The sequence below is a fragment of the Dreissena polymorpha genome, chromosome 15, assembly GCF_020536995.1.
Source record: "Dreissena polymorpha isolate Duluth1 chromosome 15, UMN_Dpol_1.0, whole genome shotgun sequence".
Lineage (NCBI taxonomy): Eukaryota > Metazoa > Mollusca > Bivalvia > Myida > Dreissenidae > Dreissena > Dreissena polymorpha.
The window spans coordinates 39,232,963-39,302,308 of record NC_068369.1 but is presented as its reverse complement, the minus strand read 5'-3'; the positions used below and the strand labels follow the sequence as shown (position 1 = coordinate 39,302,308).

The following is a 69,346-nucleotide window of genomic DNA, read 5'->3' as shown; positions in this document are numbered from 1 at the left end:
TATGTAAGCTTTGTTGAACCCACGAGCGTCCGAGACGAAAAGGTCGCCGTTATTGAAGCCGGGAGCTTCATTGAAGAATTCATTGCGCGAAATGAAGCCTGCAGTTACCCCTGAAAAGTCGCATGGTAAATATTCAATGGCCTGTTGTTATTGTCGTTTTGTTAAAACAAGTTAACTTAGTTTAACTGATGACACTTGTTTATTGTATTCTTGTTGTTGTAATTGGCGTTGAATACAACGGATTTATTTTCTGACAAAAAACTGAATCAAATCAGATAAGGAAATTGTAAATGTCGGTTGAGTTTTACAGATCTGCATACTCTTAAATCCTATATGTCTGTTTTATGATTTAATGTGTGCTATAATTACTCCAATAAACTAAATAACTAATTTATAAGATGAACCACTATATAATTGTTTCATAATTGCAACCGCACACAACTCTAAAAACTGTTCCTTAAAATGTATTCGGCTTATGTAAATGTATTTGTCCAAGTTTACAAAATATTCTCATCAATAAGATATACTTATTATACGGGACCCTCACTGGCTTCGAGACTACAGCAACATTTATCTACTGTCTTCGGCTTTCTGATGAGTTGCGCTGTAATCTACTGTCTTCGGCTGTCTGATGAGTTGCGCTGTAATAAACTGTCTTCGGATTTCTGATGAGTTGCGCTGTAATCTACTGTCTTCGGCTGTCTGATGAGTTGCGCTGTAATCTACTGTCTTCGGCTGTCTGATGAGTTGCGCTGTAATATACTGTCTTCGCTTGTCTGATGAGTTGTTCTGTAATCTACTGTCTTCGGCTGTCCGATGAATTGCGCTGTAATCTACTGTCTTCGGCTGTCTGATGAGTTGCGCTGTAATCTACTGTCTTCGGCTTTCTGCTGAGTTGCGCTGTAATCTGATGTCTCCGGCTGTCTGATGAGTTGCGCTGTAATCTACTGTCTTCGGCTGTCTGATGTGTTGCGCTGTAATCTACTGTCTTCTGCGGTCTGATGAGTTGCGCTGTAATCTGATGTCTTCGGCTGTCTGATGAGTTGCGCTGTAATCTACTGTCTTCGCTTGTCTGATGAGTTGCGCTGTCATCTACTGTCTTCGGCTGTCCGATGAGTTGCGCTGTAATATACTGTCTTCGGCTTTCTGATGAGTTGCGCTGTAATCTACTGTCTTCGGCTGTCTGATGAGTTGCGCTGTAATCTACTGTATTCAGCTGTCTGATGAGTTGCGCTGTAATCTACTGTCTTCGGCTTGTCTGATGAGTTGCGCTGTAATCTACTGTCTTCGGCTGTCCGATGAGTTGCGCTGTAATCTACTGTCTTCGGCTTTCTGATGAGTTGCGCTGTAATCTACTGTCTTCGGCTTTCTGATGAGTTGCGCTGTAATCTGATGTCTTCGGCTGTCTGATGAGTTGCGCTGTAATCTACTGTATTCGGCTGTCTGATGAGTTGCGCTGTAATCTACTGTCTTCGGCTGTCTGATGAGTTGCGCTGTAATCTACTGTCTTCGACTGTCTGATGAGTTGCGCTGTAATATACTGTCTTCGGCTGTCTGATCAGTTGCGCTGTAATCTACTGTCTTCGGCTGTCTGATGAGTTGCGCTGTAATCTACTGTCTTCGGCTGTCTGATGAGTTGCGCTGTAATCTACTGTATTCGACTGTCTGATGAGTTGCGCTGTAATCTACTGTATTCGGCTGTCTGATGAGTTGCGCTGTAATCTACTGTCTTCTGCTGTCTAATGAGTTGCGCTGTAATCTACTGTCTTCGGCTGTCTGATGAGATGCGCTGTAGTCTTCTGTCTTCGGCTGTCTGTGGATTTGCGCTGTAATCTACTGTCGTCGGCTGTCTGATGAGTTGCGCTGTAATCTACTGTCTTTGGCTGTCTGATGAGTTGCGCTGTCCAACTGCTTGGTTTAAGCCAACATATATACTATAACACTCAACGGAACGGTGACGAATGTACAGTGAAGCAGCCGTTGCTACTCAACTCATCCGTAAACAAATATGTGTGACGGCCAAATACGATCACTTATATGTACTTTATATGAGTATGGCCGTTAAAAGAGAACAACTAATTTAAACATGAAATAAACAAGAATAATATCCATAAATGATTATGTCTAACGGCCTAATTCGACCGCTTACGTGTAGAATGTATGATTATGGCAAATTTAAGACGATATATCAACAGAATAAACTTGAAGGGTTAATGAGAATAGAAATTTTTACCCGGGTCGACTTTTAATATATTTACGATGTGGAATCGTATATCATCCAGATTACCGGGTATTTAATCTACAATTAGCCATGGGCTATATGATGCATTTGATGTTCTTTTAACTTAAAGATTTTGTCAAATGTAAAGTTTGTTCATACGGCTTAATGATTTTCTAAAACAATTTAAAATGACGACTCAATCAGCACATTTTTATGCACTAAAACTGGTCTAACGGATATACTTGAACTAGCATGGCCAGCTCTATGTCCAGTGGATTGGCTCTCGTTATTATTAATAACGAGTACTTGAACTATATATATATATATATATATATATATATATATATATATATATATATACTATTACATATTGCCAGTAACGCGGTCTCGGTAGTTTTCAGACTATACTTACGAGGTCAATATAAAAAACGGGGTTTGTATACAACCCCGCGTTCTAGGCACCTTTAATTACTACGAGGGGGTGTAGGGGAGGTAATGCAATCAAATGTCATAATCAGGTCTTAAATCGAAAACCACAATCACGTCTGAAATTGAAATTTTATATACCTCGCAATTAAGTTCTCTATATATTTCCTGGTATAAGACATTAAATAAATGGCGTATTTATATATAATAATATATTAGGTACCCTTATATACCTTAATTCGTGTTAATATCGAATATATATATATATATATATATATATATATATATATATATATATATATATATATATATATATATATACACCCTGTTAAACAGAATATGTACAACATTAATGGGCACACGACATCAAAGAGTTTAATTTAGGTTATGTTGATGTTATATCGAGTCACATGGGTTAGGTTAACAGACAAGACCGTAGGCATCCGGTGGTCGCCTACACAGGCGGCACACGGAACCGCCTCACACTCACCCTTGCGCTGCGTACGGCGGCACGCCTGACGAGGGTCACTGGGCGGAACAGGATTAATACAGCTTCGCACCCTTTCGGTGGCGGTTCAGTATGTTAGAGTGATGCGCATCAAACAGGTATATAAAATGAACTAACAATTATTTATGGGAACGTTTCAAATGGAACATTAAAAAATATGAGGCTAAGCCTGCGTACGATGTTACCGTTGTTGTAAATGATGTCATTTACATCACAGTAGAGACGTGGAATGTACCATGGCGATGGTAACAGAGCATCGCCCTCCTTTCATCAATATTTCATCACAGGGACACTGGCGCATGTGTAGAATGCGTTCAAGTGGTCATCGAATTGAACAATTTCCGGGTAATACAACCGTTTGAACGAGTGAGAAATTAGAGCATACTTGAAAGATAATTAGTACATGACTTGCAGTAGTATACCGGAAACTTCGTGATGTTAGCCCCAGGTCCCAATGCTACATGCAGACCACAACTTCATAATTTAGGTGAATACCAGTCGCCGCCTTAGACGTAACAGTTGTTCGGCCAACTGTTGAATAAATAACGGCCAGCATTTAATATATTATAGTTATTCGATATTGTGTATCGGAAACAACTCGGTCTTATCAGATTAGTTTGAAGCTGTCAACTTTACACGGGGATTTATCCGCTCCTATGCACTTACTGTGATTCAGCTCATACAGTCTTTATTCGTCTTAATTGCAAATTTATGTTCCCTGATGTCGTTCATTCCGATCAGCTTAGGGGAGGTAATTTATTCAAGTAAACGCGAGATTTTTCAGAATGCCTCGTGATATCTCTTATTTCACTTATTAAATGCGGATATATTTTCAGATTTAAATTGAATTCCACCAGAAAACAAATTCGGAGAAAGAAATATTATATCTATGTATTTATTTATGTAATTTTCCTGCATATACTAAGTCGACGTATTTACTGGGGCTATATTTAGTCTAGTTGATTATAGATTGTTTGAACTGTAGTAAATGTATTAATTGAGTCCTTGGGGAACGAGTGACATAGGCTCGCGGTTATATTTTTCCTTAAAGACAGTTTTAGATATGTACTTTTTGAAAAGTAACTTAGGTGACCCAAGACACCCTAAGTTACACAAGACACCCTAGATGACACAAGACACCCTAGGTGACCCAAGACACCCTAGGTGACCCATGCCACCCAAAACACCCTAGGTGACCCAAGACACCCTAGGTGACCCAAGACACCCTAGGTGACACTAGTTACCAAAGACACCCTAGGTGACCCGAGTAACCCAAAATACCCTAGATGACCCAAGACACCCTAGGTTACCCAAGTCAATCAAGTAACCCTACGTGATCACCCAAGTCATCCCAAGAAACCAGAGGTGACCCGAGTCACCCAAGTGATCGAAGACATCCAAGTCACACATGGCATACGAAACCAAGACACCCTAAGTGACACAAGACACCCTAGGTGACACAAGACACCCTAGGTGACCCAAGACACCCTAGGTGACCCATGCCACCCAAAACACCCTAGGTTACCCAAGTCACCCAAGACACCCTAGGTGACCCAAGTCATCCAAGACACCCTAGGTGACACTAGTCACCCAAGACACCCTAGGTGACCCGAGTAACCCAAAATACCCTAGATGACCCAAGTCACCCAAGACACCCTAGGTTACCCAAGTCAATCAAGTAACCCTACGTGATCACCCAAGTCATCCCAAGAAACCTGAGGTGACCCGAGTCACCCAAGTGATCGAAGACATCCAAGTCACACATGGCATACGAAACCAGCTATTATAGTGAGTACACGTTCATAATTCGAATAATACAATAATTACGAATCATTAATAGTGTAAAAATTCGTTGATTCCATATAAAATTGAGGATATTGAGTATCTAATCAAACTGCTAAGGGAAGACCTAGGAAAATGTGTGTGTTGAAAAATATCACTGGTGTTTGTCGCCATTTTATATATCCGGAAGAAACGGTAAACACGTTACACATGTTCTCCTCAGACACACGTACGACTTCTTATTTCATCAATATATGTTCATGTATACAATTATGTACATCAACAGGCCCGTAGCCAGGGTTTTGAAAAGGGGGTGCGAATTTTCCAATAAACGATTGTAATTGAGCAACGAAGTGGCGAAGGGGGTATGTCCTGCAATCAAGGGAGGGGGAGGGGGATGTCCTCCCCCTAAAAATTTTTGAAAATGAAACATTAAATCCTGCATTCTGGTGACTTTTTATCTGTATTTAGAGACTGAAGTTATAGAGAATTTGTATATGAAATTTCACTTTCATTGACCATACTCAGTGACTGATCGACATGAATATGATATAACATACATGTATTCCCAACTACTGTTTTTCAATAACCACCTTTTTCGATCTGTCACGGAAATATATTATTATATACGGTGTTTAATCCGACACGAGAATGTGCGCACATACTTTGTTTACATATGCAACAACTAATTTATAGAATGTAAAATCAACAATAAGAACGGTATAAAATATCATCACCTTTTAAAGGAATCTTGATAAAATTAGTGTATTTTACCATTTCAAAATTCTACCATTCATAAATAAAGGTAATATTTGACTTTTTTTCAAAACAATTGTTTGTCTGCTACTACAGATCGTACCAGAGGCCTAGAATTGCTCTAAACGGCATGGTAATGATAAACGTGCTAATAGTGCATTGTACAACAAAAACTGATTAACAAAACTGGGTCTTCTCTAATCTGCAGCAATACAAAACAGAACTCAAAATGGTATAACTGGTTACTTTTATTTTATGAAACTATTTTAAACAAATTAGTAATCTTTTTGTTAACGAATATCAGAAAAATATAACATTTAAGGCTTCATAAAGACCCTATTACCACAAACTACTGGCCCAATGGTCTCAAAGTCCTTAACAATGTATACCAGGACGTTGAAGAAAAAAAATGGACGTATTTGCCCATTATGCTCAAGATCCGTCACAGTTAATGAACATTAAACGTTAACGTCAACTGATCATATGTTATAACGTATTAAATTCATTATAACAACTGTTTAATAGTAGGACATATTTCCTAGTGTCAAGTTTGACATAATTAAAACATTGTAGAAAGTTCTGTATGTGGAGCAGAACAGATGCCATTAAGTGTTGGTAAACTACAAAAAAGCTACATTGCTTTGTAGAAATGATTTGTCTTCTTGGCACATAACGAAAAAATTACCATGTCTTGAGCATAGTTGATATTTTTTTGCTGGAAAATCCTTTAGGTGATCCGAAAATGGTTGTACGGGGATATAACAAAAAGACAACGCAGTCTGTCGAAAATGCTGTGCTGTCTTCGGCAATATTCTACATGGTGTCCTAATATTATTATGCTGGCATAATATTCCGTTAATAATCATCTAAAATGTACTTTCTTTTTTATAAGATTATGTATTCGGTTTAATCCAAAAAAAATTCTCCAGCCATTTAGATGTAGAAAAAAGTTATTGGACTGGGATTTCAGGTATGTGAAGTTGGCTGTTAGATGTTAGCTGTTCATCAGATGTTTAAAACAGAAATGCACAGCTGTGCATTGGGTGTTAATCAGATGTTTAAAATAGAAGTGCACAGCTGTGCATTGGGTGTTAATCAGATGTTTAAAATAGAAGTGCACAGCTGTGCATTGGGTGTTAATCAGATGTTTAAAACAGAAATGCACAGCTGTGCATTGGGTGTTAATCAGATGTTTAAAATAGAAGTGCACAGCTGTGCATTGGGTGTTAATCAGATGTTTAAAACAGAAATGCACAGCTGTGCATTGGGTGTTAATCAGATGTTTAAAACAGAAATGCACAGCTGTGCATTGGGTGTTAATCAGATGTTTAAAACAGAAATGCACAGCTGTGCATTGGGTGTTAATCAGATGTTTAAAACAGAAATGCACAGCTGTGCATTGGGTGTTAATCAGATGTTTAAAACAGAAATGCACAGCTGTGCATTGGGTGTTAATCAGATGTTTAAAATAGAAGTGCACAGCTGTGCATTGGGTGTTAATCAGATGTATAAAATAGAAGTGCACAGCTGTGCATTGGGTGTTAATCAGATGTTTAAAACAGAAATGCACAGCTGTGCATTGGGTGTTAATCAGATGTTTAAAATAGAAGTGCACAGCTGTGCATTGGGTGTTAATCAGATGTTTAAAACAGAAATGCACAGCTGTGCATTGGGTGTTAATCAGATGTTTAAAACAGAAATGCACAGCTGTGCATTGGGTGTTAATCAGATGTTTAAAACAGAAATGCACAGCTGTGCATTGGGTGTTAATCAGATGTTTAAAACAGAAATGCACAGCTGTGCATTGGGTGTTAATCAGATGTTTAAAACAGAAATGCACAGCTGTGCATTGGGTGTTAATCAGATGTTTAAAACAGAAATGCACAGCTGTGCATTGGGTGTTAATCAGATGTTTAAAACAGAAATGCACAGCTGTGCATTGGGTGTTAATCAGATGTTTAAAACAGAAATGCACAGCTGTGCATTGGGTGTTAATCAGATGTTTAAAACAGGAATGCACAGCTGTACATTGGGTGTTAATCAGATGTTTAAAGTAGAAATGTACAGCTGTGCATAGGATGTTCGTCGGATGTTTAAAATACAAATGCACAGCTGTGCATTGGGTGTTCATCAGATATTTAAAAAAGAAATTCACAGTTGTGCATTGGGTGTTCGTCAGATGTTTAAATTAGAAATGCATAGCTGTGCATTAGGTGTTCGTCAGATGTTTACAATATAAATACACAGCTGTGCATTGGGTGTTCATCAGATGTTTAATATATAAATGAATAGCTGTGCATTGGTTGTTCGCCAGATGTTAAAATAGAAACGCAAAGCTGTGCATTGGATATTCGTCATATGTTTAAAATACAAATGCACAGCTGTGCATTGGGTGTTCATCAGATGTTTAAAACAGAAATGCACAGCGGTGCATAGGGTGTTAATCAGATGTTAAAATAGAATTGCACAGCTGTGTATTGGGTGTTCGTCAGATGTTTAAACTACAAATGCACAGCTGTGCATTGAATGTTCGTCAGATGTTCAAAATACAATTACACAGCTCTGCATTGGGTGTTCATCAGATGTTTAATATATAAATGAATAGCTGTGCATTGGATGTTCGTCAGATGTTTAAAAAAGAAATGCATAGCTGTGTATTGGGTGTCCGTCAGATGTTTAATATATAAATGCATAGCGGTGCATTGGGTGTTTATCAGATGTTTAAAATAGAAATACATAGCTGTGCATTGGGTGTCCGTCAGATGTTTAAATAGAAACGCAAAGTTGTGCATTGGGTGTTCGTCAGATGTTTAAAATTTAAATGCACAGCTGTGCATTGTCTGTTCTTCAGATGTTTACAATTTAAATGCACAGCTATGCATTGGGTGTTCATCAGATGTTTAATATATAAATGCATAGCTGCACATCGGGTGTACGGCAGAAGTTTAAAGTAGAAATGCACAGCTGTGCATTGGGTGTTAATCAGATGTTTAAAATAGAAATGTACATCTGTGCATTGGATGTCCGTCGGATGTATAAAATACAAATGCACAGCTGTGCATTGGGTGTTCATCAGATATTTAAAAAGAAATGCACAGCTGTGTATTGGGTGTTCGTCAGATGTTTAAATTAGAAATGCATACCTGTGAATAGGGTGTTCGTCAGATGTTTACAATTTAAATGCACAGCTGTGCATTGGGTGTTCATCAGATGTTTAATATATTAATGCATAGCTGTGCATTGTGTATTTGTCATATGTTTGATATATAAATGCATAGCTGTGCATTAGGTGTTTGTCAGATGTTTAAAATAGAAATGCACAGCTATGCATAGGGTGTTAATCAGATGTTTAAAACAGAAATGCACAGATGTGTATTGGGTGTAAATCAGATGTTTAAATTAGAAATGCATAGCTGTGCATTAGGTGTTCGTCAGATGTTTACAATTTTAATGCACAGCTGTGCATTGGGTGTTCATCAGATGTTTTATATATAAATGCACAGCTGTGCATTGGGTGTTCGTCAGATGTTTAAAATAGAAATAAATAGCTGTGAATTGGGAGTCCGTCAGATGTTAATATAGAAATGCGAAGATGTGCATTGGGTGTTCGTCAGATGTTTAAAATACAAATGCACAGCTGTGCATTGGGTGTTCATCAGATGTTTAAAATAAAAATGCACAGCTGTGCATTGAGTGTTAATCAGAGGTTTAAAACAGAAATGCACAGCTGTGCATTGGGTGTTAATCAGATGTTTAAAACAGGAATGCACAGCTGTACATTGGGTGTTAATCAGATGTTTAAAGTAGAAATGTACAGCTGTGCATAGGATGTTCGTCGGATGTTTAAAATACAAATGCACAGCTGTGCATTGGGTGTTCATCAAATATTTAAAAAAGAAATTCACAGTTGTGCATTGGGTGTTCGTCAGATGTTTAAATTAGAAATGCATAGCTGTGCATTAGGTGTTCGTCAGATGTTTACAATATAAATACACAGCTGTGCATTGGGTGTTCATCAGATGTTTCATATATAAATGAATAGCTGTGCATTGGTTGTTCGCCAGATGTTAAAATAGAAACGCAAAGCTGTGCATTGGATATTCGTCATATGTTTAAAATACAAATGCACAGCTGTGCATTGGGTGTTCATCAGATGTTTAAAACAGAAATGCACAGCGGTGCATAGGGTGTTAATCAGATGTTAAAATAGAAATGCACAGCTGTGTATTGGATGTTCGTCAGATGTTTAAACTACAAATGCACAGCTGTGCATTGAATGTTCGTCAGATGTTCAAAATACAATTACACAGCTCTGCATTGGGTGTTCATCAGATGTTTAATATATAAATGAATAGCGGTGCATTGGATGTTCGTCAGATGTTTAAAAAAGAAATGCATAGCTGTGTATTGGGTGTCCGTCAGATGTTTAATATATAAATGCATAGCGGTGCATTGGGTGTTTATCAGATGTTTAAAATAGAAATACATAGCTGTGCATTGGGTGTCCGTCAGATGTTAAAATAGAAACGCAAAGTTGTGCATTGGGTGTTCGTCAGATGTTTAAAATTTAAATGCACAGCTGTGCATTGGGTGTTCGTCAGATGTTTAAAACAGATATGCACAGCTGTGCATGGGGTGTCCTTTAGATGTTTAAAATAGAAATGCATAGCTGCGCATCGGGTGTTCATCAGATGTTTAAAAAGAAATGCACAGCTGTGCATAAGGTGTTCGTCAGATATTTAAATTAGAAATGCATAGCTGTGCATTGTCTGTTCTTCAGATGTTTACAATTTAAATGCACAGCTATGCATTGGGTGTTCATCAGATGTTTAATATATAAATTCATAGCTGCACATCGGGTGTACGGCAGAAGTTTAAAGTAGAAATGCACAGCTGTGCATTGGGTGTTAATCAGATGTTTAAAATAGAAATGTACATCTGTGCATTGGATGTCCGTCGGATGTATAAAATACAATTGCACAGCTGTGCATTGGGTGTTCATCAGATATTTAAAAAGAAATGCACAGCTGTGTATTGGGTGTTCGTCAGATGTTTAAATTAGAAATGCATACCTGTGAATTGGGTGTTCGTCAGATGTTTACAATTGAAATGCACAGCTGTGCATTGGGTGTTCATCAGATGTTTAATATATTAATGCATAGCTGTGCATTGTGTGTTTGTCATATGTTTGATATATAAATGCATAGCTGTGCATTAGGTGTTTGTCAGATGTTTAAAATAGAAATGCACAGCTATGCATAGGGTGTTAATCAGATGTTTAAAACAGAAATGCACAGATGTGTATTGGGTGTTAATCAGATGTTTAAATTAGAAATGCATAGCTGTGCATTAGGTGTTCGTCAGATGTTTACAATTTTAATGCACAGCTGTGCATTGGGTGTTCATCAGATGTTTTATATATAAATGCACAGCTGTGCATTGGGTGTTCGTCAGATGTTTAAAATAGAAATAAATAGCTGTGAATTGGGAGTCCGTCAGATGTTAATATAGAAATGCGAAGATGTGCATTGGGTGTTCGTCAGATGTTTAAAATACAAATGCACAGCTGTGCATTGGGTGTTCATCAGATGTTTAAAATAAAAATGCACAGCTGTGCATTGGGTGTTAATCAGATGTTTAAAACAGAAATGCACAGCTGTGCATTGGGTGTTAATCAGATGTTTAAAACAGGAATGCACAGCTGTACATTGGGTGTTAATCAGATGTTTAAGTAGAAATGTACAGCTGTGCATAGGATGTTCGTCGGATGTTTAAAATACAAATGCACAGCTGTGCATTGGGTGTTCATCAGATATTTAAAAAAGAAATTCACAGTTGTGCATTGGGTGTTCGTCAGATGTTTAAATTAGAAATGCATAGCTGTGCATTAGGTGTTCGTCAGATGTTTACAATATAAATACACAGCTGTGCATTGGGTGTTCATCAGATGTTTAATATATAAATGAATAGCTGTGCATTGGTTGTTCGCCAGATGTTAAAATAGAAACGCAAAGCTGTGCATTGGATATTCGTCATATGTTTAAAATACAAATGCACAGCTGTGCATTGGGTGTTCATCAGATGTTTAAAACAGAAATGCACAGCGGTGCATAGGGTGTTAATCAGATGTTAAAATAGAAATGCACAGCTGTGTATTGGGTGTTCGTCAGATGTTTAAACTACAAATGCACAGCTGTGCATTGAATGTTCGTCAGATGTTCAAAATACAATTACACAGCTCTGCATTGGGTGTTCATCAGATGTTTAATATATAAATGAATAGCTGTGCATTGGATGTTCGTCAGATGTTTAAAAAAGAAATGCATAGCTGTGTATTGGGTGTCCGTCAGATGTTTAATATATAAATGCATAGCGGTGCATTGGGTGTTTATCAGATGTTTAAAATAGAAATACATAGCTGTGCATTGGGTGTCCGTCAGATGTTAAAATAGAAACGCAAAGTTGTGCATTGGGTGTTCGTCAGATGTTTAAAATTTAAATGCACAGCTGTGCATTGGGTGTTCGTCAGATGTTTAAAACAGATATGCACAGCTGTGCATGGGGTGTCCTTTAGATGTTTAAAATAGAAATGCATAGCTGCGCATCGGGTGTTCATCAGATGTTTAAAAAGAAATGCACAGCTGTGCATAAGGTGTTCGTCAGATGTTTAAATTAGAAATGCATAGCTGTGCATTGTCTGTTCTTCAGATGTTTACAATTTAAATGCACAGCTATGCATTGGGTGTTCATCAGATGTTTAATATATAAATGCATAGCTGCACATCGGGTGTACGGCAGAAGTTTAAAGTAGAAATGCACAGCTGTGCATTGGGTGTTAATCAGATGTTTAAAATAGAAATGTACATCTGTGCATTGGATGTCCGTCGGATGTATAAAATACAAATGCACAGCTGTGCATTGGGTGTTCATCAGATATTTAAAAAAGAAATGCACAGCTGTGTATTGGGTGTTCGTCAGATGTTTAAATTAGAAATGCATACCTGTGAATAGGGTGTTCGTCAGATGTTTACAATTTAAATGCACAGCTGTGCATTGGGTGTTCATCAGATGTTTAATATATTAATGCATAGCTGTGCATTGTGTATTTGTCATATGTTTGATATATAAATGCATAGCTGTGCATTAGGTGTTTGTCAGATGTTTAAAATAGAAATGCACAGCTATGCATAGGGTGTTAATCAGATGTTTAAAACAGAAATGCACAGATGTGTATTGGGTGTAAATCAGATGTTTAAATTAGAAATGCATAGCTGTGCATTAGGTGTTCGTCAGATGTTTACAATTTTAATGCACAGCTGTGCATTGGGTGTTCATCAGATGTTTTATATATAAATGCACAGCTGTGCATTGGGTGTTCGTCAGATGTTTAAAATAGAAATAAATAGCTGTGAATTGGGAGTCCGTCAGATGTTAATATAGAAATGCGAAGATGTGCATTGGGTGTTCGTCAGATGTTTAAATTAGAAATGCATAGCTGTGCATTAGGTGTTCGTCAGATGTTTACAATTTAAATGCACAGCTGTGCATTGGGTGTTCATCAGAGGTTTAAAATAGAAATGCACAGCTGCGCATTGGATGTTCGGCAGATGTTTAATACAGATATGCACAGCTTTGCATTAGGTGTTCGTCAGATGTTTACAATTTAAATGCACAGCTGTGCATTGGGTGTTCATCAGAGGTTTAAAATAGAAATGCACAGCTGCGCATTGGATGTTCGGCAGATGTTTAAAACAGATATGCACAGCTTTGCATTGGGTGTCCTTTAGATGTTTAAAATAGAAATGAATAGCTGTGCATCGGGTGATCGGCAGATTAAAATAGAGATGCACAGCTGTGCATTGGGTGTTAATCAGATGTTAAAAATAGAAATGCACTTCTGTGCATTAGATGTTCGTCAGATGTTAAAATACAGATGCACAGCTGTGCATTGGATGTTCGTCAGATGTTAAAATACAAATGCACAGCTGTGCATTGGGTGTTCATCAGATGTTTAAAATAGAAATACATAGCTTTGAATTGGGTGTCCGTCAGATGTTAATATAGAAACGCAAAGTTGTGCATTGGGTGTTCGTCAGATGTTTAAAATACAAATGCACAGCTGTGCATTGGGTGTTCATCAGATGTTTAAAATACAAATGCACAGCTGCGCATTGGATGTTCGGCAGATGTTTAAAACAGATATGCACAGCTGTGCATTGGGTGTCCTTTAGATGTTTAAAATAGAAATGAATAGCTGTGCATCGGGTGTTCGGCAGATTAAAATAGAGATGCACAGCTGTGCATTGGGTGTTAATCAGATGTTAAAAATAGAAATGCACATCTGTGCATTAGATGTTCGTCAGATGTTAAAATACAGATGCACAGCTGTTTATTGGGTGTTCGTCAGATGTTTAAATAGAAACGCATGGGCGTGCATTGGGTGATAATCAGATGTTTCAAATAGAAATGCACAACTGTGCTTTGGATGTTCATCAGATGTTTAAAATACAAATGAACAGCTGTGCCTTGGGTGTTCAACAGATGTTTAAAATACAAATGCATAGCTGTGCATTGGGTGTTCGTCATATGTTTGCAATAGAAATGCATACCTAGATCGCGATTAGTAAAATACATTTTGTTGAAAACTCAAACAACACATTCGTGATCGAACTTTTGTATTTTAGATTGTAATTTTAAGTATGTAAGTGAATTTGCATATTGTTTCCCTTAATGATCAAGGTTAAAGCGACCCGTTAAAACGAGCCAGAGTAAATCAGTATTTATTAAATTAAAAAGCACATATTTCTTTTTTTTGCCACAGACCCATTATAGATATATATATATATTATATTATATATTATATTATAGGATATATTATATTATAAAAAAATATTTATATTAGATATTATTTATATATTTTATTATGTATTATATATTAGAGGATGTTATATTATAAGATATATTATATTAGATTAAATATAACATTAAATATTACATATTTTATATTATATATTATATTATGTAGGATATTCTATAGACAGGATATTAGAGAGGAGAAAGAGAGAGAGAGAGAGAGAGAGAGAGAGGAGAGAGAGAGAGAGGAGAGGAGAGGGAGGGAGAGGAGAGGAGAGGAGAGAGGAGAGGAGAGAGGAGAGGAGAGAGAGATCCTCTAGAGGGGAGAGAGAGGAGAGGAGGAGAGGAGAGGAGAGAGAGAGGAGAGAGGAGAGGGAGAGAGGAGAGGAGAGAGAGAGAGGAGGGGAGAGGAGAGAGGAGAGAGCTCTCTCTCTCTTCTCTTCTCTCTTCTCTTCTGTCTTCTCTTCTCTCTTCTCTCTTCTCTTCTCTCTTCTCTTCCCTCTTCTCTCTTCTCTGCTCTCTTCCCTTCTCTCTTCTTCTCTCTTCCCTTCTCTCTTCTGTTCTCTCTTGTATTATCTCTGCTCTCCTCTCCCCTCTGCTCTGCTTTTCTAATATATTAAAATATCTCCTAAATCCTCTTATCTCCTATATAATCTCTAATCTCCTATAATCCATCCTATATGATCTCCTAAATGCTCTCCTATCCTATCTGATAAAATATCTTATCTAATCTCCTTTCTGTTCTTTTATAAATTGAAAGCAATACTGTCTTATCACCATAATGCGTTCATAGAAAGTTTATTCTCTCTTCCCCTTACGATTTACTGACTGAGATCTGACCGAGTACTGACCCTGGAATTCTTCGAGATAGAATTTAGTGCGTAATTGCACCTGGGCCGAAATCCGTGTCTATGTTTCTTATGAATTTGCTACACTTACCAGTGTTACATTACATAAGCAGTACTCAGCAACTCATCTCGAATAGGACGCAGCAATATGACCAATCTTCTGGGGAGGAATTCTCTCAAATCAGCCAATGTGAAAAACTCGGATTTATCCATCGGACCTACTGGCAGGAAAAAATGCCCCCGGCGTTTCATAAGCTATTGATATAGGTCATTTTACGAAGTCAAAAGGTCTGGTCAAGCTCCGACTTTATTTACTAAGAGTTTATGGTAGGAATATTCTTTAATGGGACGAACTGATTAAAATGCAGTGATGTGTCATCATGTTTGTTTTTATTTGAGGACATTTACTTTATGTAAAGAAATTACCAGGAAACATTTAGTCAATCTGATCACGGACTCCAGATCAATATACACTCCGTGATCTAATATAATACTAAAGTACACAACCCTACTATGGATGTCGGGTCATTCCGAAGGCACCATCATTTAAAAAGTGTTTAACCGCACATCAGTTGTGGCGCATGGAGTATTGTTCTCAAAGAAATTGGAGCTAGGAACCACCGGTAGGTATCAGTTGCGCTCTGGGAAAACGGAGCTTAATGCATGTGAGTAAAGTGTCGTCCCAGATTAGCCTGTGCAATCTGCAGTGGCCAATCAGGGACGACACCTTATTATGTAATTGTATTTTCGTTTTAAGGAAGTCTCTTGTTAGCAAAAATCCAGACACTTAATCGTTTACTTAACGCACATGCATTAAGCCCTTTTTCGCCGAGTACCATGTAAGCAAATATTCGAAGCCAATTGCCAATCGATTTAACTTTACTGCATGAGCGTTTTACAGTACATGTCACGTGTCAGTTATACTATAATACTCCCTTTTGGTGATGTTCCATGTATAAGCACAATCAAAATATTCACCAGAAATGTTATGCTTCGTTTAATTTCTTTCCATTTCATCTTCATTCATTCTCATGTATTGGCATTAACGTGTTTCTCCGCATCCCCCCCCCCCCTCACCAATAATTTTAACGAACCTACTATGTAAGTAAATCGCTAATCCTTACTATTCTACCGAAACAAAGTCAAAAGTGAAGTTGAATAAATGTGGTCTATGTTTTTAAGATAGTCAAAATGACAGGCTCGAGTATTGATTTTTTTTTTGATGTAATTATAGTATTTATACTAACAAGGGATACAACTGGCCACAAATTAAGTCGACAAAGGTTTGCAACAATTATTTTTCTGAATTTCACCCGTGAAAAAGCATTAAGACATAAGATTGCGTGCGATTTCCACGTGTGTGAAGTTTGCCTATTTAGCCTATTTAGTACATAGGTTGAAACATACATCCTATTTAGCTTATTTAGCCTATTAAGCCATTTTAGTACATAAGTTGAAACATACATCATATTTAGCTTATTTAACAGCCTCTTAAGCCTGTTTAGCCCATTAAGCAAGATTATAACATCCTATTAAGCTTTTTTAGCCTATGGAATAACCTGTTTAGCACGTTTAGTACGTCGATTGAAATATACAACCTATTTAGCCCATATTAACCTATAAAGCAGCCCTTTGAACCTGTTTAGCATATTAAATAAGAATATTAAATGGGCAAAAACATTCGCTCTATTTAGCATTTGTATCAGCCCGTTAAGCCTGTTTAGGCCAATTAGCAAGTATATCAAATAAATCACGAAAAAACTTCCGGTCTTGGCTATTTAGTAGCTTCTTCAATATAGTTGTCAGACGATAACTCAAGAACGCATACGCTTAGGATCATAAAACTTCATGGGTTGATTGATCATGACTTGCAGATGATCCCTATTGATTTTGAGGTCACTAGGTCAAAGGTCAAGGTCACGGTGACCTGAAATAGTAAAATGGTTTCTGGATGATAACTCAAGAACGCATAGCCTAGGATCATGAAACTTCATGGGTAGATTGATCATGACTCGCAGATAACTCCTATTGATTTTGAGGTCACTAGGTCAAAGGTCAAGGTCACGGTGACCCGAAATAGTAAAATGGTTTTCGGATGATAACTCAAGAACGCATACCCCTAGGATCACGAAACTTCATAGGTAGATTGATCATGACTTGCAGATGACCCCTATTGATTTTGAGGTCACAAGGTCAAAGGTCAAGGTCACGGTGACCCGAAATAGTAAAATGATTTTCGGATGATAACTCAAGAACGCTTTTGTCTAGGATCATGACACTTCATAGGTACATTGATCGTGACCCGCAGATGACCCCTATTGATTTTCAGGTCACTAGGTCAAAGGTCAAGGTCACATTGACAAAAATCGTATTCACACAATGGCTGCCACTACAACGGACAGCCCATATGGGGGGCATGCATGTTTTACAAACATCCCTTGTTCAAGCAACATGTCCGTGTTAGAACATGTTGTTTAAACAGGATTTTAAACTGACGCATATCTGTACAAAGTAATTTGAAAACCAAATGTTTAGTTTTGCTGTTGTATATGTTAAGTTATTATTGTAAATTCAATTATGAAGGTTGGAGTTAATATTTATTTAAGTGTTCGATGTAGATTTTCTATCAATGGCTTTGTTTATTTCATTTAAATCACCACCTATTACTTTGATGCCCTGAGAGTTTAGTATTTCTGAAATAATTTTTAGAAACGAATTTCGTAGTGTTTTATTATTTGGCGCATAAACATTCAGAAATGAATATGCATTGTTTTTCATTTCAATATTAAAACAGTTGTACCTGCCATTTTCATCGTGTGAATAGTTAATGACATCGAAATTTAAATTAGTTTGTATTCAAAATAGACACTCATTTTCTGATATTGTTCCCAAATAAGATAAATATAAGCCAATTTGAAAAATCTTGATTCAGTAAAGCAATCATATTATCAGACAAATGGGTCTCTGGCGAAAAAGTGATATGTGCGTTTAAATTTAATAAATACTGATTTACCTGGCTCGTTTTAACGGGTCCCTTTAACCTTGATCATTAAGGGAAACAATATGCAAATTCTCTTACATACTTAAAATTACAATCTAAAATACAGAAGTTCGATCACGAATGTGTTGTTTGAGTTTTCAACAAAATGTATTTTACCAATCGCGATCTAGCCATGCATTTCTATTTCAAACATCTGACGAACACCCAATGTACAGCTGTTCATTTGTATTTTAAACATCTGATTAACACCCAATGAACAGCTGTGCATTTCTATTTAAACATCTGCCGAATACCCGATGCGCAGCTATACATTTCTATTTAAACATCTGATGAACACCCAATGCACAACTGTGCATTTGTATTTTAACATCTGACGAACATCCAATGCACAGCTGTGCATTTGTATTTTAACATCTGACGAACATCCAATGCACAGTTGTGCAATTCTATTTAAAACATCTGATTAACACCCAATGCACAGCTGTGCATTTCTATTTTAAACATCTAAAGGACACCCAATGCACAGCTGTGCATTTGTATTTTAAACATCTGACGAACACCCAATGCACAACTTTGTGTTTCTATATTAACATCTGACGGACACCCAATTCACAGCTATGTATTTATATTTTAAACATCTGATGAACACCCAATGCACAGCTGTGCATTTATTTTAAACTTTTTTCGATCACCCGATGCGCAGCTATGCATTTCTATTTTAAACATCTAAAGGACACCCAATGCACAGCTGTGCATATCTGTTTTAAACATCTGCCGAACATCCAATGCACAGCTGTGTATTTCTATTTTAAACATCTGATGAACACCCAATGCACAGCTGTGCATTTGTATTTTAAACATCTGACGAACATCCAATGCACAACTTTGCGTTTCTATATTAACATCTGACGGACACCCAATTCACAGCTATGTATTTCTATTTTAAACATCTGATGAACACCCAATGCACAGCTGGGCATTTATTTTAAACTTCTTTCGATCACCCGATGCGCAGCTATGCATTTCTAGTTTAAACATCTAAAGGACACCCAATGCACAGCTGTGCATATCTGTTTTAAACATCTGACGAACACACAATGCACAACTTTGCGTTTCTATATTAACATCTGACGGACACCCAATTCACAGCTATGTATTTGTATTTTAAACATCTGATGAACACCCAATGCACAGCTGTGCATTTATTTTAAACTTCTTTCGATCACCCGATGCGCAGCTATGCATTTCTATTTTAAACATCTAAAGGACACCCAATGCATAGCTGTGCATTTCTATTTTAAACATCTGATTTACACCAAATGCACAGCTGTGCATTTCTATTTTAAACATCTGATTAACACCCAATGCACAGCTGTGCATTAAATCTGACGAACACCCAATGCACAACTTTGCGTTTCTTTTTTAACATCTGACGGACACCCAAATCACAGCTATATTTTTCTATTTTAAACATCTGTTTAACACCCAATGCACAGCTGTGCATATCTATTTTCAACATCTGCCGAATACCCGATGCGCAGCTATACATTTCTATTTTAAACATCTGATGAACACCCAATGCACAGCTGTGCATTTGTATTTTAACATCTGACGAACATCCAATGCACAGCTGTGCATTTGTATTTTAAACATCTGATGAACACCCAATGCACAGCTGTGCATTTGTATTTTAACATCTGACGAACATCCAATGCACAGCTGTGCATCTGTATTTTAACATCTGACGAACATCTAATGCACAGATGTGCATTTCTATATTATTAACATCTGATTAACACCCAATGCACAGCTGTGCATCTCTATTTTAATCTGCCGAACACCCGATGCACAGCTATTCATTTCTATTTTAAACATCTAAAGGACACCCAATGCACAGCTGTGAATATCTGTTTTAAACATCTGCCGAACATCCAATGCGCAGCTGTGCATTTCTATTTTAAACATCTGATGAACACCCAATGCACAGCTGTGCATTTATATTTTAAACATCTGACGAACACCCAATGCACAACTTTGCGTTTCTATATTAACATCTGACGGACACCCAATTCACAGCTATGTATTTGTATTTTAAACATCTGATGAACACCCAATGCACAGCTGTGCATTTATTTTAAACTTCTTTCGATCACCCGATGCGCAGCTATGCATTTCTATTTTAAACATCTAAAGGACACCCAATGCATAGCTGTGCATTTCTATTTTTAAACATCTGATTTACACCAAATGCACAGCTGTGCATTTCTATTTTAAACATCTGATTAACACCCAATGCACAGCTGTGCATTAAATCTGACGAAAACACAATGCACAACTTTGCGTTTCTATATTAACATCTGACGGACACCCAATTCACAGCTATATTTTTCTATTTTAAAAATCTGACGAACATCTAAAGCACAGCTGTGCATTTCTATTTTTAACATCTGCCGAATACCCGATGCGCAGCTATACATTTCTATTTTAAACATCTGATGAACACCCAATGCACAGCTGTGCATTTGTATTTTAACATCTGACGACCATCCAATGCACAGCTGTGCATTTGTATTTTAAACATCTGATGAACACCCAATGCACAGCTGTGCATTTGTATTTTAACATCTGACGAACATCCAATGCACAGCTGTGCATCTGTATTTTAACATCTGACGAAAATCTAATGCACAGATGTGCATTTCTATATTATTAACATCTGATTAACACCCAATGCACAGCTGTGCATCTCTATTTTAATCTGCCGAACACCCGATGCACAGCTATTCATTTCTATTTTAAACATCTAAAGGACACCCAATGCACAGCTGTGCATATCTGTTTTAAACATCTGCCGAACATCCAATGCGCAGCTGTGCATTTCTATTTTAAACATCTGATGAACACCCAATGCACAGCTGTACATTTATATTTTAAACATCTGACGAACACCCAATGCACAACTTTGCGTTTCTATATTAACATCTGACGGACACCCAATTCACAGCTATGCATTTGTATTTTAAACATCTGATGAACACCCAATGCACAGCTGTGCATTTATTTTAAACTTCTTTCGATCACCCGATGCGCAGCTATGCATTTCTATTTTAAACATGTAAAGGACACCCAATGCACAGCTGTGCATATCTGTTTTTAACATCTGCCGAACATCCAATGCACAGCTGTGCATTTTTATTTTAAACATCTGATTCACACCAAATGCACAGCTATGCATTTCTATTTTAAGCTTCGGCCGAACACCCGATGCGCAGCTATGAATTTCTATTTTAAACATCTGACGATAATCTTAAGCACTGCTGTGCATTTCCATTTTTAAGATCTGCCGAATACCCGATGCGCAGCTATACATTTCTATTTTAAACATCTAATGAACACTCAATGCACAACTTTGCGTTTCTATATTAACATCTGACGGACACCCAATTCACAGCTATGTATTTCTATTTTAAACATCTGATGAACACCCAATGCACGGCTGTGCATTTATTTTAAACTTCTTCCGATCACCCGATGCGCAGCTATACATTGCTATTTTAAACATCTGATGAACACCCAATGCACAGCTGTGCATTTGTATTTAAACATCTGACGAACATCCAATGCACAGCTGTGCATTTGTATTTTAACATCTGACGAACATCCAATGCACAGTTGTGCATTTCTATTTTAAACATCTGATTAACATCCAATGCACAGCTGTGTATTTCGATTTTAAACATCTGATTAACACCCAATGCACAGCTGTGCATTAAATCTGACGAACACCCAATGCACAACTTTGCGTTTCTTTTTTAACATCTGACGGACACCCAAATCACAGCTATATTTTTCTATTTTAAACATCTGTTTAACACCCAATGCACAGCTGTGCATTTCTATTTTTAACATGTGCCGAATACCCGATGCGCAGCTATACATTTCGATTTTAAACATCTGATGAACACCCAATGCACAGCTGTGCATTTGTATTTTAACATATGACGAACATCCAATACACAGCTGTGCATTTGTATTTTAAACATCTGATGAACACCCAATGCACAGCTGTGCATTTGTATTTTAACATCTGACGAACATCCAATGCACAGCTGTGCATCTGTATTTTAACATCTGACGAACATCTAATGCACAGAAGTGCATTTCTATTTTTAACATCTGATTAACACCCAATGCACAGCTGTGCATCTCTATTTTAATCTGCCGAACACCCGATGCACAGCTATTCATTTCTTTTTTAAACATCTAAAGGACACCCAATGCACAGCTGTGCATATCTGTTTTAAACATCTGCCGAACATCCAATTCGCAGCTGTGTATTTCTATTTTAAACATCTGACGAACACCCAATGCACAGCTGTGCATTTGTATTTTAAACATCTGATGAACACCCAATGCACAGCTGTGCATTTAAATTGTAAACATCTGACGAACACCCAATTCACAGCTATGCATTTCTAATTTAAACATCTGACGAACACCCAATGCACAGCTGTGCATTTAAATTTTAAACATCTGACGAACACCCAATGCACAACTTTGCGTTTCTATTTTAACATCTGACGGACACCCAATGCACAGCTATGTATTTCTATTTTAAACATCTGATAAACACCCAATGCACCGCTATGCATTTATATATTAAACATCTGACGGACACCCAATACACAGCTATGCATTTCTTTTTTAAACATCTGACGAACATCCAATGCACAGCTATTCATTTATATATTAAACATCTGATGAACACCCAATGCAGGGCTGTGTAATTGTATTTTGAACATCTGATGAACACCCAATGCATAGCTGTGCATTTCTGTTTTAAACATCTGATTAACACCCAGTGCACAGCTGTGCATTTCTGTTTTAAACATCTGATTAACACCCAATGTACAGCTGTGCATTTCTGTTTTAAACATCTGATTAACACCCAATGCATAGCTGTGCATTTCTGTTTTAAACATCTGATTAACACCCAATGCACAGCTGTGCATTTCTGTTTTAAACATCTGATTAACACCCAATGCACAGCTGTGCATTTCTGTTTTAAACATCTGATTAACACCCAATGCACAGCTGTGCATTTCTGTTTTAAACATCTGATTAACACCCAATGTACAGCTGTGCATTTCTGTTTTAAACATCTGATTAACACCCAATGCATAGCTGTGCATTTCTGTTTTAAACATCTGATTAACACCCAATGCACAGCTGTGCATTTCTGTTTTAAACATCTGATTAACACCCAATGCACAGCTGTGCATTTCTGTTTTAAACATCTGATTAACACCCAATGTACAGCTGTGCATATCTGTTTTAAACATCTGATTAACACCCAATGCATAGCTGTGCATTTCTGTTTTAAACATATGATTAACACCCAATGCACAGCTGTGCATTTCTGTTTTAAACATCTGATTAACACCCAATGCACAGCTGTGCATTTCTGTTTTAAACATCTGATTAACACCCAATGCACAGCTGTGCATTTCTGTTTTAAACATCTGATGAACAGCTAACATCTAACAGCCAACTTCACATACCTTGGGATTTCAACCAACAGTAGGCTTCATCGTTACGTTATGATATCTATTATAGTTATAGCTTTAACAGACATTACTTACGATGACGAAAGTTACAAAACAAGCAATTAGTATCAAATATCTATAAATAAATATCGATTTTACATGGATTAGAGTGCCAGGTTAATAATTTTGCATTCGAAAGAAAACAAATATCTATTACAGATTTCAACAATTCTACGGTTAAAAATTGTAAATAAAAATCACGCGCTATCTTGGAAATGACTTCATCGAGAATTAAATTATATGGTGACCTGTCGGTGGCCTATTGAATTCAATATTATTGTAACGCTTAAATACGAAGACTCACTGGATTCCTGGAAAAGATAAATAACCGTTGTTGCGTCGAATATTGGGTGTGAACGCACCCAACGCACCCCCCTCCCCCCCCCCCCCCTGGCTACGGGTATGATCAACATGTTTAAAAGACAACATGAAATGTTGGCTGTGATTAAGTCTTACATTTTTATATTGCAACGAGAACATGTAACTTATATCGTTAAATTAAACTGTCAAACGTATGTGAAACTTTCCAAAGACAATCCAGCACTTCTTTTGTCTGCATAAACAAAACGCTGCGACTGCACTAAACACTCGTAAGTCCTTACTTGAATACGTGCATATTACCTTTTGTATCGTACTAGTTTGGAAAAATAAATAATTTGCCTCATTTTCGCTGAGTGTTTTGAAATTGAACATCACAAGACTCGTTACAAATAAGTTCTTCTTTCAATTTTATTAAACAACGCAACCTGTATACTTGACGATCTCTGTAGCGTACTTGGCAAATCATAAAATTTTGGACAAGTGGATTAGACTTGCTGGTTAATTATGTGAGTCGCGTTCTGGGAAAACTGGGCATAATGCATGTGCGTAAAGTGTCGTCCCAGATTAGCCTGTGCGGTCCGCACAGGCTAATCATGGACAACACTTTCCGCTTTTATGGTATTTTTAGTTTCAAGGAAGTCCCTCCTTACCAAAAATCACGTTTAGGCAGAAAGTGTCGTCCCTGATTAGCCTGTGCGGACTGCACAGGCTAATCTGGGATGACACTTTACGCACATACATTAAGTCAAGTTTTCTCAGAACAAGGCTCATATTTTCCTCATTTTAACCAACAAAACAATCCAGTTCTACGGCGAGTGATGTCTATTGCTTAACGTCCTTACAGCCAGGGCAGCACTCCCCCGGCGCTGTGAATGGCACAGCCGGTGCCACGCACTGGGGTACGTCACAGAATACTGTGGAGCACACCACCTCGCCTCGACTGCAGATACAACTCTCACAGGGATTTTCATCCGGGATGTCTTCAACTGGAAATAGCATGCAGAAAGATCAATTCGAGGCGGGAGACTGATTCAAGAAATCTGATGCTATGTTCAATAATTCATTTGTACGCTGATTAACGTTGATTAGCGTTGCATGTTTTAAACCAAACATGTTACCGGAAATCGACTGCCTCCTGTGACAAGTGTTTCTAAGGGTAATGTTACAATTTAAACATACATATACAAAGTTATAGTGTAATTAAACAAACGTGCATCTGTGAATGTATCTGTCGATTACAGATACGCTAAGAGTGCGTCAGATATATTAAACTCCGTTCGAATAAAGTTGGAATAGAAACAGAATATAGTTTTCTGACATTGTTTTGTAATCCCATTCATTTGCAGATACAAACATATTTCTCAGTAATTTTTTTGTAATAATGTTTCGATCTGCAAAAAGGTAAGATTATGTACAATTGACTAACTTGTTTTTCAAAAGAAGATATTATCAGATAAGTTTTAGCGTAAAAAAACTGTTCTGATGCATTTATTTGAAATAAAAAATACATCAATGCTTACGGTCTTTAAACACTTTGTCGCCAACCTTGCAGGAGGTATCTGAAAGGGAAAAGAGCGACAGTTAGAAACATGTCGCCAACCGTGCAGGGGATATCTTAAAGGAAAAACAGCGACAGTTAGAAACATGTCGCCAACCGTGCAGGAGGTATCTGAAAGTGAAAACAGCGACAGTTAGAAACATGTCGCCAACCGTGCAGGAGATATCTGAAAGGAAAAACAGCGACAGTTAAAAAACATGTCGCCAACCGTGCATGAGGTTTCTGAAAGAAAAAACAGTGACAGTTAGAAACATGTCGCCAACCTTACAGGAGGTATCTGAAAGGGAAAACAGCGACAGTTAGAAACATGTCGCCAACCTTGCAGGAGGTATCTGAAAGGGAAAACAGCGACAGTGAGAAACATGTCGCCAACCGTGCAGGAGGTATCTGAAAGAAAAACAGCGACAGTGAGAAACATGTCGCCAACCGTGCAGGAGGTATCTGAAAGGAAAACAGCGACAGTTAGAAACATGTCGCCAACCGTGCAGGAGGTATCTGAAAGGGAAAACAGCGACAGTTAGAAACATGTCGCCAACCGTGCAGGAGATATCTGAAAGGGAAAACAGCGACTGTTAGAAACATTTCGCCAACCGTGCAGGAGATATCTGAAAGGAAAACAGCAACAGTTAGAAACATGTCGCCAACCTTGCAGGAGGTATCTGAAAGGGAAAACAGCGACAGTTAGAAACATGTCGCCAACCGTCTAGGAGAAATCTGAAAGGAAAACAGCGACAGTTAGAAACATGTCGCCAACCGTGCAGGGGGTATCTGAAAGGTACAACAGCGACAGTTAGAAACATAAAAAATAAACTTTCAAGCCATTACAGCGTTTCTTTTACTAGTTTAATGAATGCATAACAAATCACCAACCTGCATGTGCGTATGTGATAACGTCATCATGATTAAGAGTACATAATTCAGCTCAATGACGCGAGTGCTTTTGCATTTTAAAGAGTAGTCTAATAAAAATACGTCACGATTATTTTGTGTGTTTGTGTGAATTATAAAAATATCATTTGAATGGCAGAGTGTTTGTTATATATGGCTCGCATGAAACTGGTGCGATTAAATTTCAATTTTCGTTATTAATGTAGAAAGTACTCGAATAACGGCATGGTTCAAGTGCTGTGTAAACCGTCGAAAGAATCTGTCATTTATTTTTTAAATAACTTTGTTCAGTCTTCATTTTATGGACATTGTAGAAAAATCAAAGGGTTCTTACTTGGATGAATAAGTCGTATTTGATCGATGATTAAAAACCACGTCTATCCACAAAGAATTACCCAATAGCTACAACTGTTTTCAAATACAAAACGAAAGTGAGGTAAAATGGTTTATTTACTTAGAATAACTATGTTTATTGATTTAAATCGGATTCATCATTTATCATACCACTACATTGATGTATGCCTGATGTAACGCTGCCTGGTATATTTTTATCATACCGCTACATTGATATCTGTCTGAGAGAACGTTGAGTGATATATTTTCAATATCAGTTCAACAGGAAGTTGTTATATTATCCAATGTTTGAAGGTAGGTCATATTACTCGGAATCAACTATAAATTCATTAGTTTTGGTAAAATAGATTTTGATTCAACCAACCAAACACTTTAATTCGAAAATGTTTTAGACACAAAAAGCAACACAAACATCAAAACATGTTTTTAAATATTTACAAAAAATAAGCGCATGTGCTCAGGGTGACATTGCTGACACGTCAAACATCACATTCATTTCCGTTAAACATGCATGTAGCGTCGTAGTTCATTATTTCTTTTTAAATGAGTTCGTATGGGGTATGATAACCATACAAACAGGTAACTGCCATGTCAACTTCTCGGCAAGCCTCGACCTTCTTTTATTCTAAGCCTCATCTGATACATGACAGAAAAATAGAAAACTAAGACACTTACCTGTTATTCTCTATATACAATATTAGGTACGGCAGCCATTTTTGTTTTTGGTTGAACAATTTATGTTTGAACAAAACTGTTTGTTTTCTTACTTATTGTATACTGTTTGGCATGCTGATGACATTTAATATAAGGTATATCGCGATATTTTGTCCTGCTGCGCAGTTTTTAATGGAATTGTTCCGAACTGTTTTGACCACAAATATAATTGATAAAAATACGCACTTTTAGACTCAGTTAATTTAACCCATTTATGCCTAGTGGAGTCTCCCATCCTTCTAAATTGGATCAATTTATTTCCAAAATTAGGGATGTATTCATTTCTATATTTAGATTTTTTCTTACAGAAATTCCTTTAAGCAAACAGCGCAGACCCTGATGAGACGCCGCATTATGCGGCGTCTCATCTGGGTCTACGCTGTTTGCCAAGGCCTTTTAGACGCTAGGCATAAATGGGTCAATGTATTGTTGGTTGTAGCTCTTTTATATATATTTCTTTTGAAAAAAACAACAAGGTTTAATAATTAAACCTTGTTGTTGTTGTTTTTTTTTGCAAAAGAAATATATAGAGGTAGGATAAATAGACAATAAGGTGAATGTCTTTGTGTGCTTCAATTTATCCAACTCGACTCAGAAAATCTTACACGACTTGATTAGCCGCCGTGCAAACCTTTCTTCAATACTTATTATACATAACAGAATACCTAGATACTCAAATGATATTCTTTATATCTTCTAAAGTGTTTAAGGCAGCGCGCTTGATTAATGGCTATTGCAATGCTTCCATTTAAAGGGGGCTGTGTCGTTTCCTTTGAGTTTTCGTCACGCCAGCCTGTCAGTAGTGTCGTCACGCCAGTCTGTCAATAGTGTCGTCACGCCAGTCTGTCAATAGTGTCGTCACGCCAGTCTGTCAATAGTGTCGTCACGCCAGTCTGTCAATAGTGTCGTCACGCCAGTCTGTCAGTAGTGTCGCCACGCCAGTCTGTCAGTAGTGTCGTCACGCCAGTCTGTCAGTAGTGTCGTCACGCCAGTCTGTCAGTAGTGTCGTCACGCCAGTCTGTCAGTAGTGTCGTCACGCCAGTCTGTCAGTAGTGTCGGCATGCCAGTCTGTCAGTAGTGTCGTCAAGCCAGTCTGTCAGTAGTATCGTCACGCCAGTCTCTCAATAGTGTCGTCACGCCAGTCTGTCAGAAGTGTCGTCACGCCAGTCTGTCAGTAGTGTCGTCATGCCAGTCTGTCAGTAGTGTCGTCAAGCCAGTCTGTCAGTAGTATCGTCACGCCAGTCTGTCAGAAGTGTCGTCACGCCAGTCTGTCAGTAGTGTCGTCAACACGGACAAGAAATAAAGCGGAGCAATTATCTATCGTAGTGATTGTAATAATAATAAGCATTTAAACAACGGAAAGAAAGATATAACACATCAAATTGATAATTATATTGTCCCCCAACGTGAAAATGGTTCAGCTAGTGCGCATTGTCTGATGACACACCATTACCGCCGATGTATTTCCTTCCCACCGGACTATTGTAAAGAAAGCAAAGCAATTGATACTCAACGCATTAAATATGGTGTGGAAGCATCCCGACATATCAGAACATATCCCGAACTCTAAACCTTGGACCCCCTCCCCGTTTCATATGTTAACGACATAACATTTACGGTTACAAAGTGTACGCACGACTTGGATGTTAAGCGAATGCTGTGATTGCGAATGTACACACTTTGAATGTAAACACATGCTATCTTACAGAAATCGCACGATTTTAGGATATATATTCAGCGAGTGTTTGTTTATTTAATTAACTTATATTGTTCAACCAATCGTGTTTCATCGACAGTTGGTTTTGAAAATAAATTTACATAATTTAAAGAGACATGTTCACAGATATGGTAATTTTTAAGGGTGTCGAAAAATGCCTTAAATAGCAAATTACAAATGTTAACCACAAAAACGCACAGCCCAATAATAATGACAAAAAAAGGTTCACGAAAATAAATGTCCGAATCGAACCAGGTTTATATTGAAAGGCTATAGTCGAAACAACTCAGCCCTCCAAACCATTCTATACTGCCATACATTTTATACTTGATAAAAGTGATCCATGCGTTGCAACAAAATTTAAACAGCAGAATCGTTCTGTTTATTATTATATCACTCCTCTTATAGTGAACTTTTATTTTTTCAGTCTGTGACAAAATTATAAAAATATCATTTCGACAATATGTGAACAAGCCTCTTAAAGCTAGGAAATCTTACAGTCTGTCATTTACTGAAAATTAAGCTAAATAATATATTGTTGTTTTTTGTTACGTTGAATACAGTCGACATATTGAAATATAGTATACTTTTGTATGTTAACATTAAACGTGTACCACAGACTCGCTTAGTTTTTGTTGAACCAATTTTATTATGCTGAATTTTCAGACGATATGTATCGAAATATTGTACTAATATTGAATACATGCATGACGTCGTTTTACAGCCAATACATTTGAAAAGGGTATACGATAAATAACATGTTTGTTGGTTTGTAGGTTTGTAAGAATATCTTGTCCTTCAAACTACTTCTTCAGATTGTATTAATTATTTTACTATTCTTTTCGTTCATCATATTCATTAATTATTTTACTATTCTTTTCGTTCATCATATTGAAAGGGCATTGCAGTGAAATATTGTTTGACACTATAACATTGAAAATTCGACTTTGTTTAATGAAAATTTGTCTTTTACACTGCTTTTGCATTTTGTTGATTTACATGGTTTCCTATTATAAGACGTATTAATGCTTGTCATACGTTTGCGTTTTTGCATCTACCAAAGGGCTGATTACATTAAACACTAAAAAAACGCAATTTCCCAGAAACAGTTGTTAGAGACATAAGATATAACTCAAAATACAATCATTTGTATGCGGCTTGCGTTTCGATTTGTTTTTTATATTCTTCCAAATGCAATGAATACAACTGTTAAGTTCATGTTATTGAAGAACTATATGAACACTTCTGTACATAGCACTCCTCAAACTTTGTTTTAAGTTTCACCCATGAAATGGTATTAATACCGATTTTAAAATCGATAAGCATATCCTCTTTGTGCCAGCAATTACATAGAGCATATTTGTTGGATTCGGTGGATTATCGATTTAAATTCACGAGGTGATCATAGAAAAAATAATATGTTCACGAGTGGCGCATGCTTTTTTTTCACAGTTTATATACATTGTTAAAGAGTTTAACTAAAGAATTTTGCTGGGAGAATGACGTCATTTCGTCAAAAAAATGACGTAATTTCACAGTAAACTGAAAATTATCCATAATTTTCACTGTAAATTTTCACTGTTTTAAAATGTTAAATTATCAGTTTTAATTCACTGATATTTCTCTATAAACCACCGGAAAGCATAAAATAATTCGTTTTAAATAAAACCATACCTGCATGAGACAACACTGCGCTGATAATTCTACCAATTCAAATCACTTCTGACAAATATTGCATTTGAGACAACACGGTACTTATAATTATACCAATTTAAAGCAATACTGATCTGTATTGCGAATGGGACATCAATGTACTGACCTCTATTGCTTACGAACAACACTGTACTGATAATTCTAACATTCCAAATTATTACTGACCTGTATTGCATACGAGACAACACTGCACTGATAATTGTACTAATTCAAAGCAATACTGATCTATATTGCATTAGGGACAACATTGCACTGCACTGATAATTCTACCAATTCAAATCAAAACTGACCTGTATTGCATACGAGACAACACTGCACTGTTAATTCTACCAATTCAAATCACTTCTGTCCAATATTGCATACGAGACAACACTGCGCTGATAATTCTACCAATTCAAATCACTTCTGTCCAATATTGCATACGAGACAACACTGCACTGTTAATTCTACCAATTCAAATCACTTCTGTCCAATATTGCATACGAGACAACACTGCACTGTTAATTCTACCAATTCAAATCACTTCTGTCCAATATTGCATACGAGACAACACTGCGCTGATAATTCTACCAATTCAAATCACTTCTGACAAATATTGCATACGAGACAACACGGTACTTATAATTATACCAATTTAAAGCAATACTGATCTGTAATTCGAATGGGACAACACTGCACTGATAATTGTTCCAATTCAAATCACTTCTGACCTGTATCGCATACGAGAGAACACTGCACTGATAATTCTACCAATTCAAATCACTTCTGACCTGTATCGCATACAAGACAACACTGCACTCATAATTCTACCAATTCAAAGCAATACTGATTTGTATCGCTAATGGGACAACACTGATTGATAATTCTAACAGTCCAATAAAAACTGACCTCTATTGCGTACGAACAACACTGTAATGATAATTCTACAGTCCAAATCAAAACTAACTGACCTGTATTGCATACGAGACAACACTGCACTGATAATTCTAACAATTCAAAGCGATACTGATCTATATTAAGTTAGGGGCAACACTCTGCCGATAATTCTACCAGTTAAAATAAACTCAAATTATTTCTACAATTCGTTGTTTTATGTTTTATTCACACCAATTTAAAGCCAACTGCTTGATTGTTTACCAAAAAGGTCGTACAATAGGAAATCGTGACTTCAGACTTAATTACCTAATATAACCGTAGTGTAAGGCTGGAGTTTTTTTCAAATAGGTAGGGCCGGAGGTCTTATCATTGAATAAATTGAGTTGAGTTGAGTTCATACTGACCTGTGTTGCAAACGGGGCAGCACTGTCCTGGAATTGAGAATGGGTCCTCGCAAGGGGGCGCGGCACAGTCCATGATCGCGCACACAACCTCGCCGCTGTCACATCGACAGAACATACACGGGTCATCGTCAGGGACATCCTCTCCTGGCATCATAATGCAACAGTGTAAACATGATGACACGCCGATGGATAAAAGTTTAAACTGGATGAAATTATTTAAAAATGTCACCTACAAGAATAATGCACTACTGAGAACTGGAAGATACCAGTCATCTGTAAGAACAATGCACTACTGAGAACTGGAAGATACCAGTCATCTGTAAGAACAATGCACTATCGAGAGCTGGAAAATATGTCACCTACAAGAATAATTCACTACTGAGAGCTGGATAATACCAGTCATCTGTACGAACAATGCACTACTAAGAACTGGAAGATATGTCAGCTGTTAGAACAATGCCCTACTGAAAACTGGAAGATACCAGTCACCTGTACGAACAATACACTACTGAGAACTGGGAAATATCAGTCAACCAAACGAACAATGCACTACTGAGTACTGGGAAATACAAGTTACTTGTACGAACAATACACTACTGAGAACTGGAAGATACCAGTCAGCTTCAAGAACACTACACTACTGAGAACAATGCACTATTGCGAACAGGAAGATATGTCACCGACAAGAATAATGCACTACTGAGAACTAGAAGATACCAGTCATCTGTAAGAACAATGCACTACTGAAAACAGGAAGATTCCAGTCACCTGTACAAACAATACACTAATGAGAACATGAAGATACCAGTCAGTTGCAAGAACAATACACTACTGAGAACTGGGAAATACTAGTCGTCTGTAAGAACAATGCACTACTAAGAACTGGAAGATATGTAAGCTGTAAGAACAATGCCCTACTGAAAACTGGAAGATACCAGTCACCTGTACGAACACTACACTACTGAAAACTGGAAGATACCAGTCACCTGTACGAACAATACACTACTGAGAACTGGGAAATATCAGTCAACCAAACGAACCATGCACTACTAAGTACTGGAAAATACAAGTTACTTGTACGAACAATACACTACTGAGAACTGGAAGATACCAGTCAGCTGCAAGAACACTACACTACTTAGAATAATGCACTATTGAGAACTGGAAGATATGTCACCTACAAGAATAATGCACTACTGAGAACTGGAAGATACCAGTCATCTGTAAGAACAATGCACTGCTGAAAACAGGAAGATTCCAGTCACCTGTACGAACAATACACTACTGAGAACATGGAGATACCAGTCAGTTGCAAGAACAATACACTACTGAGAACTGGGAAATACCAGTCATCTGTAAGAACAATGCACTACTGAGAACTGGGAAATACCAGTCAGCTGTACGAACAATGCACTACTGAGAACTGGAAGATACCAGTCACCTGTAAGAGCAATGAAATACTAAACACTGGAAGATACAAGTCATGCAAGAACAATGCACTACTGAGAACTGTGAAATACCAGTCACCTGTAAGGACAATACACAACTGCAAACTTGAAGATACCAGTTAACTGCAAGAACAATGCACTACTTAGAACTGTGAAATACTAGTCAGCTGTACGAACAATGCACTACTGAGAACTGGAAGATACCTGTCAGCTGCAAGAACAACGCGCTACTAAAACTGTGAAATACCAGTCACCTGTAAGAACAATGCTCTTCTAAGAACTGGAAGATACCAGTCAGCTGCAAGAACAAAGCAAAACTTAGAACTGGGAAATACCAGTCATCTGTAAGAACATTTCACTACTTAGAACTGGAAGATACCAGTCAGTTGCTAGAACAGTGCGATACTGAGAACTGGGAAATACCAGTCAACTGTAAGAACAGTGCACACCTGAGAACTTGAAGATAACAGTCAGATGCAAGAACAATGCACTACTTGGAACTAGAATATACCAGTCACCTGTAAGAACAATGCACTACTGACAACTGGGATATACCAGTCACTTGTAAGAAAAATGCACTACTGAGAACTGGAAGATACCAGTCACCTGAACGAACAATGACCTTCTGAGAACTGGAAGGTACCAGTCACCTGTAAGAACAATTAATGCACTACTGAGAACTGGAAGATACCAGTCTCCTGTACGAACAATGCACCACTGACGACTGAAAGATACCAGCCACCTGTAAGAACAATGCACCGCTGAAAACTGGAATATACCAGTCAGGTGCAAGAACAATGCACTACTGAGAATTTGGAAATACCAGTCACCTGTAAGAACAAAGCACTACTAAGAAAATGAAGATACCAGTCAGCTGCAAGAACAATGCAGCACTGATAACTGAAAGATACCAGTCACCTGTAAGAACAATGCACTACTGAGAACTCTGAAATACCAGTCACCTGTACGAACAATTCACTACTGAGAACTGGGAATTACCAGTCACCTGTACGAACAATGCACTACTGAGGACTGGGAAATACCAATCACCTGTACGATCAATGCACTACTGAGAACTGTGAAATACCAGTCACCTATAAGAACAATGCACTAATGAGGACTGGGAAATATCAGTCAGCTGTACGAACAATACATTACTGAGAACTGGGAAATACCAGTCACCTGTAAGAACAACGCACTACAGAGAACTGCGAAATACCAGTCACCTGTACGAACAATGCACTACTGAGAACTAGGAAATACCAGTCAGCTGTGCGAATAATGCACTACTGAAAACTGGAAAAAACCAGTCATATGTAAGAACAAAGCCATTCCGAGAACTGGAAGGCACTAGTCAGCTGTACGAACAATGCACTACTGAGAACTGGAAGATACCAGTCAGATGTACGAACAAGGCACTACTGAGAACTTGAAGATACCAGTCAGATGTACGAACAACGCACTACTGAGAACTGGAAGATACCAGTCAGCTGAACGAACAAGGCACTACTGAGAACTGGAAGATACCAGTCAGATGTACGAACAACGCACTACTGAGAACTGGAAGATACCAGTCAGCTGAACGAACAAGGCACTACTGAGAACTGGAAGATACCAGTCAGCTGTACGAACCATGCACTTAAGCTACAACAGTTCAGGTTCAGAAGATATGTTAGTCCAAAACGTTTTTTCCTCATATTGATTTTCATACTATGTCTTGAATCTCGTTTTAAACTCGAAATTTAAGAATCAAACAAACACATAAATCATACATATTTAATATTATTAATGGAAATGTTTGATAATTTAATGTCGCCAGGGGTGGTTGAACCATATAACATATGGTTAAATCCGTCAAAAGAAAATAAGTTACTTTAAAGCTGGTTTCCAGAAGAACTGTGGCCACATGTGGTCGGTCATCAGACTTATGTCTTAAAGATATTCGGATGTTGTTTTAAACACACGAACGGTCTGTTCTCTTTACTGAAATCGTATTTAAATAACGTTATCAAGTGCACCCGACTGATATATGGTTTACCTTCGCGATATATCTTTCCGTTCTTCTTGCAGTTCTTGCTCTTTCCTGTAATTAAAATAGTAGCACGAATGTAGCGTGTAGTGCTAATACGATCTAAATGAATACATTTTATTCATCATTGTGATAGAACATGGGATATTTTATGTACTTTATATAAGTAAATCATGACAAATCGACCTTAACACAGTTATTTCCATATATGAACATTACACTTTCTTAACAGTGCGTCAATATTTTGCTTATACACTGTCATCCGGTTGTATAAATATGTACCGCCAAGGTTCGCCGAGACCCATTGGACACCTTGACAGCAAAAAGTAAGAAATAGCAGGTACCGTTGTTCTTGCAGACTGGACAGCAGGCGCCGGGGGGCATGTGTATGCGCTTGCACGTGAGGGGCATGCAGTCAGCCACGACGCTGCAGTCATCTGACACATAACATATGGGCTTACACAACGTCTTGTCATTTGGAGATGTTCAGTTTTTAATTTCTATAGCGTGTACGTATACTTGATTGTATATAATTTAACGTAGGTAAACGGACACTTTTACAACAATCGTAAACAATACGTTAAAAGGGCCGTCCAACAGATTTTGGCATGTATTGAAGCTTGTCATTAGATGCTTTATATTGATAAATTTAAACATTTGAACTAAAAATCTCAAGTAAAATAACAAGAATACAATTTTTTTAAAGAAAAAAAAAGTAACCCTCAACAGGGCTCGAACCACTGACCCCTGGAGTCATGGAGTAAAATGTCTCGAGCCTAGACCACTCGACCACCCATGCTCATGCTTAGAGCGGATGTATTTTTTAACTATATAAGCAATTCTCGTAGTTTCCCAAAATATAACTACAACAACAGAACTTTCCAAATTATTCAATCGTTTCGCGTCTCACGACGCTTTATAATTTTCAGGTTTTCAAATCATCAAAAGATGCATATAATAGATATTTAAGAGCATGGTAAATGGTCAGTATTACTATTTCCTCAAAAATATCATAACTAAAACGAAAATTTGCGAATCTGAAACAACTTTTTTTAATTTTGTCAATTTACCAAAACGTTGAGAAATAATATACATGTAATACATTCACAGTCTTCCATTTATTTTTACCGCATATTCGAAATAGCTAAGCATGCCAGGTATTCTCTCCATGGCGAACAAGCTGAAGCTATGCATCAGTTTTACCTATGACCTCCCTCACCTTTGGAAGGCACCACGCATTTCTGTCCACAGCCGCTCATACAGCACTTCCGGTTGTCTTTGCAGTTGGCATCAGTTTTGCACCGATCTTTGCATTTTGGCTCGGATGGATCTAAACTTGGTGTACAAAAGCCTGGTTTGCCTGAATGTTATATAAAATGCATATTTAACTTGTGTGCTTCAATTTTGCGTGAAAAGAGCATTGGTCAAGTTTGCCTAAATTTATATTGGACTGGTTTGCCTTAGATTTAGATAACATGAATATTGCATGGTTTTGCCAAAATGTTACGTGATTTGCAATGGTTTGCCTCCATGTAAGAAAAAAGAGTGTTGGGTTTTTTATTCTTTAAATATTGGACTGGTTTGTATAAATGTTCGATAAAACGATTATTGGTCTGGTTTGCCTTCATGTTAGATGTTAGATGAAACGAGTATTGTATTGGTTGCCCTTAATAATCGACGAAACAAGTAATGAACTGGATTGCCTTCATGTTAAATGAGACTACTACTAGTTGTACTACTATCACCACTAACACTAGAACCGCAATCATCACAGCCAACAAAAACCACCACCACTACTAATACAACTACTTTAACTCCTGCATCTGCTTCTTCTACTGCTGCAAAAAATACAAGAATAACTACTATTGCTACTACTACTTCTACTACTACTACTACTACTACTACTACTACTACTACTACTACTACTACTACTACTACTACTACTACTACTACTACTACTACTACTACTACTACTACTACTACTGATACTGATACTACTACTACCACTTCTACAGTGACTACTACTTCTTCTACTACTACTACTACTACTACTACTACTACTACTACTACTACTACTACTACTACGACTACTACTACTACTACTACTACTACTACTACTTCTACTACTTCTACTTCTACTACTACTACTACTACTACTACTACTACTACTACTACTACTACTACTACTACTACTACTACTACTACTACTACTTCTACTACTACTACTACTACTACTACGACTACTACTATAACTACTACTACTACTACTGCTACTACTACGACTACTACTTTCATTTTACTGCTACAGCTGCTACTACATGTAATACTACTACCGCTTCCATATAACGATATAATAGCGGATTGTGCGAGATACACGTGGCGACCCTTTGTCATTTAGTGCCCGATGTGAAGCACATAATCAACTGCACATCGGTTTTACTCCTTATGTGTTAGCAAGTTAGTTTTTGCCTCAGTATGTTACAGCTTTACCATAGGATTAGAACCGGGGGACCTTGGTGTTACCACTAGACTACGCTTCCGGTTACAGAGAAACAACTGCTATTGTTTCTGTCATTGGGCGACAGCTGTGGACTTAAGTCATCGTTTGTAGATCATTTAAAGTTTTAGTGGTCCGTCCGTGTTTATAAACCTTCAAGCACATGTTACCGAATATCCGATTTGGTAGATAATATTTCAGATTAATTGATCTTGACATATGTTGCCTTATAATTACAAAATCGTTAAGCGAAATCTATCTATACAAAAATGGACTAGTTTTATTTAAAATACCCCAAAATATAATTTTGCCACTTGTATGCGATTTGTTAGGTTTGTCTATTTGAAATAATTAGCAAGGTACTTCAAAAGAAATGTTACATACGAACAATGCAAACTTTTCTCGTCGTTGTTCATTAACAATACTCAAAAAGTGTCCGAAGAAGTATCGTGAATTTAATAATTTATTATCATGGATTACTTTTAAACGTTACAAAGATATTTCGAGTAAACAGTAATAATGATAATAATTGCATTCAGAAATGAACGGCGGATAAACAAATGTTCATGTTTAGGACGAAATAAAACAAACAAAAGCGTCCGAATCCGATCACGTGACTATCGCATGGGTTAGCCAGCAATTTCCGGCTTCACTCAACACTTCTTAACCACATTTGATTTAGCACCATGTGTTTTAGCCTCACAATTTTATGACGGCCACATTTACTGTAAACATCAAATATGCTGTTCTTACACCTACTTATGTTGTAATAAACTGAAATGTTTTCATTTTTAATTTCAAAATGCTTGAAGACGATAGGGCCACTTGGCATCAACATTACCTCTACTTGATATCTTGATCTTGTTGGTAATTTGAATTCCCATAAAACAAAATGGTCACTAAAACGTTAACGTTATCTAAATGCAGCATAAGTAATATTTGTTATTTAGAAAAACAACAACATGGAAATACTTGGATTTGATGTTTTTGACAAAGTATCAAGCCAACTATGCTTACTGCTTAATGCGCGCTTAGTTGTCTGAATAACATTGCGCGCTTAGTTATCTGCCTTACATTGCGAGCTTAGTTATCTGCCTTACATTGCGCGCTTAGTTATCTGTCTTAGATTGCGCGCTTAGTTATCTGCCTTACATTGCGCGCTTAGTTATCTGTCTTACATTGCGCGCTTAGTTATCTGTCTTACACTGCGCGCTTAGTTATCTGTCTTACATTGCACGCTTAGTTATCTATCTTACATTGCGCGCTTAGTTATCTGCCTTACATCGCGCGCTTAGTTATCTGTCTTACACTGCGCGCTTAGTTATCTGTCTTACACTGCGCGCTTAGTTATCTGTCTTACATTGCGCACTTAGTTATCTGCCTTACACTTTCTTCTTGTTTTTTTCAAAAGCTCGCTCATTCCGTCATACGTCCTTTGTTGCGTGTCCATATTGTTTACGAAATAACGATATGTTTAGTTTCTTGTTTTGTATAAGCATATCTGCGAGATGGTTTTGTCATTTTTATCCATGTAAAGCTTGTCTTATATCATACGTCAATAGAAACAAGGTTGATGATAGGATTCTAGGTTGCATACAGCTTTAATACTGCTACTTCAGACAATAATGCCTTGATGTTCAAAATACATGATAAAACCATACCCTTAACAGGCTTAATCTCACCCCCTGCTACCGCCTGAGCGAAGACGCATGTACAGGCCAACACTGTTAGACAGACGACACGAACACGCATCTGAAACATCCGCAAGAGCTCATACATGAACACACTCGCGCCCATGGGTGTAAACATTCAGATATAATAATACAGATTAAATGTAGTTTTCATTAATGAAATATCGTCCAATCAAATCAAAGGATGTATGCGTGCATTTCGGTCAATGCATCTTAATGTAAATTTACCGTATATGGTTTACTAAATTAACCAAAACAAACATATAATAAATCCATTTCACTTTGTTTAATGTCATCATAGATGGATGTTCGAATCGAGTAGCAAATAGTTTTTATCATTTCAAGTGAATAGTTAATAGAATATTTCAAACGGAAAAAGAAACAATAACTCACTATGTGTGTGTATTTGTTCACCTCCGCTTACTAAAGCAAAGTGTAACAAAATTGATGCTTGCGTTAAAACGGTATAAGCCGGTAAACATGGTCCTTTATAAGCCGGTAAACATGGTCCTTTATAAGCCGGTAAACATGGTCCTTTATGGCTATCCACTAATAGGATTATCGGCGCCCAGGTAACAGCAACAACAGTTATGATTTATTATACACGACTTAACAAACGAATGGGACGTTTATGTACAGCTCAATTGTTACCAATTATAGTTAATTTAACTATCGGTGTTCATTAAGAAATCCATTATGTCACTGATTGTCTGAAGATGTCAATTTACGCTTAATAGTATGGCCTTAGTATACACAGATTGTACGGATAAGTATTAGAAAAAAATATTTCAGTTTTGTTGTATCGTTTGTTTGAAGTTGTTTTTTGCCATTTATGTTGATTATTTAAGTCACTTTTCATTGCACGCTGAAATCTTCCCATTTTTGACGCGATGCAGTTCAAAATTGTCTTTCGTTAGAGTGTTATATTTTTCAATGTTATTATTCCACTTCTCTTCGTTGATTGCAAAGTTTTTCCCAATGCAATTCCTGAAGTGAAACAAAGTAAAATGGCACACCTTTTTAGATCAAAATAATCAAACTACAAACATTCCAGATTCCAGTTCTGTCAAGTTAGTAATTTTTTTAATGGGCAAACAAACAAGACACCACGAATTCAAAAAATAGAAGAAGTACTAATAACGATAGTTAAATTGTCCATGAAAAAAGCATGGCAGCATCCTTTATGCCAGATGTCTACATGTTTTCCTACATGCATTCCTTTAAAAATTATGTTGTGTGCAAACACTACCGTGATCTTTGAATGGAGTAAATACTCAAGACACCAGTATTCGAAACATTAACCCATTTATGCCTAGCGTCTAGAAAAAAAGGCCTTGGCAAACAGCGTAGACCCAGATGAGACGCCGCATGATGCGGCGACTCATCAGGGTATGCGCTATTTGCTTAAAGAAAATAAGAATAAGAAGAAATAAGAAATAAAAATAAAATAATTTAATAAATTTACTAGACATCCCTAATTTTGGTTGCACGTTGAGCAACAGGTCCGTTTTTAATTGAACTACATGCACATATATAAATTGTCTGTTTTGAACTCTCATGTTTGCAATTAACGTAGAATATCTTGTTAAAGATATTGCTTGCCAATTTACACCTGGAGTGATAAAGCCTGTGACACATTACTTTTTTGTCTCAAAGCTCTTTTCACAAATACTAGTATTTGTTGAGCGGACATTCTCGTAAAAGGGAATTTTGATAAGATTGTAAACTACATTTGTATTTAAATGTGTTTGGATGTAAGGCTGCTAAGAATTGTTCAGAAAAACATCCGCATTATTAGTTGTAACAAAAGCAAAAACAAATTGAAATCAACGCCGAAAATATTCTTTTATATAAGATATTTCTTGTTTTACATCAACCAATAAATGTCGCATATATTTCGTGTTTAAAAAATAATAATACAGATTCTGTTTGAACCTTTACATACATTTTGGAAAAAAAGAAAGGAAGACATTAATTACCACTATTACAGTATTAGTCACTGCGTGTCTTGAATGCTACATAGTTGACATCATGAAACATAATTTGAGCCGCGTTCTAAGAAAACTGGGCATAATGTATGTGCGTAAAGTGTCGTCCTAGATTAGCCTGTGCAGTCCGCATAGGCTAATCAGGGACGACACTTTCCGCTTTTATGGTATTTTTCGTGTAAAGGAACATCTTACCGAAAATCTTGTTTAGGCGGAAAGTGTCGTCCCTGATTAGCCTGTGCGGACTGCACAGGCTAATCTGGGACGACACTTTACGCACAGGCATTAAGCCCAGTTTTCTCAGAACGCGACGCATATTTTTTGCAAACATGAGGGCTATGTAAATAGCAATTACTAAGGCTCAATGGGTCATTGTCGACCTGAAATGGCTTTTCGACCTGAAAAGCTCATGTCACCCTGGGGTGACTTCAAGCAGACAGGGTGACTTGAATCGGCTTGAAGTCAGCCCAGGGTGACATGAATCGGCTTCTAATCACCCCCGGGTGACTTCAAGCCATTTCAGGTCGACAATGACCCAATGAGCATTACTAAGCTCCAAAAAATCAGGCCCTTGTCAATAAAAAACGTTCTAATGTCTGTCAAGCGCGCGTCTCGGCGTACTGTTGAATGTGTTCAATAAAGAACGAATTTACATATATTATATGACTGTGCATGCCAAGTGAAATTCGAAAGGCAGGGGCGCTTTATTGCGAATTATTCAGCTGTGTGCCTTTAATCAACTTGTCCAGTAGATACTGTCAAATATGTAAAGAGTAACATCGTTTTTAACCCATTTATGCCTAGCGTCTATAAAAAAGCCTTGGCAAACAGCGTAGACCCAGATGAGACGCCGCATACTGCGGCGTCTCATCATGGTCTGCGCTGTTTGCTTAAAGGAATTTCTGTTAGAAAAAAATCTAAATATAGAAATAAATATACTAGACATCCCTAATTTTGGAAATAAATTGATCCAATTTAGAAGGATGGGAGACTCCACTAGGCATACATTGGTATATCATTCACTTTTTAGTTGATAAATCTCAGTATCAGGTTTGGCATTTTTTCTAGTTATACTCTCAAACGTAACGCTCTCTATGTTGAACGTCAGTGATTTGTCCCAAGAGCATGTGGACTGTTCGTGAAAGGAACCATTGGATATATGTTTCCTTAGTTTTGATCACAACGGAAATGCCTCATGACGATTGTTTTCGGTCATAATAAAAAACTTTTGGACACAATTCCAAACTATTTGGAATTTCACTTTTTGTTTTATCAATATTTTTATAAAACTGTTTTCCTATTTTGGTTACTACTTTCTTCATGTAAGTTGGTAATAAGGGCAATTGGTTTTTTTTAAACGAAATTTAAAATATAAGGTTAAATAAAGTATAGCATAATATTTTCCAGTAATCGGATAGGCTTTTAAGATAAATATGAGTATCGTTTATTTAACAAGAGCAGCGCATAACGGGTGCCAACGCACGGCTGCGGATGCAGTTTTGAATAAATGAAAGCTTGTCAGATTTTTTTCAGAGGTCACAGTGACCTTGACCTTTGACCTAATGACTCAAAAATGGGCGTGGCATGTAGAACTCATCAAGGTGCAGCTACATATGAAGTTTCAAAGTTGTAGGTGGAAGCACTTTGATTTTAGAGCCAATGTCCAAAACCTTAACAAAATGTTAAGGTTTTAGCACGACGACGGCGGACGGCGGACGACGAGCTGGCTATGACAATACCTCGGGTTTTGCCTGAGGTATTGTCATAGCCAGCCGAGCTAAAAAATGATAATAACAGAGGTGCATGCATATCCTTGTTATCATCGATATTGATTATTAGCAACAGTTCAGTATACAGTATTATATATCGCGAAGGTCTAGAGCCAAAATTTATTTTCTCATCGTACGGTAACTTTTCCCGTAAAAAACACATTAATCCGTCTTAATCCGTGTTTCAAATGTATCAATGATTTAGCAAGTGAGTAATAAGTTAAAAATCTAAAGCCATCAAGCAATATATGATAATAGATTTAAACAGTATCAAGTAAATATTACAACACGCTATACTGTTAACAATCTTAGATGTGCATGAACGTACAGTTGTCTTCCCAGGCTTACCTGTGCGAGCTCCAGGAACGACACTTCCGCTTTTATGGTATTTTTCGTTTAAAGGAAGTCTCTTCTAAGACAAAATGTGGTTTGGGTGGAACCTGTCGTCCCAGATGAGATTGTGCAGTTTGTGAAAGCCCAGTTTGCATCAAGTCCAGTTTTCCCCGAACGATGTTAAAATAATGATTCAATCGCTGCTGAAGCCTCTGGAGTAAATTCACCATTACATTTCTCACAGCCGTCTATCTGAAGCCTCTGGAGTAAATTCACCATTACATTTCTCACAGCCGTCTATATTGCATTCCTACTAAGCTTTTTTGAATACACGCATTTAGTTTTTAAATACACTGTTTTAATAAGAACCATTTTGCAGTTTAAAACACGTCATTGAAATTCGTCGGCATCTATATATGGTGTGTGAGTGGTTAGTGTGTTTTAAGTTAAGTCCAACAAACCATTGGTTTGTCTTGAGATTTATGAGACTTACGAAAATATATAATTCTCGCTCCTCCAGCAACAAATCTGATATGTATACAAAAAATCGTGTTTTAATCTTCGACTCATTGTCATTCAACTTTTTGACCTAGCTACCATGCTCACAAATGTGAACTTTTAATCAATAAAATTTACTTTAAAATTGAAATGTGTAAACATGGTTTCCAGTCAAATAGACACAAAGTGCAACTTGAGTTGCACCATGCGGTCCTTTACGTATGACAATTAATCATTGCCATAGAATGAGACTCAAAATTAATGTACTTACAAGGTACATTCTAAAAAAAAGAGTTCGACTATGTACATAGATACATGTCAATATCTATGTACATAGTCGAACTCTTTTTTTTAAGAAGACGTTTTGTCGGAAGGTTTTTATTGATTTAGTATGTGTATGCATTATAATAAACAACGGGTAACTAAAAAAAAATTTAAAAAATAAATAAATAAATAAACAAAACATTGTCATTGACATCGAGCGCCTATGGAAATAACTACTGACGGAAACTATTGTTAGTTTTTGAGGTGCGATTTAATGAAATCAAAAACATATTGTCTTTGGTAAAAAACATTTGCGACAAAAATAAAACTGTAAACAGAACATAACTTCTAAAGCCAAAATGATGAAATTTCTATTTGAATGCACAGGCACTAGGGATTAGCTACGACCCCCTCCCCCAGCTGCGACCCCCCCTCCCAAACGCTCAAAATTGTCCATTAGTAATAAAAAAAATAACATGACAAAAAAAGTTCGTCGAAAAAAAAATATTTATATATATATATATATATAACAAATAAGTAAAAAAAAATTTCGACGAACTTTTTTTCATGTGTTATTTTTTTATTACTAATAGACAATTTTGAGTTTGGTGGGGGTAGCAGCTGGGGGGAGGGGGGGTAGTAGCTAATGCCGAGTGCATGTGTTTGAATCGATCATCGTCACGCAGTTTGTTGGGTCGGAACCAGTCCATATACCGCTGTTGGCTCGGAACCAGTCAAAATACTGCGCGGGGGATGTTTTATGGCATCAAATGCCTTGATCAATGCAGATCAGAAATTTACAATAAAAGTACACAACTAAATTACAAATGTACCATCTGTCTCGACTAACGAGACAACTCCATTACTACTCGGACAGTGTCCGGATGGCAGACGGTCAGCGGGTAGTTAAATGTTGTTTCTTGTTCATTGCATATATTTAATTACTGGTAATATCATATGTTGACGCACTATTTCGCAAGATGAATTGGAAAATGAATTTGAATAAACCGAACAAACATTGGCGAGCCAATATCAGTTCTGGCGACCCCCATGCATTCACGTTGCCAATTAGTACCTGGTGTGAACGCAAATGTTTTATTTTCATGTTTGGGCATAAAAAGCTCCGTGATATAAGTTAAATAATTTCAGTTATTTAGCAAACGACCGATTAAAAACATCAATCACTTCTACGTTGTTGTAAACGGCTTATATGTTTATTAATATCCTAAACAATCTTTATCTGAATCTGTTATCTGAAATCATGCGATAAATATCCCTTAAAATCTTTAAAAAACATTTTAAAAAGGATCACACCAAAATTTATAATAAATATTTTTCTGTAAAAATAAATAGCTTTAAATTGCAGCTATGTTTAAAAAGTTCGTTCCAACTTTCGTGTGTCAAATAGTTAATAAGGCAGGAGTGCTGCGGCACACTCGGTCCACACAAAACGCAGCCTCGTAAACTTCGAAATACACACGCACCTTGCTCATTACTGAGTCGCTGTTAATTAGCCACTAGCTAACGGTTCATTAACACGTGAACACTATAGTTCAGTCAAACAAATCTTATTTCTTTACTGTGTTCACTGCTGGACGCCATGTGATTACAAGGTAAAAAATGCGTTCAAAGTCGTATAAAAAGTGGATACAGTTGTAAAAAAATAGTTGTACATTGTATACCTAACTAACACTGATGAAATGAAAATGAAGATACGACTGTGTGTTCTGGTGGTCAGTATATGCCAAGTAACCGGATTTCAAGGAGGAATGCGTGGTGGTTTCGGCCAGTCTTCTAGACCGGTTGACCAATTAAGCAACCGAATCTTTTGGGACCTTCGACAGCCAGGTCCTATTATGGTTAGTACCAGCATGCAGTCTGTGGAAATGTTAGTTGATAGAGTTCCCCTTATGTATTTGATAAGTGCACACATATGACTGAGTTTATAATTCATTATATTCTGTTTTGTCACTTTTTGATAATGTATTATTTTAAACCATTGATTTGAAGTAAATAATGTTACGATAAAAATAATATTTTGGACTCTCGATGTTTTTCTGTACCTTTTAAAGTTAAAAATGTATACGCGACGAACGTTTGGCGAAGTAAATGCAACAGTTTCGAACATCAATCCAATATGATTATTAGCTGTCGTGAGAAGAAGTGGCTGGCTTTCCGTCGTCACGTGTTGTGCCTCGTTCTGGGCAAATGATTTGCTTCAAATGGTATATAGGAAATTATATTCCTACACCGCATGTTTACGAAATTCTACAGGAACGATCATTGGCTGACTCTTAAAAGGACCTTTGATAAATGTTTATAGGTTAACACTTTAAAATCGAATAAAATTTGAAACGCAAGACTTTATCTTCATTTTAAAAATTAAATTGTAACAGTTGTACTTGAATGAACAGCTTTAAAATTAATGGATAGTAAGTTGGTTCCTTTTTCCTAGTTCCTTATTCGAATAAGGAATAAGGAACTGTTCCTTATTCCTTATTCAAACGTAACATATTTGTTATAGGTTTTTTAAAGAAAAAATATTCAATTATTTCTTATGTAAATCAAAACAAAATAGCTCGAATACATTTACTTTATGTATTACGTTACATATTCATGTTTCTTCTTCGCGCTCGCATAGGATTTCTTGTATAAACCGAACCGATATTTTCTATTTCGAATACTAACTTCACATCAACAAAACCTAAAGCATATACTGTTTTTTTTACATGTATGTAATATAAAAGTGAAATATTGTGCATTTAAACATGTTTGTTTTTATTTATAATCCAGTTCCTTATTCGTGGCTGAATAAGGAAAAAGGAACTGGTTCCTTATTCCTTTTTCGAACCGAATAAGGAACTGGCATTTTCTTACTTTAACATCAATGAAATTGATCCAAAGTTTACCAGATACAAATGAACATATTATTTATATATTGGTTGTACATGTAAAATACTAATTGCAATATATTTCTACTAAGTTTTAAGTGATGATAATCCAGTTCCTTATTCAGTTTGAATAAGGGATAAGGAATTGGTTCCTTATTCCTTATTCAATTCGAATAAGGAAATGGCATTTTCATACTTAATAAAATATTAAAATGTACCAAAGAGACCAATAAATCAATGAAAATTATTGTAAATGTAGGTTGGGTATAAAAAAAAACATTATTGCAGCACATTTCTATTAAGTTTCATTAAATGATAACATAGTTCCTTATTCGGATTGAAAAAGGAATAAGGAACTGTGTTATTATTTTCAATAAAACTAGGTAGAAATATATTGTAATTCATATCTGTAACTACGAACTTACACATAACATGATTTTCGTTGACATATAATTTTCTTTGGTAAATGTTAATTTTTGTCTGAGTAAGGCAATACCATTTCCTTATTATGGTCTTCATATTTAGTGTGTTCATGTCTCTTTGGTTCATTTTAATAGTTTGTTAAGTATGAAAATGCCAGTTCCTTATACGATTTGAATTAGGAATAAGGAACGAGTTCCTTATTCCTTTTTCAATCCGAATAAGGAACTAGGTTATCATTAAATGAAACATAGTAGAGATGTACTGCAATTAATGTTTTTGATACCCAACCTAAATTTACAATGATTTCCATTGATTTGTCTCTTTGGTTCATTTTAATAGTTTGTTTAGTATGAAAAAGCCAGTGCCTTATTAGATTTGAATAAGGAATAAGGAACCAGTTCCTTATTTCTTATTCGCACTCAATAAGGAACTGTATTATTATTAAATAATACAAGGTAGAAACATATTGCATTAAATATTTTTAACTTCAAACCTACATAAACCATGATTTTCATCGACATTTAATATTATATGGTTATTTTCAATTTATGTTTGAGTAAGGCAATACCATTTCCTTATTATCGTCTTCATAATGATTGTTTTCAGCATATATCGTCACAAAGAATATAAAAAGAAATCTGACAGAATACGTCCATATAACATATTTAAGCTTAAATAACCAACACACCATCTGAAATATAACATATCCGAAAGTTATCGTCCGAAATACAGGCATCCGAATAAAGAACTAACTTAACGCCCAATTCCTTATTCAGAGGCCATATTTCGGATACTTTAATTCGGATCATGTTAGAATAGCACAGCTTTATATTCTTTATAATTGGCGATTTTTGTGAAAGATTTGTTACTTATATCTCTGCAGGGACCTATACAAAGGTCCCTGATCTCTGGTACAATTCTTGAAGACTTATCTGACCATGAACTTTGGTCAAGACTATATAAGAGCTGAAAACTAAACATGTTTTAGATATCTTGTTCCGTTTTCATACGAAAACTGTTACGAAGGGATATGATTGAGAATGCAAAATGATTTCATCACGTCTCCATAAAAGAAAGACTGCACCGGAAGCAGCGGTCCAATGGCCTCTGTAAGACTGAAAATTTTCATCGAAGTGCCACAATATTTTTATTTTATTATATAATTGAAACGAACAAGCGCGCATCCTAGCTGTAAAAGTGTGTTTTCTTCTGATATATTTTTAGTGCGAATACGCGTTTTTTCGCTCATGCAGACCGACGGTACATTCGGCGACTTTCAACCTCGCCACAAGACGAATGCCAATGTTCCGGACAGAGTTGTCATCACTATGACGTCACTGATGTCACAATAAAGCGAGACTGAACCGGAAGCAGCGGCCACGGTGCCTCTATAAGACAACGAAATTCCTCTTATTTCGTTGTTGCTGTTTTTTTTTTCAATTACAAACCAAAACTTACATAGCTGTAATTGGGTGGTTTTATTTCAATATATTTTCTATCTCCGAAAGCGCGTTTTCTCGCTCTATGATGCCTGCGTTACATCCGGCCACCTTCAACATTGGCGCACGATTAAAAGTCATGAGAACCGACAAAATGGCACTGTTCTCGGTGGTTATAAGTGATATCTGTAGACATTGCAACTGGTTACGCTTTCCTTATTCAGCCGCAAAAACGGCACTAGGTTATCATTACAAAAGAATACTAAAGAGAAATGTACTGTAATAAATACCTTTTTTTTAATTCCCAACCTACATATACAGTGATTTTCCTTGATGTGTGCGTCTCTTATTTCATAATAACCAGTTCATTATTCCTTATTCAAATCGAATAAGTAACTATCTTATAAGTAAATACATGTACAACAAAGTAGAAATGCACTGCAATTAATATTTTTATACCCGTCCAACATATTCAATAATTTTCGTTGAGTTATTCGTCTCGTTGGTTCATTTTGATTTATAATTCATAGAAAGAACATTCCAGTTCCTTATTCGATTTGAATAAGGAATTATAGGAACCAGTTCCTTATTCCTTATTAAAACTGAATAAGGAACTGGATAATCATCACTTAAAACTTAGAAGAAATGTATTGCAATTAGAATTTTACATATACAACCAATATTTAACAAATATGTTCATTTATATGTGGTTAATATTAGATCAATTTCATTGATGTTTAAGTAAGAAAATGCCAGTTCCTTATTCGATTTGAATCAGGAATAAGGAACCAGTTCCTTATTCCTTTTTCAATCCGGATAAGGAACAATGTTTTCATTAAATGAAACATAGTAGAGATGTACTGCAATTAATGTTTTTAATACCCAACCTGAATTTACAATGATTTTGATTGATTTATTGGTCTCTTTGATTCATTTTAATAGTTTATTTAGTATGAAAAAGCCAGTTCCTTATTCGATTTGAATAAGGAATAATGAACCAGTTCCTTATTCCTTACTCGCACTGAATAAGGAACTGTTTTATTATTAGCCGGATTTTTTTCGAAAAAATCTCGGCTTATAGATTGATGTTGTCGGGCGGGCGGGGGGGCGGGCGGGCGGGGGGGCGGGCGGGCGGGCGGGCGGGGTGGCGGCGTGCTCGAAAATGTTAAAGTTCTTATTTCATGGTATAACTTTGGTATGCTTGGACCTAGAGTCTTCAAACTTGACATGAAGGTTGGCCAGGATTAACAGATGACCACTGGTCATTTCAAGGTCATTCATTTGAAGGTCAAGGTCACTGTGACCTTCAATATAAAAAATGTTAAAGTTCTTATAACTTTGGTATGCTTGGACCTAGAGTCTTGAAACTTGACATGAAGGTTGGCCATAACTAGTTAGTAACCACTGGTCATTTCAAGGTCATTCATTTGAAGGTCAAGGTCACTGTGACCTTGAATGTAAAAATGTTAAAGTTCTTATTTCATGGTATAACTTTGGTATGCTTGGACCTAGAGTCTTCAAACTTGACATGAAGGTTGGCCAGGATTAACAGATGACCACTGGTCATTTCAAGGTCATTCATTTGAAGGTGAAGGTCACTGTGACCTTCAATATAAAAATGTTAAAGTTGTTATAACTTTGGTATGCTTGGACCTAGAGTCTTGAAACTTGACATGAAGGTTGGCCAGAACTAGTAAGTAACCACTGGACATTTCAAGGTCATTCATTTGAAGGTCAAGGTCACTGTGACCTTGAATGTAACAATGTTAAAGTTGTTATAACTTTGGTATGCTTGGACCTTGAGTCTTGAAACTTGACATGAAGGTTGGCCAGAACTAGTAAGTAACCACTGGACATTTCAAGGTCATTCATTTGAAGGTCAAGGTCACTGTGACCTTGAATGTAAAAATGTTAAAGTTCTTATTTCATGTTATAACTTTGGTATGCTTGTACCTAGAGTCTTCAAACTTGAAATAAAGATTGGCCAGTACTAGAAGATGACCACTGGTCATTTCAATGTCATTCATTTGAAGGTCAAGGTCACTGTGACCTTCAATGTTAAAATGTTAAAATTGTTATAACTTTGGTATGCTTGGACCTAGAATCTCAAACTTGACGTAAAGGTTTGCAAGCACACTTAGATGACCACTGGTCATTTCAAGGTCATTCATTTCAATGTCATTCATTTGAAGGTCAAGGTCACTGTGAACTTAAATGTTAAAATGTTAAAATTGTTGTAACTTTGGTATGCTTGGACCTAGAATCTCAAACTTTGCTCATGCCTTGAAAAGTACTTACATTTCATTTTGACCTTTGAACAATATTTCAGTAATTTAAGTATTGCATTGACAAAAACACAAAAGGTACTTTCCTGTCATTTAAATCAAAAATCCGGCTTCAATGCGGTCATCTCCGACCGCGGAACTCTTGTTAAATAATACAAGGTAGAAATATATTGCAATACATATTTTTAACTTCGAACCTACATAAACCATGATTTTCATCGACATTTTATATTATTTGGTTAATTTTAATTTATGTTTGAGAAAGGCAATACTAATAATCCTCTTCATTATACTTGTTTTCAGCGTGTATAGTGGCATAGCATATAAAAAAAAATGTGACAGAATACGTCCATATAACATAATAATGCTTAGATAACCCACACTACATCTTAAGTATAGCATATCCGAAAGTGATTGTCCGAAATACAGGTTTCCGAATAAGGAACTAATTTTACGCCAATTCCTTATTCAGAGGCCATAATTTCGGATATTTGTTCGGATAATTCTAGAATAGCACAGCTATATATTCATTATTATTGACTATTTTTAATGTAAGATTTTTTAAATTTATATGTCTGATACAGTTCTTGAAAAAATTTCCGACCCTTACTTCTAGAGAAGACTTTCCGATAGCTGAATACCAGTCATGATTTAGCTATCCCATTCCGTTCTTATACCTAAACAGTTACAAGGGGATATGATTAAAGATGCGAAGCGATTTCTATGCGTCAACTAGTTCCTTATTCCCTTTTTCAATACGAATAAGGAACTATGTAATCAGTGAATGAAACTTATTAGAGATGTACTGCAAATAATGTTTTTGTTTATACCCAACCTACATTAACAATGATTTTCATTGATTTAATAGTCTCTTTTGGTTCATTTTAATAGTTTGTTTAGTAGGAAAATGCTAGTTCCTTATTCGATTTGAATAAGGAATAAGGAACCAGTTCCTTATTCCCTTTTCAATCCGAATAAGGAACTATGTTATCATAAAATGAAACTTAATAGAGATGTGCTGCAATGAATGTTTTTTGATACCCAACCTACATTTATAATGATTTTCATTGATTTATTGGTACCCTTGGTTCATTTTAATATTTTGTTTAGTATGAACATTCCAGTTCATTATTCGATTTGAATAAGGAATAAGGAACCAGTTCCTTATTCCTTATTCAAACCGAATAAGGAACTATGTTATCATTGAATAAAACAAAGTAGAAATGTAGTGCAATTAATATTTGTTACACCCGACATACATTTACAATAATTTTCGTTGAGTTATTTGTCTCGTTGGTTCATTTTGACTTATAATTTATAGAAAGAAAATTCCAGTTCCTTATTCGATTTGAATAAGGAATAAGGAACCGGTTCCTTATTCCTTATTCACACAAAATAAGGAACTGAATAATCATCACTTAAAACTTAGTAGAAATGTATTGCAATTAGAATTTTACATATACAACCAATATATGAATAATATGTTCATTTATATGTGGTTAATTTTGGATTAATGTCATTGATGTTCAAGTAAGAAAATGCCAGTTCCTTATTCGGCTTGAATAAGGAATAAGGAACTGTTTCCTTTTTCCTTATTAGCCTCGAATATGGAACCGGATTATAAATAAAACAAACATGTTTAAATGTAAAAGATTGACTTTGTTATCACATACATGTAAAATAATAGTATATGCTTTAGGTTTTGTATATGTGAAGTTGGTATTTGAATTAGAAAATATCGGTTCGGTATAAACAAGAAATCCTATGCGAGCGCGAAGAAGAAACATGAATATGTAACGCAATACATAAAGTAAATGTATTAGTCTTAGAGTTATTTTGTTTTGATTTACTTCAGAAATGTTTGCATTATTGTTCTTTAAAACCCTATAACAAATTCGAATCAGGAATAAGGAACTAGGAAAAAGGAACCAACTTAATTACTATCAATTTAAAAATATCCATTTTTAAGAGAATGACTAGTACGACATATGCATAATGACTTAAAAAATACAGATGATTTCCCACACAAACAGTTCGTTTAACTATGATGATATCTACCTGCAGATTCGATTTTCAAATAAGAAACATGTTGAGCAATACAATCCATTTACAAATTTCAGTCGTCATATTCATGTCAACGATATTGTCACATTTCTTTATTTACGCATTATACTGATATGTTTGTACAGACAACAAAAGAAAGTAGTAACAGAATAATGTGTTAAGATCTGTGACTGAAGTAAGCATTCGTGTCTCCGACTTTGCTTCAGGTCAGACCAACAGTGATCTCAGGTTTGGACCGATTTACCTCTCCCATAAGTGGCTCAGCAGACCCAGGTATGCGCGCGCAGATTACAGGAAGTACATTAGATACATCGACAACACACTTGTGCAAAAATATAATTAAAAATGCGATGTAAAAGAAAAATCCAAAGTGTTAACACTGTCTGACATACTATCTTTGCAGGCGGATATTAAAGGTTTTTACACGTTTTGGTAAATTGACAAAATTATAAAAAATTGTTTCAGATTCGCAAATTTTCGTTGTAGGTATGATATATGTGAGGAAATAGTAATGCTGAACATTTACCATGCTCTAAAATATCCATTATATGCATCTTTTGGCGATTTAAAAACCTGAAAATTATCAAGCGTTGCAAAGCGAAACGATTTAATTATTTGGAGAGTTCTGTTCTTGTCGTTATATTTTGTGACACTATGAGGATTACTTATACAAAGTATAAAATGCACCATTCATTGTATGAGCACGGATGGCGGAGTGGTCTAAGCTTTAGACGTTTACTCCAGGGGTCAGTGTAATATCCAATATATGGATCTTTTGACGATTTAAAAACCTGAAAATTATAAAGCGTTGCAAAGTGAAACGATTGAATAATTTGGATAGTTCTGTTCATGTTGAATATTTTGTGACACTACGAGGATTGCTAATGCAAAGTATAAAATACATCACTCATTGTATGAGCACGGATGGCAAACTAAAATATCTGTCAAAATATGTGAAAAGTTCCCTTTAAAAAGTGTTAACTTTCAAAAGTTCTGTATGTTGAAAATCGTAAGATACATAAAGGCTTTTCGTTGTTCTATAGACGCCCGGAGTATCAATTTTGCTAGTTGTATTGCACAATGGTGGGGCATATATCTCTCTGATTCCCTTAACGCATGCCCTTGTTTCTTAGTCATAACGAACAAAGGCGATTAAAAATACATAAAGCTGTCAATGATTACAAATACAAGGTCACTGTACCATGTCTGCATTGTCGTTGTGATCTTATTACACGATTTAATGACTCGCTAACATAATGCGTTTTAATATAATGAATTGATACTGGACCATAAATGATAATTGTCATCCGGCGGATAACTGTACAAGCTTTAAACGTGTGTTAATATTAGTATGACATGTTCGAAAGCATGTTAAAGAAAAATTGCTTACTCAAAATGACGAATTAATGATCAATTGAACTACTTCATAAAAGGGATAATGCGCATGTTGTTGAGGCGAACACCACGTGACTAACGAAAATAGTAGTTGTTTTATGTCTTATTTAACGAGAGTAGACTGTAAACTACTTTACATTACTTTATTACGCGACAAAGACGGTCGAGAATGGTCCAGTGCTGTAGATGTAGACAACTCATGAGGTGATATAAATATGTATACACTGCACTATTTATTCAGGTACCAGCCAACAGGATGGGTCACGTGCGCCGACGGCAGTCAGTAACCTAGGAACAATTTGGTGCGCCTACTGCCAACGCATCAGGAACTGTGTTTGCATCAGGCGTTACTGTGCCAATAGAACGTGCTAATATTCGGACAATGGACTGCAGTTTAACGCTACAACAGCATCACAAGAACAGAATGCCAAAGTAAACCCATTTATGCCTAGTGGACTCTCCCATCCTTCTAAATTGGATCAATTCATTTCCAAAATTAGGGGATGTCTAGTATATTTATTTCTATATTTCTTACAAAAATTCCTTTAAGCAAACAGCGTAGACCCTGATGAGACGTCGCATCAAGCGGCGTGTCATCTGGGTCTACGCTGTTTGCCAAGGCCTTTTTTCTAGACGCTAGGCATAAATGGGTTAATTAAACGTACAGTTACAACGGATGTCATTACACTGACTATGTATCCGATTTTACCATGCTATAAAATTAATATGACTGAGTGTGTTTAGTAAAAATACGTGTATGCGTTTTGTGCAGAGGTATCTTAAGTGACAATATGTGTAATAAATGAGTACATCAGCATGATATAACGTTATGACTACATGTATACATATGAAGATGTGACGAAGAATAATGGTGGTCATCTTACGTGATTTGCAACATGAAGAATGACGATATCTATGTGTTGTGTTAACATTTGACAGGCAACATGAAGAATGACGATATCTATGTGTTGTGTTAACATTTGACAGGCAACATGAAGAATGACGATATCTATGTGTTGTGTTAACATTTGACAGGCAACATGAAGAATTACGATATCTATGTGTTGTGTTAACATTTGACAGGCAACATGAAGAATGACGATATCTATGTGTTGTGTTAACATTTGACAGGCAACATGAAGAATGACGATATCTATGTGTTGTGTTAACATTTGACAGGCAACATGAAGAATGACGATATCTATGTGTTGTGTTAACATTTGACAGGCAACATGAAGAATGACGATATCTATGTGTTGTGTTAACATTTGACAGGCAACATGAAGAATGACGATATCTATGTGTTGTGTTAACATTTGACAGGCAACATGAAGAATGACGATATCTATGTGTTGTGTTAACATTTGACAGGCAACATGAAGAATGACGATATCTATGTGTTGTGTTAACATTTGACAGGCAACATGAAGAATGACGATATCTATGTGTTGTGTTAACATTTGACAGGCAACATGAAGAATGACAATATCTATGTGTTGTGTTAACATTTGACAGGCAACATGAAGAATGACGATATCTATGTGTTGTGTTAACATTTGACAGGCAACATGAAGAATGACGATATCTATGTGTTGTGTTAACATTTGACAGGCAACATGAAGAATGACGATATCTATGTGTTGTGTTAACATTTGACAGGCATTGGGTTTTAGTAAATCAGGCACAATAACGTACTTTTGTCCAACTTTATTTCACATACATTTTTCGTTCCTTCGTTGCCATACAACATTTATAAAAAAAATACAACATATTTATCTAAAAAAAAATTGTTAACCAATGTTTTGGTCCAAATGTTAAATCTGTCTGTTGTTTTCTCCCAACCAGAATTCAAAGCTTCATATTTTATCGATTTCTTGAAAATGACTTTTCCCACTTTTTGTGCAAGTCACCATGACCTTTGATCTAGTGACCCCAATTTCAATAGGGGTCATCTACAGTCCAAGGCCAATGCAAATAAGAAGTATCAAGCCAATCGGTGAATCAGTTGACAAGTTATTGATCAGAAACAATTTCACACTCAGTGTGTAACAGTGACCTTTGACCTAGTGACCCCAATTTCAGAAACGGTCATCTACTGTCAAAGGCCAATGCACATGTGAAGTATCAAGCCAATCGGTGAATCAGTTGACGAGTTATTGATGGGAAACGATTTCACATTTAGTGTGTAACAGTGACATTGACCTAGTGACCCCAATTTCAATGGGGGTCATCTACTGTCAAAGTCCAATTCACATGTGAAGTATCAAGTCAATCGGTGAATCAGTTGATGAGTTATTGATCGGAAACGATTGTAATCTTAATGTGTATCAGTGACCTTGCCTTTGACCTAGTGACCCTAATTTCAATAGGGGTCATCTACTGTCAAAGGCCAATGCACATGTGAAGTATCAAGCCAATCGGGCAATTGTTTGATAAGTTATTGATCGGAACGATTTTCACACTAAAAGTAATACTGACCTTGACCTTAGACCTAGTGACCCCAATTTCAATAGGGGTCATCTACTGTCCAAGGCCAATGCACATGTGAAGTATCAAGCCAATCAGCCAATTTGTTGACGAGATATTGATCGGAAACGAACTGGTCTACCAACATTCAGACTGGTCTACCGACAGACAGCCAGCAAAACAAAATACCCCTTCTTCTTCCAAGTGGGGCATAAAAAGCTTTTTTGTCAACCTGACCCTTTGAATTTTTTACCACATGCAACCCGGTATGATTACAACAATTATGTACTGACCAGGTCTCATAAAGGTTGGTAAATACAGGAGGCCTCTTGACTGTTAACATGGTTTGATAATTATCATGAAAAGCATTACAAACACTCACTTATAGTTTCGATTGAGGTTTGTCAATAAAAAACCATATATTTTTTAATTTAATGCATACAACCCGTTATGAAACAATAATTGTTATTTAATTGGTATTGTGACAAAATGAGGACAAGTACCGTTAAAGGCAGCAACTAATTACGCATTACGGATATCAATCAGTTTTTACAAAGCCTGACTTTGAGCATAGAATACTGATACTCACATAGTGCTGAAGTCACAATATAAGCCATGATATAGGTGGTTGTAATAAATAGCATAATTATTGAGTAAACAAAACTGTACTTGTTTTTCATCAATTTAATTCATAATAAATACGAATGTACATAATGAAGCATACACCATTTCAATGTTTTGGAATTTCAATAACACAATACCAGTTTTACTCAACAATAGATAGCATTATTGTAAATGACATAACAAACACACCAGGACACATGCATTAACAACATGTGCTAATAAATACCTTATTTGAAACTCAAAAAACAAACAAATAACTACAAAGTGGGTCAAATTCCCTTAGGTTCTCACCTGAAACCCTGAGGAACTTAATGTTCTGAAAAAGTATTTTCACAAGGTTACAGAACATACATATACGAACTGACCTTACACCTTGCAGCACAATTATTGAACAAAGGTTCTGAGCAAGTTTCAGATATGACTTTTAGAGTATTTAAATAGTTTTGATATAGGTTTATCAATTGATAAGAACCATATCTCACTAATAAGAGAAATCAATATAACAAAAATATTCAGAGAAAGTAAAATAGACATTAAGAAAACAAACATGACTTCTGTTCCTCACAAGCATTTTCTTTAATTTGGCCTAGTGACCGTTTTTAAACCCACAAGACACAGGTTAAAAACCACCATATATATAATTGGAACAAAATGTTCTCACCAAGTTTAATGAAGATTAGAAAATAAATGTGGTCTTTAGAGTTTCTACAATCTCTTTCTTTAATTTGACCCAGTGACCTAGTTTATGACCCAAAATAACCCATAATTTAACTTAGACAAGAGATTATTACAATCTGGCCAAGTTTATGAAGATTGGCAAAATAGAGGCCTCAGAGTTATTGTAAACACTCTTAATTACTTTGACTTAGTGACCTAGTTATAGACACCCACATGTCTCCGGTTCAAACATGGCAAAGATATCATTGGGGACTAATGAACTGACTAATTAACTAACTTAAGTTCATGAAGAGTGGGCAATTAGTGTGGTCCAAGAGCTTCTGTTCACAAGCTTTTATTTGATCACTTAGTGACCTAGTTTTTGAACACACATAACTCACATTCATTTGAGATATCATTGGGTTGATAAGTGTTGTCTCTACAGGCTGTTGTTAATTTGATCAAGCGACCATGTGTTTGACCCAGAATCAAACTAAGTCAAGAGATAATTGGAACTAACCATCTGACCAAGTTTCATTAAGATTGGACAATAAAAGTGAGGCCCCAGAGCTATTGTTAACACTCTTTTAATTACTTTGACTTAGTTATCTAGTTTTAGAAACCACATGTCCCAGAGACAAAATTGGCCAAGATATCATTAAGACTAATAAACTAACAAAGTTTCAGGAGTATTGGGGAAAAAATATGGTCTATATAGTGTTAACAAGCTTTTTATTTCGTTTTACTTAGGAACTTAGTTAGTCTTTAGACCCATGTGACCCAGTTACAACTCGGTCAGGATGTCATTGAAACAAATTTCTGTCATAATTTCATGACATTGGAAATCAATGTGTCCTCAGGGCTACAGTGTTCACAGGCCTTTTCTTTATGTTTACCATTGACCTCAGATGACACAGTTTTGATCTCAGAAACAATATCATGGGGAAAAATGTTCCTACCATGTTTCATGAAGATTAGAGCAATTAATGTGGCTTTAAGAGTGTTCACAACCCTTTTTCTTTAATTTGATCTTGGGACCTTGTTTTTGACCCTACATGAACCGGTTTCATAATCTGCCAAGATATCTTTTGGCACAAATGTTCTGACCTAGTTTCATAAAGATTGGGCAATACACACGTCATATGGTGTTCCCAAGGCAACAGTTTACAATGGTCACCAGACAATGCATGTGGAATGACCGACAAAAGGCAATCACAAGAACCCACTTTGAGTACATTGTGCTCAGTTGAGCTCAAAAGTATGTAAATATTTTCTTCCTACAACTTGTAACAAGTCAACAATAGAACATGTTGATAGCCATTATTGGTGAAAACAATGAGTATATAAGGTCACCCACCAGATAAAATATTGCCTCTTGAGTGGTAACAAGGTTTTTCTCAGATTTGAACTGGTGACCCAATTTTTGACACACCTGACTGATGTTCAGCCAAGATAATGTTGAAATACACCTTTTTAAAACATTCCATAAAGATTGAGTCATGAATGTGGCTTTCTATATATCGATAAGGTTTTTCTCAAGTTTGACCTGGTTACCTAGTTTGTGCATGCATTATACCCCGATTAGAACTCAATCTAGATATTGTCAAGATAAACATACTGACCAAGTTTGAACAAGAATGGATAAACAAATGTGACCTCTACAGTGGTTACAAGCTAAAGTAAACACCACATGTCCCTCGATGACAGCTACCAGACATAGACCTGACCACAATAGTTTACCAAAGGCATCATGGCAGGAACAGAATTGTCATTATATCCTGGATCAAAAGATATTATAACAGGTTGGATAGACTCATGTTTGAAGATCATCACAATATTCATAACACTGCCATTATGTAGATCTTTAAATTTCAGGTTGACAACACAAGCACCCCAGCAAGCCAACTCATTCCCAGTATTCCCCAGCAAGCCAACTCATTCCTTGTGTTCTTCTATAAACTCCTTCAGTGTTCCTTCGTCTATTGGTATCATCAGATGTTCAACTCCATCAAAACTCTGAATAGTGAAAATGTCAAACATAATCATTCTGTATGCATCATCATGATCACCACCATAATTATCACAATAATTACCGTAATGTTCAACTTAACAACAATGTTTGTAAACCATGTATGCCTTCCCCCCCATTTTTGCCATGTCTTTATTATGTCAGAGATTTTATGCCCCCATTTCAAAGTAAGATGAAATCATATAGTTTGGATTGGCCTGGCCGTCCATCTTTATGCTCTCCATGCATCAAGTCAGATCTTCAGTTAATACTTACTCATAAAGTGTTGTTACTACAAGGATGAAATTTCTAAAAGATATTTACCAGCATGTGAAGTTAACCAGCTGTGTATTGTGGTTTGATAAAACTAAATGTATGGCCCTGTTTAAGCTAACGAAAACTTTGCCATGCATATCTAGAAAAGAATTGTTGCTACAGTGTATATATGATGTGTATATGTATTTGCACTTCTGAATTGTTTAACACTTATTTTTTCATTATAAGAAGAGTTATGGCCCTTCTTTGCAAACAACAGGACCCTCATCAGTAAACGCCCACATGACAAACTGAGTTCAGAGGTATAATATTGGTGACTGCTGGTTTTGGGCTACTGTGACTAAATAGGTGTCGTGAATATTATATGAGATTTTAGACGTAACGTTGATTGGCGGTTGCCGCAAATTAGCGCGTTATTATTATTATTTATTTGACGTCATATAGATTTGTATTGTTGTTGACGGGCAGTTGAATTAAAGGATCGAACCTGAACAGTCGTGTTTTGCATATCAACTCAAAGTACACCATTATAACTTCGTGAAATTGGTGCCGTGAACAAACAGTAAAATGCCGACGACAATAGAGAAGTTACAAGGCCAGCGGCTAGGTTTGAAAAATATTATTGACCGTTTCGTCAGTAAAATAGAAGAAACGAGCGATGAAGACGATGACATTCAGTTTCAAGCGCTTATCGAGAAATTAGAAGAAAAAGTGGCATGTCTGCTAGTCCACAATTATAAAATTCTCTCGCTCACCGACGCCGACGCTGCGCCAGACGAGATGGTCGAGGCAGAAGAGTATACCTTCGATGTAGAGGTCAAACTACGAAGATACAAGCAGCGTCTACAGCGGCCTAACATTGGCATCACAGACGCCGCCGATTTATTATCGCATGCATCCGGTTCCGGTAGTCAGCAGGCATCCGCTCCACTACCACCAAACAACCAACGCAGGGTGAACACCAATTCGTCAAACAACAGCGGCCAGTCAGCGCCCGAGATAAGTACATCTAGTACTCATAAATTGCCAAAATTAATACTTCCACGATTTGACGGTGATATATTACAATGGCAATCGTTCTGGGATTAATTCGAATCGTCAATCCATTGCAATGTCAACTTGACTGATGTGCAGAAATTCAATTATTTGAAAGCACAGTTGGAGGGTACAGCCGCCATGACTATTGAAGGATTTGCACTCACGAATGCAAATTACACGCGCGCAGTCGAATTGTTACGTGAAAGGTATGGTCAACATTGCAAAATTGTTCATGCAAACATGCAAGCGTTATTGAAATTGCTATCACCAACTTCCACAGTCGCGAGTTTGAGAGGGTTTTACGACCGCATGGAAACGTATATCCGGGGTCTTGAGTCGCTAGGACAACATCAAGATATGTACGGTAGCCTATTGGTGCCAGTTGTATTGGGAAAATTGCCGATGGATATACGTAAAAATCTCGCCCGCGTAAACGAGAATAATGACTGGTTTTTGCAAGATCTGCGACGAGCGATTAACAAGGAAATCAACATTCTTGAGATCGGCACCGGAAGTTCCTATGCGTTGCCGGAAGTTAGCGACTACAACTCAACAGCATTGTTTCATGCAAGTGCGAATGGTAAGAAGACTTCATTCACTATTAACAACAAGTTTGGCAAAAGGAATACGCAAAATTATTCTAGAACATGTGCATTTTGTGATCAAGAACATTTAAGTTGCGAATGTAAAAACTTTCCTGACACTGCTGCCCGAATGAATGTTGTGAAACAGAAACAGCTTTGTTTTAACTGCTTGGGTAAACACCGAATTACAGAATGCAAGTCAAACGGACGCTGTCAAAACTGCCACCGGAAGCATCACACTTCTATCTGTAAGGAGCTACAAAGAAAACCGGAAGTTGAATTGCCGCAATCGGAAGCCGCCGTATTCTTCTCGTCTTCAAAGAGGTCGAACGCAGACGTTGTATTAAAGACCGCAATTGCCACTGTATCGTCGTCTTACACTACAACGGATGCCGCCATATTATTCGACGAGGGCGCACAGCGATCCTTTATCACCAGAAAGCTTGCTGACGATCTTCAACTAGAGAGTGATGGAATAGAGACACTGAGCCTGACGGGATTCGGAGGAAGTAATAACAGAAGATTACAGCAACTAGAACGCACGACAGTGTACATAGTATCGAAGAAAAAGAAAATACCTGTTAGTGTGCTCATTGTCCCCACTATTGCGGCTCCCATCAACTGTGGGTATCTTAGATCGACTGCGGAACTTCCGTATCTGCGGGGATTGAAGTTGGCTCATCCCGTTACAGGTGACACGTTATTTCACATTTCATTACTCGTTGGAGCTGACCACTATTGGGATATGGTCGAAGATCATGTTGTTCGAGGGAACGGGCCGACCGCCGTTAAGTCTAAGATTGGTTATTTACTGTCCGGTCCGATGCCCTCCACGTATTATGTGCCAGCTGATAAGCACATCTTGAATGTACTTGCATCGTGCGCCCCAGAAGACAGCATATTAGAACGTTTCTGGAGTCTTGAGAGCATGGGTATCTCACCTTGTGAACCTGACCGGAAGTCTGTCGAGTACCTACAGCAATACCAAGCGACAGCTATTGAGTACGACAACGGAAGGTACCATGCCAAACTACCATGGAAGCAAGACCACCCTGCTCTACCAACAAACCACAACATAGCCTTGAAGAGAACTGTTGGGGCTATTCAGAGGTTGCGCAATGAACCGGAAGTGCCTCGGGCACATGGTGACATCATAGCAGAGCAGGAAAGACGTGGCTTCATCGAGCGGGTACCACTTGGTCAAGAGTCAGCTGAACAAGTGCACTACATCCCTCATCACCCAGTGGAAAAAGAATCATCAACGACACCCATCGTCTACGATTGTAGCTGCCGTCAGTCACGTGATTCACCAAGCTTGAACGACTGCCTGAAATCAACGCCCCCGGCATTGAACGAGCTTACGTCGATTCTTACAATCGTCACAGAAATCGAGGCTGTACTTAACGATCGGCCATTGACGTATGCATCAACAGATCTAAACGACCCCGCACATATCACGCCTTCGCATCTGTTATACGGTCGCCGAGTTACAACGCTGCCTCACGATGACGTCACAGTCGATGCCGGGAGTACTGTCGCTGCAGCCGACCATGCTGCATTTAACCGCATGGCAAGGCGACGTGAGCTGCTCATACAACAGTTCTATAGACGCTGGAAGACTGAGTACCTGACGTCACTCCGCGAGCACCACCGAATGTCTGGTTCCAACATGCAGACGATCAACACCGGGGACGTGGTGCAGATCCATGATTATGGCCCTAGATGTCGATGGAAACTTGCCGAGGTCGTCGATGTTGTAACCGGAAGGGACGGGCATGTTCGCGCGGCCAAAGTGCGAACCAGTAACGGACTGTATACCCTAAGGCCAATAGCAAAACTTTATCCACTGGAAGTGATAAGTGCCAATGGAAACTGATAGACAATCATGATATTGTTGTGATGGACTGTTTTTTTTTTAATATTTAAGCATTTTGTTATGATTATCGTATTCGTATACTTATGTGAAAACTCTGTTTTATCATTTTGCGGCCCCCAGTATGTCGTGAATATTATATGAGATTTTAGACGTAACGTTGATTGGCGGTTGCCGCGAATTAGCGCGTTATTATTATTATTTATTTGACGTCATATAGATTTGTATTGTTGTTGACGGGCAGTTGAATTAAAGGATCGAACCTGAACAGTCGTGTTTTGCATATCAACTCAAAGTACACCATTATAACTTCGTGAAAATAGGCATACAATAAACAAACTTTACAGAGGACCACTATACAATAGTATTGCTGTCCATATCTCAAGTACTAGTAAACCAATGACTGATAAGACTGAGAAATTGGCTCACAATGAAACAATGTCTCAAGGACTAGTAAACCAATGACTTATAAGACTGAGAAACTGGCTCACAATGAAACAATGTCTCAAGGACTAGTAAACCAATGATTTATAAGACTGAGAAATTGGCTCACAATGAAACAATGTCTCAAGGACAAGTAAACCAATGACTTATAAGACTGAGAAATTGGCTCACAATGAAACAATGTCTCAAGGAATAGTAAACCAATGACTTTTAAGACTGAGAAATTGGCTCACAATGAAACAATGTCTCAAGGACAAGTAAACCAATGACTTATAAGTCTGAGAAACTGGCTCACAATGAAACAATGTCTCAAGGACTAGTAAACCAATGACTTATAAGACTGAGAAAATGGCTCACAATGAAACAATGTCTCAAGGACAAGTAAACCAATGACTTATAAGTCTGAGAAACTGGCTCACAATGAAACAATTTCTCAAGGACAAGTAAACCAATGACTTATAAGTCTGAGAAACTGGCTCACAATGAAACAATGTCTCAAGGACAAGTAAACCAATGACTTATAAGACTGAAAAATTGGCTCACAACGAAACAATGTCTCAAGGACTTGTTGTGTTTTTATTGTAAAATAACAGTAAATATTTAGTAAATGAGTCGTTAAATTCACAAGTATGGCCACAACACATACATTTTTATAAATACTTCAGATTTTAAAGAAAACAACCCACAGGTTTAAAACCAGAATGCTGTTTAAATATAAACTAGCAAATTCGTTTAATTGATATCCCCCTCCAATATGTTCTGGATACAAAAGTTTTCTGGACGGGACAACGCCCTTTGACCTCAATGTGTGACCTTGACCTTAGCCCCTAGGATTATGGGTGCCGAATGTGAAGCACCCCCAGATGATTGAGAACAACTATGGCAAGTTTAATGGCTCTGGCTCATGTGTTAGTGGAGATATGCTCTAAGCTTATATTAAAAAGCATTTTGTCAAGATACAAAGGTTCATAACTCCGATATTAACAGATGGTGTACAATGCCATTTGGCGTGCATCATTCTCTTATCCATATATATACTCATACCAAGTTTCAATGAAATCCGCCAAAGCACTTCCAAGATATGGCTCCAGACCGACAACGCCCAAAACAATATCCCTCTGCCTATGGATAATTGTACACGCCTTTGTATAAAGAACAGTTATGAATTTGAATATAAGCGTGCACACCAAGCCCTTGACCTAGCGCATGACTCTGACTCTAACTCTGATTCAGATTGTTGAAATAAAAAAAGTTGCAATTAAAATGCATTTTTTAAATTTTAGAGATTTCAAATAAATATTTAATTTTCTATGACAAATGCTTTATTACTTTCATAAAAAAAACACCCTAAAATGCGCCAGATCACCATTTCACTCCATTAATTCATTTTTTCCCCATACCCCCCTGAACGGAGGGGATACCCTTCCCGAACCTACCCCGCTCGCCGCTTCGCCGGCTACTCTGTTACTATCGCTGGCTACTCCGTTTTTTACGGAGAACACTGCATCTTGCACTAACATTAACAATCTGACAAGGGCATAATTTGACAATACCACACATAACACCACAAGTATTCCCACAGCAATCTTCTGCCCATACCTTCTTAGAGCGTATCATCTTGTGGTCCCTGAACTCAGTGAGTTGGGCCTGCAGTGTGAGGTCACTGTTGACAAGGAAACTCTCCCGACATCTCTGGTACAGGTCTTGTAGGGACATTCCTTCAACAAACATGGCATATATTGCTACAAGTCATGTAGGGACACTCCTTCAACAACTATGGACTACCGGTATATTGGTACAGGTCTTGTAGAAACATTCCTTCAACAAACATGGCACATATTGGTACAGGTCTTGTAGAGACATTCCTTCAACAAACATGGCATATATTGGTACAGGCCTTATAGCAACATTCCTTCAACAAACATGGTATATATTGGTACAGGCCTTATAGGGACATTCCTTCAACAAACATGGCATATATTGGTAAAGGTCATGTAGAGACATTCCTTCAACAAGCATGGCATATATTGGTACAGGTCTTGTAGAAACATTCCTTCAACAAACATGGCATATATTGGTACAGGTCTTGTAGAAACATTCCTTCAACAAACATGGCATATATTGGTAAAGGTCATGTAGAGACATTCCTTCAACAAGCATGGCATATATTGGTACAGGTCTTGTAGAAACATTCCTTCAACAAACATGGCATATATTGGTACAGGTCTTGTAGGGACATTCCTTCAACAAACATGGCATATATTGGTACAGGCCTTATAGGGACATTCCTTCAACAAACATGGCATATATTGGTACAGGCCTTATAGGGACATTCCTTCAACAAACATGGCATATATTGCTACAAGTCATGTAGGGACACTCCTTCAACAACTATGGACTATATTGGTACAGGTCTTGAAGGGACATTCCTTCAACAAATATGGCACATATTGGAACAGGTCTTGTAGAGACATTCCTTCAACAAGCATGGCATATATTGTTACAGGCCTTATAGGGACATTCCTTCAACAAACATGGTATATATTGGTACAAGTCTTGTAGAAACATTCATTCAACAAACATGGCATATATTGGTAAAGGTCATGTAGAGACATTCCTTCAACAAACATGGTATATATTGGTACAAGTCTTGTAGAAACATTCATTCAACAAACATGGCATATATTGGTAAAGGTCATGTAGAGACATTCCTTCAACAAGCATGGCATATATTGGTACAGGTCTTGTAGAAACATTCCTTCAACAAACATGGCATATATTGGTACAGGTCTTGTAGAATATTTTCTCAACAAACATGGCATATATTGGTACAGGTCTTGTAGAATATTTTCTCAACAAACATAGTATATATTGGCAGAGGTCTAATAGAAAAATCCTTCATCAAACATGGGATATATTGGCAGAGGTCTTCTAGAGACTTGCCTTTACGAAACATGGGATATATTAGAACAGGTCTTTCAGGAAGATGTCTTTTAGGAACAGGTCTTCAACCTACTCGGGATAATACAGTTACAGGTGTGTACCTATGTAGTTGTTAGATGAGCTACTGTGTACCTATGTAGTTGTTAGATCAGCTACTGAGTGAACCTATGCAGTTGTTAGATCAGCTACTGTGTGTACCGATGTAGTTGTTAGATCAGCCAATGTGTGTACCAACGTAGTTGTTAGATCAGCTATTGTGTGAACCTATGCAGTTGTTCGATCAGCTACCATGTATATCTATGTAGTTGTTAGATCAGCCAATGTGTACCTTTGTAGTTTTTAGATCAGCCAATGTGTACCTTTGTAGTTGTTAGATCAGCTACTGTGTGTACCTATGTAGTTGTTAGATCAGCTACTGTGTGTACCTTTGTAGTTGTTAGTTCAGTCACTGTGTGTACCCATGAAGTTGTAAGATCTGCTACCATTGTTACCTATATAGTTGTTGTTATCCTTGTTCTCCATCTGGTAGGTTGCCAGCAGCAGGAAGATTCCCCTGGCGTTGGGTGTGAGGGACTTCATGACGTGGGTGAGGGAGCTGAGGGCCAGGCCGCCCGTCTGCTGCACCAGCAGGGAGTTCTCATACGACGTCTCCTCCATGTACGGGGCAAACGTGGTCGCATCGTACCACAGCCAGCGGAAACGACAGCACTTGGTCTGGTCCCAAACTGGAATGTGGAGTGGGCACTAGCAGCTTGAAAGTAATGCACTGTGATTATATTTAAGAGCTCCGTTTTTTGACGGTTACTGTTTACAAAGCTTTTAACCATTTAATGAAATAAGGTTATATGTACATTACATACTGAGGTGGAGTTG

The 69,346-nt window shown here is 37.0% G+C and overlaps 2 protein-coding genes and 1 long non-coding RNA gene across 4 annotated transcripts in view; 1 reads left to right on the top strand and 2 right to left on the bottom strand.

The window, feature by feature from the left end:
• Positions 1-25,100: 25,100 nt before the first annotated feature.
• On the bottom strand, positions 25,101-40,627 carry LOC127860816 (kielin/chordin-like protein). The gene is made up of 8 exons (XM_052399106.1): positions 40,605-40,627; positions 40,182-40,272; positions 37,243-37,383; positions 36,368-36,460; positions 36,033-36,077; positions 32,547-32,690; positions 25,843-25,881; positions 25,101-25,308 (listed from the first exon to the last, which is right to left on the bottom strand). Exons 2-8 carry the CDS (start codon positions 40,270-40,272, stop codon positions 25,145-25,147), a joined length of 717 nt encoding a protein of 238 aa, XP_052255066.1. The 5' UTR covers positions 40,605-40,627; the 3' UTR covers positions 25,101-25,144.
• Positions 40,628-52,250: 11,623 nt separating this feature from the next.
• LOC127860640 (uncharacterized) lies at positions 52,251-56,595 on the top strand. Its single transcript, XR_008039870.1, has 3 exons — positions 52,251-54,438; positions 55,802-55,992; positions 56,228-56,595. It is a non-coding gene; the product is annotated as an uncharacterized LOC127860640 (long non-coding RNA).
• Positions 56,596-58,695: 2,100 nt separating this feature from the next.
• The window catches only part of LOC127859473 (origin recognition complex subunit 2-like), a 33,088-nt gene continuing 22,437 nt past the window's right edge, over positions 58,696-69,346 (bottom strand). The window contains exons 10-12 of one of the 2 annotated variants that reach the window (XM_052396868.1): positions 68,965-69,198; positions 67,130-67,248; positions 58,696-61,323 (exon numbers count right to left, since the gene is read on the bottom strand). In XM_052396868.1, coding sequence (XP_052252828.1) covers positions 61,243-61,323; positions 67,130-67,248; positions 68,965-69,198 — 434 coding nt within the window. In that variant the 3' untranslated portion in view covers positions 58,696-61,242. Of the gene's footprint in view, positions 61,324-67,129; positions 67,249-67,664; positions 67,772-68,964; positions 69,199-69,346 lie in introns of those variants that run through there. The other variant, XM_052396869.1, reaches the window with a different exon arrangement.

Coding starts and splice junctions, on each gene's coding strand:
- LOC127860816 (XM_052399106.1), bottom strand. CDS start 40,272: ATGCGTGTTCGTGTCGTCTGTCTAACAGTGTTGGCCTGTACATGCGTC. Junction 37,384..40,181: donor TGAGATTAAGCCTGTTAAGG/GTATGGTTTTAT, acceptor TATAACATTCAG/GCAAACCAGGCTTTTGTACA. Junction 32,691..36,032: donor CGGAAAGATATATCGCGAAG/GTAAACCATATA, acceptor TTATGATGCCAG/GAGAGGATGTCCCTGACGAT.